Source organism: Sorex fumeus, unplaced genomic scaffold (genome assembly GCF_029834395.1).
Source record: "Sorex fumeus unplaced genomic scaffold, SorFum_2.1 ptg000072l, whole genome shotgun sequence".
NCBI lineage: Eukaryota > Metazoa > Chordata > Mammalia > Eulipotyphla > Soricidae > Sorex > Sorex fumeus.
Genome location: NW_026606129.1, coordinates 50,959,279 through 51,013,930, shown reverse-complemented (window position 1 = coordinate 51,013,930; position 54,652 = coordinate 50,959,279). Strand labels below are relative to the sequence as shown.

At 58.5% G+C, this 54,652-nt stretch overlaps 2 protein-coding genes across 2 annotated transcripts; both read right to left on the bottom strand.

Annotated features, from left to right (window-relative positions):
* Positions 1-3,536: 3,536 nt before the first annotated feature.
* On the bottom strand, positions 3,537-22,015 carry GNAI2 (G protein subunit alpha i2). Its single transcript, XM_056129525.1, has 9 exons — positions 21,763-22,015; positions 8,524-8,566; positions 8,151-8,292; positions 7,901-8,061; positions 6,102-6,230; positions 5,750-5,879; positions 5,496-5,649; positions 5,091-5,304; positions 3,537-4,508 (listed from the first exon to the last, which is right to left on the bottom strand). Exons 1-8 carry the CDS (start codon positions 21,878-21,880, stop codon positions 5,114-5,116), a joined length of 1,068 nt encoding a protein of 355 aa, XP_055985500.1. The 5' UTR covers positions 21,881-22,015; the 3' UTR covers positions 3,537-4,508; positions 5,091-5,113.
* Positions 22,016-39,887: 17,872 nt separating this feature from the next.
* SLC38A3 (solute carrier family 38 member 3) lies at positions 39,888-54,093 on the bottom strand. The gene is made up of 16 exons (XM_056129523.1): positions 53,970-54,093; positions 46,335-46,483; positions 46,162-46,243; positions 45,900-46,015; positions 45,390-45,463; positions 45,229-45,321; positions 45,060-45,141; positions 44,182-44,264; positions 44,040-44,098; positions 43,674-43,841; positions 43,510-43,589; positions 42,990-43,090; positions 42,703-42,827; positions 42,473-42,617; positions 41,367-41,470; positions 39,888-41,279 (listed from the first exon to the last, which is right to left on the bottom strand). The coding sequence occupies exons 2-16, from the start codon at positions 46,433-46,435 to the stop codon at positions 41,175-41,177; spliced, it is 1,518 nt and encodes a 505-aa protein (XP_055985498.1). The 5' UTR covers positions 46,436-46,483; positions 53,970-54,093; the 3' UTR covers positions 39,888-41,174.
* Between the last annotated feature and the right edge of the window lie 559 nt (positions 54,094-54,652).

The window sequence follows — 54,652 nt, the reverse complement described above, 5'->3', positions numbered from 1 at the left end:
AGAGCCCGAGCAGCACTGCATCCTCAGGCCTACTATTGAACTGGCGGCCCAGTATTGCTGGGAGTGGGCCCCAAGTGCCCTGAGCCTGCCCCCAGAATCGCTTGGGGAACAAAAGGCCTGCCTGGAGAAGTTGCCCGGCTGTGCCCTGCATCCTGTCTCTCCTCTCTGCGCCTGCCAGCACCCCTTCTGGGAGGTGTTGCTCTTCCTTTGCCAGGACTTGGGACTGTTCCTTCCCTTACTCTCTCCCCCTCCCCCCATTTGCCAGTCACGCTTCCTCTAGGATCCCATCCTTCTCTAGGACTTGGGGTCCCCATGAGAGAGGATAGAAACGGGACGGCCGGTGAGAGCCTTCTGGGCCTGAGATGGCTGACCTAGGTTCTGGGGTGGACGGAAAGGAACCCCCACATCTTCAGAAAGCGGTTGGGTGGTGATTGCCTCCTGAACAAGCTCACAGAGGTCTGTGCCTGAGGCAGGGAGAAGAATGGGCAGGGGCTGTCCCCTTGGACACTAGTGTGACCCCCCCAGGGTTGCCGAGTGGCATGGACATGGAACCAACAGTGCTGTCTTAACACAGACGGCTCAAGGCCCTGCTGGGTACATGATGGGCCCGACACCCTCTGGGTGTCTAAAGCAGGGTGGTGGCCATTGATGAGGGGACAAGCAGCCCACAGCAGGAAGGAAGACCTTGGGACCTTTTAGTTTGGCTTGTTTGGGGGACCACACCCAGCAGTACTGAGGATGGTCACTCCCTTCAGTGGTGGGGGACGCCGGTGGGGGTGGAACCCAGCCTACAGCCAGTTCCAGCCTGAATTATCCCTCAGGAGCATTTTTCTCCCTTCCAGCTCTTTGGGACAAAAGGCAAGAATGGGGGGGTAGTACATCTGGACCCCAAAACTCCACCAGAAACTGCAGTGTTGTCCCTGCCCCTCCCCTTTCCCAGGGCCTGCAGGATATGGCTGGTCAGGCCAGAGGTTGGCCATGGGGTCTGGGGTCTCCCACATCTGGATGAGCAGACCTGCCTACAGGGAAAGTTTCTTTCTGGTTTTTTTTTTTTCTGTTTGTTTTTTGAACCACACCCACCGATGCTCAGGGGTTACTCCAGGCTCTGCACTCAGGAATCACTCCTGAAGGATTTGGGGAACCATATGGGATGCCAGGGATGGAACCCGGGTCAGCCACGTGCAAGGTAAGTGTCCTACCTGCTGTACCCCAACAGAGAAAGTTTTCTTCCAGGACCTGGCAGGCCCCCTGGAGCCTCAGGTTCCAGGGTTCTCTATGCTGTAGCTGAGCGTGGGGCCCCCTGGCAGCTAGAAGTGGCTGCTTGCTCCTCCCCACCCCCTCCCTCTTTGGGCTTGATTCTCAGCCCTTGTCTCTCCCCAGCTGTTTCTCCCACCCCCAGATGGGTTAAAAATACCAAAGCTGCCACCACACCAGGAGCCTCCTCGAATCTGAGTGGCATGGACCAGCCTCACGGCGGTCCCCCCTGGGTGGGACTCAGCCCCCTGCTCTGGGACCCACAGCCTTGGTCTGGAGCTGAGCCTGGGCCTCATTGCCTGAGGCTCATGGGCCTCACAGCTGTGCTGTTGGGGTGTGAGGAGGAAGGCAGGGGGATGGGGGCCTTCTCTGGTTGGGAGAGGTTTGGGGAGCCAGCACTAAATCCTTGGCACCCAGCACCCAGAGGCTGAGGGGTGGCTGGGCTCCAGGCCTGGACAGCTCCCGGCAATGGGAGAGTCCCAGGAGACAACACCATGGAGTCCCTCCAGTTGGGGTGCAGGACACCTGGGGATCCCCCCTGTTGCCTGCTGCTTGAAAATGCCTGGGAATTTCCCAACTGCCAGAGACAAGGACAATTGAGGGCCACCCCCACCAGCGCTGGGACAATGGAGCCTTATGCCCCACATTTGGGGCGGAGGGAGTAGAGCCAGGCAAGTGGGGGCCCAGCTACCTGCACCCAGTGAAGCCCCCGTAGCCTGGCTCCCCCTCATTCCCCAGGCGCCACCAGAGAACCCTGAACCCTGCCGCTGAGCTCCCACAGACACTGGGCGTGTCAGGGGACAATGCAACCCCTCAATGGCCCCTCTGTGCAAGGATCCCCCTGGGAGGGGAGGCACCATCTCCGGTGTCCCTTCCTGCCGGGTGGGCATCAGGGCCCCGGAGCTCCCGCCCCACCCGCGAATCTGGGGCTCAGCGGGCCCAGGCCTATGCGCGGAAGGAAGGAAGGCAGAGATCCTGGGCTGGGCACCGGATCCGGTCCTCCCCGAGCCGGCCCGCTGCCCGGCCCCGAGGGAGAGCAGGAAGGGCCCGCGGATCTGGGGCGGGGACGGAGGCTGCGGCGGTGATCTCCTTCCGACGGGGCGGCCGCGGCCTCTCATCTGCTGCCAGCGCGGGGACGGCAGGTGTGCGGGGGCGGAGCCCCGGTCCCCGGCTCCCTCCTCCTCACCCGACCGCGCGCCCTCCCCGCCTCCGCGGCGCCGACCCCGGCCCGGGCCGCTTTGTCCGGTCGCGCCCGCCGTCGCCCCACAAAGCTGCCTTTGTGCCCCGCGGCCTGGGCCGGACCCGCTGACGTCAGCCTCCGTGACCAGCGCGGCGGGGCCGAGCGAGGGCTGCGGCGCCCCCTGGCGGCCAGAGACGGAGGCGCCCGGCCCCGCCCCGTCCCGCCCCGCCGACTCCTTGTCCTGGGTTCTACACGTGCGCTGAGCACCGTGCGCGGGCCTGGGGCTCAGGCCCCGGCCGGCTGCGGGCACCCGAGCCCCCAGCTTCAATGTGTGTGCGCTCTCGCGCAAGGCCCGGGGAAGCCTCTGCATTCAGAGCCGTCCTTGTGCAACCAAGCCCAGGGCGCTCCTCACTTGAGGCCTTGCTCCAGGCCTGCCCGCCCCCGCTGAGCTCAGGTTTGCGGGATGTCTGGAACTCTAGAGACCCGTATGAGCGCGAGCTCTCTGCACGAAAATCTTTCTGAAGAACACCCCCTACTTTATGCTTGGTCAAGCCTATGGGGGCTGAATTCTGGACGGGGCTCTGGGAAGCATCCTGGACTAGGAGGGTAGTGTGTGTGTCGGGGGCGGGGCAGGAGAGGGGGGACATGTGTGCAAGAGGCTGTGGGCTGGGAAGAGAGGTCAAGTCTCCTCTGCACTGGCCTCCCCTGACGCCCCTCCTCTGTGTGGAGGAAGACCACCTGGCATCAGACTTCAGGTGCTGGGGAGGCCCAGGAACTACCAGGTAAGAGTGGTCTGGAACCAGAGAGACAATACAGCGGGTAGGGCACTTGCCTTATTTTGCACCTGACACAGGTTCGATCCCCAGCATCCAGTATGGTCCCTGAGCCCCGCCAGGAGTAATCCCTGAGCACCTCCAGGTGTGGCCCCCAAACAAAGGCTAGTCAAAGCAGATATACGGGGCACCGAGAGCAGGACTCGAGTGTCACTGGGAGAGCCTCACACATCACCCCAAACTTCTGTGCCCCCATGAGGATTAGGGGCACTCTGGCACTTCTAGACTTAGGTCTCTGCCCCTGGGGAAGAAGAAGGCGGAGATTTCTTTCTACATTTTATTATTTCAAACCAGATGGACAATTCCATAAAACGTGAAAAAAGCAAGGAAGTGTTCTACGCTGAAGGATCCGGACCTTGAGCGAGGGCGGGTGGGGCGGGGCCCCTCAGCAGGCAGCGGTGGTTCCTAGGTTAGCGCTAAGGAGCTACATTTAGGTTAATGGAGTCAGGGCCCGGGGGCCCACTGGGATGGGGACCCTCAGTGACATTGGCAGTTGTCTGGAACAGCCCTTGGAACCCGATTCTGTGGAGGGCGGGAAGGTTGTCACCCCACAGAGGGCAGCCAGCGAGGGGACGGGTGTAAACACGCAGACACACTCAAGGCACGGCATCACTGGAAGGAGCAGGGCACTGGTTAGATCCGAGCATTGAAATAGTTTGTCTAAAAATAGTTTGTCTTGGTCTGAGTCTGTTTCCCTTGGTGTGAGTTTCTTTTTTTCTTGGTCTGAGTCTTTTTTTTTCCTTTCCTTTTCTTTTTTTAAAAAGCCAGGTGAAAGAGCAAGTGACCTGTACGCGTGGTTTCTCAAGGTTCTTGTGCTTTTACCTTTGGGGCCTCCGCGCGGCTGGAAGGATGAGTGGGGAGGAGGCCCCTGTAAACATTTGGACTTGGGCTGGTCAGGGGCTGGTGTTAGGCAAAACCAGGGGGTGGGTCCCAGGCTGGAGAAGTGGGTGGCCCTGCAGACAGGCCTTGGGAGACTAGCTTACGTGTCCCTTTCCCATCGCCAAACACAACAATGGCAAACACCGGGATGGGACCGCAGTCATTCCCAGCACCCGGGATGAGGCGAGCTTCAGATAGGGGGACCTGTGGCAACCCCTCCCTGGGCCACTGCAGCTGAGAGAGGGGCAGGGGGACCAAGAACAGAGGAGGGGAGGGGAAAAGCGGCCAGGGCACAGGCGGGGAGCGTGGTCCTCTTGGTCCCATCTTCCTCAGGGGCTGGGGGAGCAGAGTCGGCGGTGGCCCTGCAGGGGGAGGGGGGAGAGGGATGAGTCAGGGTGTGGGTGGAGAGAATCTGGGGCATCTGTCCTCCAGCTGCCCTAGACAACCACCACGCTCTCCTGGGAGCTGTGACCCAGAGGCGGGTGCCAGGAGCTGGCTAAGTCAGGGCAGGGGTTGTTGGCCCTGGCAGAGTCCCCCCACCTCCCCAAGGATGATGGGAGAGCTTCAATCCATACCCCCCAGGTGGTAGGGGACTCATGGCCTCCTCAGGCCAATAGGTGGTGGGCAGGGGAGTGGAGGCGCAGAAAGGGAAGAGTGTGAGAAGAGAAGGGGTGAGTGGGAAGGGGAGGAGGGGGATATGGAGGAACACAGGGCCAGGGATGGGCTTTCTCCAAGGCAGGGCAGGATGGCCCAAGTGCGGACCCAGGGCCTGGCCTGGCACATGTACTGCCTGAGCAGAACTGAGCCTACCAGTGCTATCCTGCCATGCTGCCCTGAACCTGTGTCCCCAGAACCCCACCGTCCTCTAACCTAAATGGGTGCCGGAGCTCAACACCCACTGCCAGGCCCCACCCTGCTCCAGCCCGCACCCACTCTGGGCTCACCATCCTGCCAGGCCCCACCGCGCTCAGAAGAGGCCACAGTCCTTCAGGTTGTTCTTGATGATGACGTCAGTGACGGCGTCAAACACGAACTGCACGTTCTTGGTGTCGGTGGCGCACGTGAAGTGCGTGTAGATCTCCTTGGTGTCCTTGCGCTTGTTCAGGTCCTCAAACTTACTCTGGATGTAACTGGCTGCCTCCTCGTACTTGCTGGCCCCTGTGGGAGATAGAGAGTGAGGCTGCAGGGGACACGTGGGTCCCTGTGGGCAGCGAGTGCAGGCATGGCCAATCCAGTGGAGCAGGCCGGCAGCACCAGGAGGGACCCAGTCCCAGGGTTACCCGTCTGGCCAGCAGGGGGCGTCCGCGGGCCACTGGGTCATGACTATCTCCCCGAGGCCAGTGCCCCACCTGTGTACTCCGGGAAGCAGATGGTCAGGGGGCTGTGTGTGATCTTCTCCTCGAACAGGTCCTTCTTGTTGAGGAAGAGGATGATGGACGTGTCCGTGAACCACTTATTGTTGCAGATGCTGTCAAACAGCTTCATGCTCTCGTGCATTCGATTCTAGGCGTGGTGGGGGGGAAATAGCAGGACAGCCCGGTCAGCACCAGACAGTACCACCACCCCCGCCCCCGCTCCTGCCCATGGCCTCTTGGCCGCTCACCATCTCCTCGTCCTCAGCGAGCACCAGGTCGTAGGCGCTCAGAGCTACGCAGAAGATGATGGCGGTGACCCCCTCAAAGCAATGGATCCACTTCTTCCGCTCCGACCTCTGCCCGCCTACATCGAACATCCTGTGGACAAAGGGGCCCCTGAGCTCCAGAAACGGAGGTTTCCAGACAGAACCCCACCCTGCCCCACTGCACAGCCCACTGAGATCAGGCCACTTGGAGGGGTAGCGTCCTCCAAGGCTTGTGCAACACCAGCCTCGAGGGGGCTCGGCGAGGGGAGCCAAACCGTCCCCCCGCCTCCAGCCGCACTTGACGGGCGCTGCCTCCACCCGGACGTGTCCTCACTTGAAGTGGAGATCCTTGAAGGTGAAGTGTGTTTCCACGATGCCCGTGGTCTTCACGCGGGTCCGCAGCACGTCCTGCTGTGTGGGGATGTAGTCGCTCTGCGCAATTCGTTCCAGGTCATTCAGGTAGCTGGGAACAGAGTGGGGCAGGGCGTCATACGAGCCAGCAGGGGCCTCCTGACATGGGCCAAGGACAGCAGCACTAGGTCCCTTTCCCTCCTGTCCCCTCACTCCTCAGGCCAGGCCCTGCCTGCATTAGTCCTTGCTCAGGAGAGAAACCCTGACCTCTGAGGTCACAGCTGCAGTGGCGATGGGCGAGGGAGGGGGAACACGACATGGACTGCGATGCTAACAGGTCCAATTCCGGCTCCGCTGCAGAGCCCTCTGCATCCCTCAGGTCCCTCGGTGCCGGGCAGGGGCAGGATGGGTCGAGGCCTGCAGGCGCATTGGGCCCTCTGCCCAGCGCGTACTAAAATTCAGGCTCCTCAGAGGGAAGGCAGGGACACCTGCTGGCAGAAGTCCCAGGGGCTCCTCATTATCAGTTCCTGTAATCAGTATCTGGGTCACTCTGCCAGGTCCTGGGACCAGCCCTGCCCCTTCCTCAGTTTCCCTGCTGCCTTGGCACTGTGGGCAGGCCCCGAGCCACTGTCCAGTGCATTCTAGTTCATTCCTGGGGAGGGCTTCTGGGCCAGCCTTTGGCTCCCACCAGTAGTTGGGCCAGAGGGAAATGACCTCAGAGACACAGGGACAGAACAGAAAAACAGGAAGGGCCATGCGGGAGCGTGACGCATGTGCCGTGACCTGCAGACCGAGGCCCGCCCCTACGGCAGGCTCCACCGTGGGCTCCCCACGGCCCCTCCTCTTTCCCGGTGGTGGGGCTCATTGCTGCCCCACAGGAGTCTCGGGGCAATGGAAGGATCCCTGCCCCCGGGTCGGGGGGCTCTCCATCCCCTACCCTGGGTGATCTTATTGGAGTGACAGTCATGCAGGAGAGTGTGGCCTGTGTCTGTACACCAGCGAGCAGTGTTGGGCACACAGCAGAAGCCCCTCATGTGGGAATGGGAGGAGACTGGGCACGCCAGGCACTGAGGTAGCACCTGCTGGTAGGACTGACAAGCTCTGTGGGCCCACACTTCCCTGACCTCTGGAAGGGGCAGTGCTCAGGCCAGGCCTGGCGCTGCCCCTGGCTTTCCCCGGGGCGTTTGGCTGCAATGCCATAGCTCCTACACGGACTTGCTGCAAGGAGAGTGGGGAGGCTGTCCGTGCATCTGGGGTTCGGGAGCCAGGACTAGGCAAGACCCACATTCCTGGGCAGGCATGGGCTCGAGGGCTGAGGGGGCGGGCAGAGGAGGGTGCAGGCCCCCGGGCGGCCCCAGGCCTGTGGAGTTGCACACAGCTCTGTAGCTATCAGCATCACCCTCCGGCCTGGTCCTGTCACCCAGGGATGCTTAGCATTGCACTGCAGGCCTGGCACTTGCGGGCTATTTGGAGCTTAACCCAGAGGGCTGCGCAGCTCATGATTCTCCAGCTGCGTCGAGGCTCAGCCCACACACATCTGTGCCCACATCCACCACCTCACCCCCTGCTCAGCCAGTCACAGCCCTCTCTGCAACCCCAGCATCCGGAGTATGCTGTGCCCCTGCTTGGAACCCCATCCCCGTCCCCACCAGGCCCTGACCCCCTGCGAGTCGCCTGCCCAACTCATCACTGCTGCAGAGAATGACAGTGTCCAGGATGGCCTGCAGGGAAGGTGCTCTCTAGGCTGCCCGGCCCGGCCCGCCCAGCCCTCACAGCACTCACTAGGCGGCAGAGTCATTGAGCTGGTACTCCCGAGAGCGGCCAAAGCACGCCTGCACGCCGTGGTCAGCCCAGAGCCTCCGAATGACGCCGGACAGGTCCTCTGGGAGCAAGCCCTGCTCCTCGGCCGTGCACGACAGCGCAAACAGCTGTCTGGCATCGTCCTGGACACAGCAGAAGGGGGCGCCCATTAGATAGATCGACACGCACCCGTCGGGGAAAGGGCCCAGGCTGGGGGGGGCGGGTCACGTACCGCGCGGGAGGAGTCGGCAAAGTCAATCTGCAGATTGCCCATGGCTTTGACGATGGCCATGATGGACTGGATGGTGTTGCTGTAGACGACCGCCCGGTACTGCCGGCATTCCTCCTCGGAGTAGCCATCCTCGTGGATAATCCTAGTCACCAGGGGTTAAGGGTTAGGAGCCACAGAGTACAGAGGTCTTGCCCTACTGCTCGGGGATGCTGGTACCTGCAGAAACCTCCCAGAAGAGGCAGACAACTGGCCCGGCCCACGGAGACCCGAGGCACCGCTGGAAAGGGCCCAGCCTGGGCAGTGCAGGCCCATAGGAAGGGGATACAGAGGGTGGTGGTCCGGATTGGAGCTGTCTCGCCCCTGCAACACTTACTTCATCTGCTTGACAATGGTGCTCTTCCCCGACTCCCCGGCACCTGGAACAGAGGGTGCGAGCAGTCATGGGAAGGCTGGTCCAGGGAACCCTGGAGACCCAAGTCCCCTCCCCATGGCTTCCCAGTGGCAACACGGAGGTGGTCAGGGCAGCGGAGCCATGAAGGCTGGTGGGGTACCGCTGCCAGAGTGCCAAGCTGCCCATGGGGGCGCTTTCCAAGCCTTCGCATCCTGCACACACCACAGCCCATGTGGATCCCCACTGCCCTGGCTGGAGTCTTGCAGGCCGCCCTGCAGGAGGCAGCTTGTGAGTCCATGCACCGCCGTGGGCCAGCACAGCCCTCTCCTCGCTGCCATGATGAGGCAGGGCTGGAGCCGAGTCCTGCTCCACCCACAGGGCCATGCACAGGCCCTCTACTGTCACAGAAGCTTCTCTGGCCTGAGAGTCCCACCTGCCTTCCGCCTGGGCACCTCACATGCCCTTCTGTGACTGTCCTGACACCCCAAAAACAGGTACTGCTTCTGTTCTCACTTTAGGACTGGGGTCACTGGATACCGAAAATTCAAGGTCCATGATTCCAGCCAGGGTTCAGAAGGACAAGGGCTGGACAAGCAGCCCAGCGATGCCTGGGCTCCCAAGCTTGGCCAAGTGTGGTTCAGCCACGAGACGATGCTCTAAATGGTGCAGACAAGCACATTCTCAGGCCTGGAGGAGCAGCACCCAGCCTGGGAGCACCTACACTGCAGCATGTGGTCAGGAGTTCGAACCCCAGGTGCCCCACATGTGCCAAGCAAGGTGCTGGCAGCTGCCTGAGATTCCTGGCACTACCAGCCGTTTCCACCACAGCCCAATGTGTGAGGAACACAAACAGAGGCTCAGCCCCCGGTGAGCACCACAGCAATGGCTCACATCTCAGAGCTGACTGGGAGCCTGGGGAGCACATGTACCGGCCATGTGACCTGATGTGTGAGCCCCTGTGGGCAGCCACAGTCAGGCGTGTGCTGAGCCCCACCAGCACATCCACGATGAAGGGTGGGAGAGGGAATAAATACAAATAATTAGCAAGGGCCACATCCAGCAGTTCTTGAGGGCCACCCCCAGGTGGGGGGCGTGGGACTGAATGCTGGGCTCCTTTGTGTACATGCTCTGGCCTGAGCTCTCTCCTGGAACATTACTATTATTTATTTATTTGCTTTTGGGGTCACACCCGGCGATGTACAGGGGATACTCCTGGCTCTGCACTGAGGAATTACTCCTGGTGGTGCTCGGGGGACCATAGGGGATGCTGGGGATCGAACCTGGGTCGGCAGCGTGCAAGAAAAATGCCCTACCTGCTGTGCAATCGATCCAGCCCCTATTTATTTTTTTAAGGGCCAGGAATTGCTCAGGGATTAGGCCCTGCGTGCACATGACCCAAGTTCCACCCCTATCCCTGCACGCCTCCAGCACCACTGGGTCCAAACAGTGCTGCACTGTCCAGTCCAAGCATGGACCCATGGGCACACCTGACCAAGTATCACAGGGGAGTGACCCCAAAACCTTCTGGGTGCTATTTGAAAGACACCAAAAATATTAGAAGGGGAAAAAAAAAGCTAGGGCCGAAGAGATAGTACAGTGGGTAGGGTGCTTGCACTGCACATGGCCAACCCAAACAAACTGGCTTTGATCCTAAGCACTGCCAGGAGTGATCCCTGAGAGCAGAGCCAAGAGTAACCGCTGAGCATTGCGGGGTATGGCCCAAAACACAACAAGGGGGGAAAAAAAAGAGAGCTCAATACAAGAGAAAAGAAAAAAAAAAAAGCTGCAGATTCCCAGGATCAGGGAGGTATGGCTCAGGGCAGAGGTGTGAAGCCTGAGTTTGACCCCACACCACATGCTCTGCCCCTGGCACGCCAGGAGTCACCCAAGGCTTCCAGCAGTACTGGGAGTGATCCCTACGACAAAGCAGATTCCTTGGTTCCACCCCAGACAGAGGCAGATCTGCAGTCAGCCCCGCAAGCTCCATTTCCCGGTGTCCGTGAGACGGGACAGTGCACCCCCTCTCCCCTTTCCTGAGCGGCTCCTGGCCCCAGCTGCAGGGAGATGGGCCCCCAGGCCCAGCTTGTCCACAGCCTCAGCCCAGATGACCCAGTCACACCTGCACCAACTCTCAGCCGTCTCTCTGGGCTGGGCACCCCTGCTCTGGCCACTTACATGTCCCAAAACTCCGTCACCATGGCAGATCAGGGTGGGGGAGGGGCAGCTTTGAGCACTCTGGCCCCCACACCCTTCAGGGTCAGTCATGACCACCTCAGAGCTCTAAGGTTCACCAACACGAGCGGCAGGAATCAAGCTGTGGGCAGAGGCCACATGCTCTGCCCTCACTCCAGCCCCCACCTGAGAGCAAGGACAGAGGCCGCAGTCCACTCAGTCCCTGGAGGAACTCCAGCACATGCAGGGCACACCAGGGAGAGGCAGACCTGACCTGGCACCTCCCACACCCTGCAACCCACAGCTCCCTGGGAGATATACACATTTCCCCTGACGCATAGCTGTGGCCCTCAGAGGGGTGGGGCGGGCAGTCACTGGGCAGGCTGCGGAGGGCGGTGGTGAGCCAGGGGTTTAGAGCATCCCTGGCAGTGGGTTGTGGTCAAGTGGCAAGGGCCCCCACTGACACCGCCACCTCAGAGTGGGGTCATGAGGAGAGGGCCTTGAGCGACAGCTACTGAGACACATTCCTGGAGACGGCCGTAGTGCAGGGAAACAGAGTACTGGCCAGGCTCGCCCCCAGGCTGCTGTGTCCACAGACCTGTGGTGTCTGTCCTCCCAGGCCCCAGCTTCTGTCACAGAGGCTGAGGACGCAAAGGAGGGGCAGTGCTGGGGTTAAGGCACTTGCTTTACATGCAGCCAACCTGAGTTTGATCCTTGACACCACATTTGGTCCCCTGAGCTGTGCCAGGAGTGATCCCTGAGCAGAGTCAGGAGTAAGCCCGGAGCACTGCTGGGTATGGCCCCTCCAAAGAAACAAAACCCAGAAAGACCCAAATCAACAAGGATGTGTATTTGCTGGTGGATGAGGGAGCTGACTGGCATTCCGGCTGGGGGGCTGAAACTCAACAGATGGCTTTCCTGACCTGAGGTTTAGGAAAAGGGCCACGCCCTCTAGCATGACTCTGTGACCCCTGTCCACCTGAAGGGTCAATGTCTGTCCGGCTGGTCAATCACTTTCATTTTTTTTGTGGGGGAAGAGTTTGGGGCTACACTCAGTGATGCTCAGGGGTAACTCCTGGCTCTGCACTCAAGACTTATCTAATTATCCCTAGCAGGCTTGGGGGACCATATGGGATGCCGGTGATGGGACCCAGGTCGGCCGCATGCCAGGCAGGAGCTCTACCCTTGTACTATCACTTGGGTTCCACCCATCACTTTCTTGGTAGGTGGCGAAAGCGCCCTGGCAACCTTGCCCAGTCATGGAGATGGTGACACCGAGTCCCTCTGCATCTCACTTCCCCAGTGGGATGGCACCACATGCAGCAGACATGAGGTGGGCAGGCGATGGGGTGCCCCTCACTCTGGGCCATCTCTGCCCAGAAGGCCCCCTGCAGAAAGACTCCCACTGAATAGGTGGACAAATCAAGGACACAGACCCCATCCCTGCACTTGGAGCTGTCCCTCTGTCCTGCCAGCGGCTCTGACTCACGCAGGGAAGGTGTGAGGGGCGGCCAAGGGTGTGGTGCTAGTGGCCAGGCAAGAAGTCAGGGCATGCCGAGGGGCACCGAGAGCAGGGCAGGGGCCAGAGGTGGAGAGAGACCAGTACTGCACCTGCAGGAACGCGGTGGGGCCCGGGGGGGCTTGGCCTCCCTCTGCACCTCTGCAGACAGCCCCCTTTCAGCCAGGCTGCTTGGCTCGAGTTCACCACATTCGAGTGGCCCCCCCACCCCTGCACCTGGGCTTGGGATCAGTGCCGAGACGCTGAGATGGGGACCAGTGGCCCGATTCTCCTGCCCGCTGAGGCTGCCCTCTCCAGCTGAGGGAGACCAAAGAGGCCCACAGAGGCTCCCTGCGCTCACACCGCTTCCCACTGGGGAAGAGCCTCTATCACCTGTGGAGCAGCTGTGGGCTCCGGCAGGCGCTGGTGTGTCAGGGTGCGCCCCGGTGTTAGCAGGTGGCTGCTCAGCACCAAGACATCTGCTCCTGCTCCCAGGAGCTCAGCAATGCCCAGGAGGGGGGCAATAGGGCACCGCCTCCCTGAGCAGCCCCCCTCACTGCTGGCCGTCCCTCCTGGGCTCTCTATCCCAGGGACACGGGTTTCTGTAGGGCCTGTTTCTCCTCTGCCAAGGCGACTGAGCCTTGAGAAGCCCCAAGCACCCCAAACCTGGTGCAGACTCTGATCCTTCCTGAGCTCTCCAGGTGCCGCAGCCCTGCTGCCTGGCCCCCGCCTGGCCCCTCATCTGTGAAACAGGACACCCCCTTGTCTCCTCCAGGGAGGGGCTGCAGAGTCAACAGCAAGTTCTTCCTGCAGGGCAGGGCAGGGCAGGGCAGGGCTGAGCAAAGTCATTACTGTTCCTCTGGATGCCCTGGGGAATAGCCCCTGGCCCTCATTTCCTGCAGCCCACCATGCCCTTGAAACCTGCTGTACCCTTGAAGCCAGAGGCTGCAGGGGCGCGTGGAGATGGGCAGAGACCAGAGCTGGCTCTCGGCCCTGCTGGAACTTGGAGCCCGGGGTCCTGGGATGGAACAGCTCACTCTTCTGTGGGAGTTGAGCCCCAATACCCTTCCACACACCCAGTGCCCCACAATGCCCGGGCTGGTCTCCTGCCCACGAGCACCGCCACAGACGTTGCCGCCTGGGCGAAGATTCCAGAGCTGGTGGGCTCCCCCATACACGTGGGGCTGGGGAGAGCAGCCAGCTGACGTGGCGGGCCCAGCCTGCTGATGAGAAGCAGAGCCGTGGGGAGCCTGGGCCGACTTGGGCGGTAGCCCGGCTCAGACCCACGGCACCAGGCCCGCCCCGCCACTGATCCCGCCTGCTCTAGGGGGGTACTGGGGAGAAGGTGGGGATGAGCCAGGGGAAGCCCACCCCAGGAAGGTGCCACGTGGCAGACCAGTCAGTGGTTGTGGGTGAGGGCCCAAATGGGCTGCTGCTCCCTTGGGTCTCTGGGCCCCAGATCTGGCGGCCACCAGGGGGAGCCCAGTAGCCAGACACGATTGGGGGGTGGGGGGAGCTGGGCCACAGCGGGGTGCATTTGTTTCTGTAAAGCAGCCTCAGTTCCAGCAGCTGGGGGAGGGGCTGGACCCTCACCCCTTACCCCACAGAGCCTGGGAAGTCTGGGGCCTGGGAAGAGGCGGCACACAAATGAACAATGGAACAGGAGGGAGGGGGAGGCCACACAAAGACCCTCCGAGCCCCGCCCCGGCGGCTCTTCCTTCCTCCAGGTGCTCCCTGCACGGAGCCTCTCTGTGGCAGAGACCGGAGGTCCCAGATGGACCCTGAGACGCCCACACACCTGGTGCCTAGCCTGCACCAGGTCACCTCCCCTCCGCCAGGCTCTGCCCCTCCGCACAGCAGCTCCAGCAGCTTCAAAGGCTCATGATGACCCACAGGGAAGCAGCACTGGCCACCAGGGCCTGCCCGCTGCTGCCAAATTAGCCCTGTGCCAGGGAGGGCCTCTGTGCCAGCAGGCAGACGGGCAGCTCTGCCCGCACCAGGAAGGCCCGCCTGGAGGGGACGGGCGCTGAGCTGGGCACACTGTTGGCTCCTCAGGCGCAAGTCCCACCCTCCGCGGGAGCCACCTGCCACCAAGCCAGGTCGCCCCAAGAACCAGGCCACTGGTCATGTCCTCTTCATGGAAGCCCCTTCCTTTAAGAATCCCTTGGCTGCTTTCGAAGACTCTGAATAACCCCCTTCAACCCCATTTCTGATTCCTTCGGGTGGGTCCAGCCTGTGAAATGCACCAAGACAAGGCTGGCCCTGCGTAGCCTCTCTTACATTCCCCAAACTAGGAAATCCAGCCCGGCTGGCCATTCATTTGTGCCTACATGGGCTCATACTGAGAATCGGGGCATTATTACGCAGATGCCAGCACCAGAGATGTCACCGAGGAAAAAGGGCACAAAGAGTTGGGAAGGGGGTTCCCGAGAGGCTCGAGGGGCCACCAGCTACATAGGCTGTGGTGTCCCTGACTCACAGCCCAGAGCTGGCTGCATATCTCTGATCTCTTGTCCTTGACGATTCACTCAGGCTCCTGAGCCCCCCACCCCAGCCTGACCACACAGAGCAGCGGGAACCTCTATGGGGGACAGGGTCACCTGACTCAGACTCAGAGGTCCATCCAGCCTGCCACAGACGCCCTCAGACCCACACGCGGTGCCAATGCCCACTGCAGTCTGGACCTGCCCGGTTAAGTCCTTAACGGAACAAGTGTAGAGCTGGGGACGATAAGTGGCCTGACCTTGGCCTGAGAGGGATGGTGAGGAGGGCAAAAGCAGGGGCAGCTGCCTAGAACAGCATGAGGTCGCCTGAGAGACAAGGATCCCCATGCCAGAGCAGACAGTCTGCTTCGAGCCCTGACCCACCCAGGGACCCCAGCAGTTGGGTCAGAGCTCTGAGCCACCGTCTGGGTCACATCTTGGTGTTCCCACCTACTGGGTAAGTCACATCAGCCTCAGTTTCCTCATCAGTCCCAGCCTCAAAGGAGCAGTCATGAGAATCCAGTCCCCCTCAGCTGGAAACAGATGCCATTTGGAGCCCACACCTGGCAGTGCTCAGGGAACCCTGCGGTGCCAGGGTGCTGAGGACAGAATCGGCTTCGTGCACTCAAGACCGTTGAGCTATCTCTCTGCCCGCCAGTTACTGCTCTCACCAGAGGGGAAACTAAGGCCAGCCCCAGGTCCACAGGTAGTAGCAGGGGAACATGGAGGCTGGGCCGAGACCCCCTCTGACCATCCTTGAGCAGGGAAAACCCAGTGAGCTAATCCTGGGGCTGCTGCTCCATTTCCGGGCATTCATCTCCGCCTGCCGCCGCGGCCTTCCGGCTTTGGAGGGCAATGGCCGCTGGGGAACACAGGAGCAGCCTCTGCTTTCCTGCAGGCCCTCCCACTGGCGTCCCTCTCCCAGCCGCCACTTCCTGTGGACAAAGGAGGGGCTGAAATCCTTCTCAAAGCCGCCACCTTCTCGGGGGGCCTAGGGCCAGGGGTGGCTGGGGCAGGGCAGGGCACAGCTACTGGTCAGTAAAGTGGCCCCTGGGGTTATGCAGATAAGTCTGAGCAGGTGAGTTTCACCTTCTAGATACTTCTGCACAGGGTTCACAGCCACCACCCCGGGAGAAGGGGGGGCCAAGCAGGAGTGGCCCTCCGTTCTCTTCCTCTTTTGGGCTCCTCCTCCTCCAGCTGCTTCCTCCTTTTTCCTCTGGTGTGGACACCACTTCCCCGAGGGGCCCAGCTCTGCCACGCAGACTTCACGGCCCCTCCTCCCTGGCACCCACCGCCACCCCCGTGGACTCTAGGAGGATGGAGTTGCCTATCTCCCCCACCATCCAGTCAGTGAAGTCTCACACCAGCCTTAGCCAGCCCCACCTCCGGCTGCTCAGGTGCTGGGCACTGGCTGTGGAACCCCAGGCAGCGAACTCAGGAGGGCCAGTCGGCCACACAAATGCTCAGTTCTTCCTCTCAGACCACCAGCCTGTCCCAGACCCCAGGAGCGAGAGTGGGGTTGGGGGTTAGTAAGAACAAGAGTGTTAGGTTAGAGGGAGCTCGGTGGGACTGGGCAGAGGGAGCCCCCACCCTGCACTGGTGGTGCCAGGAGGGGCTACCTGTTAGCATGGGTCCCTGGGGTCCCTGCCCTGGGAATCTCGTCATCTGCCCTGCCCTGTAAGGCAGACAGGGCCTGTGTTGGTGACCCTTTCCCGTTACTGACAGATTCTGGACTAAACTTCCTGCCCCAGGATCCTGGGAAAATGGGCCGGTGCCACCACGGGCCCTCCTCTACCCATCCTGACCCTCAGCAGTCCCCACGGGGCTCAGGGTGACAGTCACATGAGGCTCTGGGCCAGGCTGGGATATGGTGGGGCTCAGTGGCTAAGAACTTTTATGGACAAACCCTTCCTCATGCCAAAAGAACAGGGTTCAGGGAACAGAGATAGCACACGGGTTAAAGGCACTTTCCTCGCAAGCAGCTGACCCTGGTTCAATCCCTAACTGTATGGGGTCCCCCAAGCACCACCAGGAGTGATCCCTGAGCACAGAGCTAGGAGAAGCCCCTGAGCGCTGCCAGGTGGGGTCCCAACTCCCCCCTTCCAGCCCCCTCCCCAAGAATGTGGCTCCAAGGCTGAAGAGACAGCCCGAAGGGCGAGAGCACTTGCTTTGTGTTCTGGAGCCTCAGATTCATCCCTGGCACCACATGGTCCTCTTAGCACCGAGAGTGGCCCCAACAGGAGAAAAAAATAAATAACGAGGCTCAGGAAGTAACTCAGTGGTAGAGCACGTGCTTGGCTTGTGTGAGGCCTTGGGTTTGGGCCATGGCTACAAAACAAAGCAAAACAGAATAAAGAATGGGTGGATTTTAGAGATAGCGACCAAGAGATACAGCCAGAGACTGAGCTCCAGTACAAGGTGTTCAGAACCGATGTGCACCCTGCCTTGTTCGACAGAGCCGTGCTGCCAAGTGCTCACCCCGTGCGAGAGAGGCCGGGGGACTTCACTGGGCCTATCAGCCTCCCCCTCCCCAGCACTACCTGCTGCTACTGGCTGGACAGCCACTTGCTGGTGTTGGGCAGAATTCTGTGCCCAGGCCCAACGACTGACACACTGCCTGGGCCCCATCTGGCAGCCGAGGCTACGGCCACCCAAACCCATGCTCCCTAGCTGGTCAGGCTTCCGGTCCCCTCTGTCCACTGTCCACGCCACCTGCTTTGCTCTCTACCCTCACCCGTCCTGGGGGTGGCCCTTCCTTGCACAGGTACCCTGCGGGGGAGTTACACCCCGCAGGAAGAGGTCTATGAAGGCCGGCGCTTGCTCCTGCCTCAGCAGGCGTATGTCTTAACTCAGTTGCACCAATGTGGGGCACGAGCAGGATGCAGACTGAGGGGGTCAGAAAAGGCAGCGACGACCCCCAGCTCCCACACAGGCGTGGGAGCTCGGCAGGGCGGCAGCCCGGGAAGACAAAGCCTGGCCCGGCCTGGGGGAGGGGTGGGAAGAAGCAAGTCCCCCACCCTGCTGCCCCGCCCCCCATTCAAGTGCTAATGAGCTCCAGCCCCTTTGAGGGCTGGGAAGAGCCAGGAGGGCGGAGGCTGATGGGCAACCAGCCCACCGGTGCCCAGGGTCTGCCACAGTCCCACCCGAGACCCCCCAGAGGTTGGGCTGTTAGCCCCCAGGACAGTCAGTCGCTCCAGCTGGCACTGGGACCTCCCACCATCCTTTGAGCAGCTGGGGGCAAGGGAGAGATTCCCCAGTGCCCGGGCACAGGGGCCAGGCTGTCTTTCTCAAGCCTCTGCTGGGGTGTCCCAGTCTCACACCTGTGGCTGCCGACAGCGGCAGCGGGCCCCAGTCAGGAAGTTCTGGGTGGAGTGGGGCTTTGAAGCCAGGCCTGTGGGATCCCTTCTCCCCGCTACCAGGAAACACCCCCCAAGAGCCTTCCGACCCCAGTGCCCTTGCTGGGTTAGTCTCCAGTCCCCAGGGCCTGTGAATTTTTCAAAGCCATCAAGAGGAACATTTCCCGCCCCCCTCCCCTTTCTCAGGCACCACTACTCCCCACATTCCCCAGCCAGGGTCCCAGGCCAGCCCTTCCCATTCCCTCCAGCTGGACTAGGGCCCAAGCAGGCGTCCCAGAACAGCTTATTCCTGTTTTTTTGGTGGTTCCCAATTGTTTCATTCCTTCCATACCGTACACACTTAATAGGCACCTACGGTATCCCAGGGCCTTTGCTAGAGACAAAGTTAGACAAAGACCACAAACTCGTTCCTTCTCTTTGGGCAAACCAAAATTGAACCCTCACATGTCCACTCGCTACTGGCCAGGCCAGGAATGCCTGCAGCACTGTTCTGGGCTGAGGTCCGTGGCTGTGGGGCAGCCTAACCACTTGGGCAGGACAGGCCTTGGTGGAGCTGTAGAGGCCTCAGGCTGGACCTGTGGCTGGCCCCAGACAGCCTGCACTGCAGGGAAGAAAGCAAAGCGTCTGCTGCATTTCAACAGAGGCCCAGCTGGCCGGCTGTGGAGATGGGAAACAGGCTGCAGACCCTCAGAAGATCCTTACGAAACGGGCCAAGATGTCAGTGCTCCGCGATGAGACCAGGAGGAAACGGCCTGAAGAACTTCTCCCAGTATCTGCCCAAACCCTGAACTGGACAGAGCCTGACCACCTCCACCGTCAGCCAGGCTGTATGCAGCGTTCGTGCCGACCACCTTATTCGACCATCCACCCACTGCCAGGACCCAAGTTCACAGGAGGTGCTGTTCACTTGACACACGGTTGGACCCATTAGGTGCCAGCACAGGAAGCTCAGAAATGAACTGGGCACAGCACAGCCCTTGTCAGCAGCCAGTCTCTGAGGCCCGGGGAAACGCATCTCTGGAAGTGGTGTCGGAAGGCAGAAGAGGGGCTTCACCAGCCTAGTGGGGGTGGGAGGGTTGTGTCAAGGAAGGTTCCTGGGTGGTGACCCCTGAGCAGAGTCTTGAACCTGATGATTATCAGGCAGGAGTGAGTGAGATGGAAGCAGGAAGAGCACACGCTGAGGGAACAGCAACTGCAAAGTCCTGTGGGCAAGAGCGCCGGAGAGTGTGCACAGAGCTGCGGAGGGGTGGAAGCCGCCTCTCCTTCCTTTGCAGGATGCCCACAGAAGCACATCCCAAATTCAAGATACCCCAGCTCACATGAGGGCTTCCATTCTCCTTAAGTACCCAGCCCATGACCCTGGGGATGACTGGTGTGTCCACTGAACTGGGTCGGGGCGCCGAGTATCCCGTAGTCCCCCTGGTACTAGCCACTCTGTTCCCGCCCCCAAATCATGGGGAAAACCTCCCTCACTCCCATGGGTGACATCTGCCTCTGCCCCAGTGACAGTGACTGTCCCTGCCCGCCGCCGCTGGCTGGCTGGTTGGCAACGGAAGCAGGGAAGGAGCCAGTATGCGGGCGGGGCAGCAGGCGTGGTTCTGGCTGAGAGCAAAGGCTGGCACCTGCCCAGCCTGAGTCCCGCTGCCTGGAAAGAGTCCTATCCGCTACGTGGGACAGGCGCCCGGCAGGTGAACCTGCTCTGGCCTCCCATCACTTCCTAAGACCTGGCTATGGAGAGACCTACCCGTGGAGCTTACCGACCCCCCACCCCCACTTCCTGCAGGAGACTCCCAGGCACTCTCTGGCCCCAACCCAGGAAGCCCATTTTACAGAGGACACCAAGCCAGGGGGACAAGATGCTGAGAAGGTCTCGTGGGCCGAGAGGGACCTGCCAGCCAGGCATGGGAGGGGGTTGCCAAAGTCCCGAAGCTGAGCCAGACTCCAGTGGGTAGGCCTGGAGGGCTGGGGTGGGGATCCAGAACAGGTCGGGGGCCCTGTTGACCCTAGGTGCCCCAGCTCAGCCCCCGTCCTGTCATCCTCATGGCTACCACAATAACTGCACTCAAGTCTGGGGAGGAGCTGGCTGGAGACCCCAGGCCGAGCACTGGGAGGTGGCCGAGCGGAAGCACCCTCCCCAGGCCCAGCGGGTGGCAGCCACGGGCATTTCACTGCGGCGACACCCACTCACAGCCGCTGCCGCACTCGCAGCTGAGACAGGAAGAGGCAAGCGCCCAACGCAAAACAGCCCAGGAGGCTGGGCCGCCGCCCCTTCCCGCCCCTTCTCTTCCTCCCGCAGCGGCAGAGGAGCGGATGCCATTTTGAAACCTCCGGGGCTGTGTCCCTGAGGCCAGGCCCCGGGGTGGGGTGGGGGGGCAGTCAACAGATGGGCCTGGGAGGGAAGGTAAAACTGGTCCCGGGCTCTGGGCCCAGCAGGAAAAGCCCCACTTTCCCAGTCTGTGGACCCCATAGCAGCTGTGGGGCTGAGGGACCACACCCCCCACATACACTGTCCAGCCTCCAACGCTGCTGCGAGGTCCTCCCTCCCCCCCCCAACTCTAAAACCCCCTCAAATCAGGCAGCCACCCTGCACCACACCTGCTCCCAGTTGGAGGCAGCGGAGACCCACAGTCTTTGTAAAAGTCCACCTCTGTTGCCCACCCCCAACTCTCCCCCCCAGCTGGTCCATCACATCCCCTGCCAGGACTGTAAGATCCCATCCGACCAGCTCTCAAGCCGACTCACTCCCCCTAGGCCTCTGGGTCCAGAAGGGGTGCGGGAAGCCCAGCCCCCGTCAGCAGATTTCCTTGGCCTGCCCGCCGGGCAGCAATATGTCGGCTTACCACTTCCACTTCCCCCCACCCTGGAGCAGCCACCATCTTCCCCGGCCTTGGAGGCGCTACAACCCCAACTCCTCCACACTCCCTCCTGCTCCCCAGATGTCCCTCCCTTTGGTCTGGACCTGACTGGGAAACTGGGAGGCGTTCAGCCAGCAGAACCTCCCTGGGCAGCTTGGAGACCCTGCCCCCTCCCCCGGCACCACCAGTGGCATCTCAGCGCAACCCCTGGCTCCCTCCTCGCAGCCCAGCCATCCAGTGCGGCACAGAAGGGGGTGGGGGAGGCTGGAAAGGCAGAGTGCGGGAGGGGGCTCAGGGGTCTGCAGAGCGAGGCCTGCAGAGAGGCGCCTAAGTGGGCTAGAAGCAAAGGCCCGAAGGTTCCAGCTGGAGGGTGGAGGAGGTTTCCCACCAAGAAGTCCCTGGGGTCAGGGTGCACAGGTGTGGGATATAAGGTCTAGTTAGGGATGGGGCACAGAAGAGAGAAGAGGGAATGGGTGGGGGCGAGGCGGATCGTCCTGCCCAATAGGAATGGAGGAAACAGGTGGTGGCTGACGTTGGAGGGTGAGTGGGGCTGGGGGAGGGGGGGAATAGGGAATGATGGAAGAACCAGGTAGGAGCTCTTGGGCCTGTGAGGTTGATCTGCAGGTCAGATGCCGTTGGGCCGAGGAGACTGGGCTTAGCTAGGTCTGGGATATGTTGGGGTGTGTGCGTGGGGGGGGGGTCTCAGAGACCTAAGCCAAACCCAGAGTTTCCAACCATTATTTAGGTTCCCGGCCAGGCTAGAAGTGATGGTCCAGAGGGAGTTTGGCAGTTCGAAACCCTTGTCTGAGGGTGCGGGCCAGGGGCTTGGGAGACCCCGGCGCAGGGCGCGGCCTCACCCAACAGCAGCAACTTCACCTCCCGCGCCGCCTTCTCGCCGTCTTCCCGCAGGTTCTTGTCGATCATCTTGGAGCGCTCGGCCGCCGCCTTGTCCTCGGCGCTCACGGTGCAGCCCATCCCGCCGTCCGCCGGCCCGGACACGGCCCCCGGCCCGGCTCGGCCCCGCCCGACCCACTCCGCTCCCGCCGCCTACCCTCCACGAGCAGCTCTCGGATCGGCAGTTCCAAGCGTCTACCGGGCGGCGCCTTGTAGGCAGCCGCGCACCGAGGGCTGGGCGGGCCCGGGGGTGGGGCCGGAGCGGAACAAGCCCGGGACTGGGCAGGGGCGGGGCGGGGGCGGGGCCTGAGCAATCCCGGTACCGTGATTGGCTGGGAGGCGGAGTGAGGGCGCAGTCAGGCACCGCCCAACTCGGCCGGGCTGGAGGCGGAGCCAGGCGGAGGGCCGGGGCTCGGGGGCGGGTCTCCGTCGGAGCCCGGCTCTGATTGGATGCGAAGAGCCCGGGGCTCCGCGGCCCGGCGGGATCTCGTAGTCCGAGGGTGGGGATGGGGGCATCTCGCGGTCTGAGCAGGAACAAACCCTCTCAGCTTGGGCTGCCCGCGAGTCGGGCGAGCTGGGTGAAGGAGGCGTGTCTTCCTCTCCTAACTAAAGTTAATGAACCCAATAAACTTGTTTCGGGATCTGTGGAGCCCTGGGTCCTATTTCTCCGTCCGGAGACGGCGTAGCCTCCTTCTCTGTAATGATACGACAAACAGATCACCTTTGCCCCAGGGTTGTCTCCCTCAGCTGGGGTGGCTTGTCTAATCATTCAAGGCATATCCATCTTACTCGGGGATATCTTCCTGCAAGTAGCTATCCCGGACTTCAGCCTGGACCTGAGAAGCCAGCACGAAACATAAATGGCTACAATCTTACCTCCTGTCCCCACTGGACAACGGATGCAATCCCATGACTGGGTCAAGGGTGGGTGGAGACAGCAGAGTTTCTCTAGAAAATTATTTCACTACTATCCTTTTCTCCAGTAAGAGTCTCAACCTCAGTGGACATTTAAAGACTTTCCCCAGAGTGACCCAGGAAGGTAGTCTGCGAAACCCCAAAACCAGAAGCCCAGGAGGTCTAACCCAAAGACAAGGAAGGTCCACAAAGCCAGAAAGGTTGGCTACCAATGCCTTGTCGCCAATGCTTGTCTCTCCCCATTGCCTCGTCTGTCCACACTCCCTCCTTACTGCATATCTAGTTTCAGCTCCTCAGGCTCACAGTTCTCCCTGCAGTGTGAGTATAGCCCTATCTGAATGTTTCCCATATAGGGGAGCCATTGACCTGCAAGTCCTACAAAGGTTCCTCCTGTCTGGAGCCAACGCTTAGTCAGGCTCCATGCACGCAGCAAAAATATGGTGAAATCACACAGAACCCACCCAGGGTCAGACGCTCACACATGCAATCCACTCACAGACCCGCCGCCTCCGCTAATCTACAGAACATATTGTAAAAAGGGCAGACCAATCCAAGCAGCGACAGCAAACCCGAGGCGGGCCCCTTCCCTCGGCAGCCCCGCCAGCCCCGCCCCCAGCCTGAGAGCCCATCCTCCCTCCACGGGCCTCCCCAGCCTGCTCCTAGCAACAGCCAACAGCTCTTGCAGTTGCCGGGCAACAGGGAGAACCTGTCAGCCCCTCGGAGGCCAGCTCGCCAGAGGTGGGCACAATGCATATCTCAGTCCATGGAGGCAGGGCATGGTGGGGCCACTGAGACTCTCAGTCGGGCCAAGTCCTGTGATTCTCTCCACCTGTTAACCACACCCTCTCAGTTCCGTGTTTTTGTTTTTGGGTTTTTTTTTTTACTTTTCTTTTCTTTTTAGCTTTTTGGGGCACACCTGGCTATGCTCAGGGTTTACTCCTGGCTCTGCACTCAGGAATTACTCAGGTGCTCAGGCCATTTGACATGCCCAGGATCGAATCCAGGCTGGCTGCCTGTAGGGCAAATGCCCTACTCCCTGTATTAGACCCAGTTTTGTGGGTTTTTTTTCTGCAGAGTCCAGCAACCTCTTTTTCCACCTGTCCTGGCTGCTCCCTCTCCATGTCCCTCTGTCTCCATGGGGGTCCGCAGGGTTATGTCAAGGCATCAGTTTGCTACCCCAGTCACATACCTTCCCACCACAAGGGCTGAAAGCTGAATGGTTATTACCCACTATGTCTGCCCCAGTTGCCAGCCCATGTCCACCATTTCCCTGAAGTCTCCCCTGGATGCTTGGTGCATCCCCAGTGGCCTGCTGCCCTAGAATTCTTCCTGGTCATCCTTTCCCTGTCAAATGGTAATCCTCTGGGGCCAGAGAGATAGTATACCAGGCAGAGTGCTTGCCTTGCGTGTGTCTAGCCTTGGTTTTATCCCTGTCACCATATATGGTTCCCTGAGCACCGCCAGGAGTGATCCCTGAGTATAGAGTCAGGAGTAAGCCCTGAGCACAACCAAGTATGCCCCTCCCAAAATATATATGTATAATTTTGTTTAACTATCCACATAATAAAAATAAAATATGGGGGGATAAGGGGGTGGGAGGGATACTGGGACCCATGGTGGTGGAAAATGGGCACTGGTGGAGGGATGGGTACTGGATCATTGTATAACTGAAACCCAAGCACAAAAATTTGTAAATCTACAACTGTACCTCATGGTGTTTCACTAATAAAAATTAAAAAAAAATGTAAATGATGGAGAATGGGCACTGGTGGAGGGATGGGTACTGGATCATTGTATAACTGAAACCCAAGCACAAAAATTTGTAAGTCTACAACTGTACCTCATAGTGTTTCACTAATAAAAATTTAAAAATATAAATAAAATAAAATAAAATAAATCTTGGGGCCGGAGTAGCAGTACAGTAGGGAGGGCATTTGCCTTGCATGCAGCTGACCCAGGTTCAATCCTGGATATCCCAAGCACTGCCAGGAGTAATTTCTGAGTACAGAGCCAGGAGTAGCCCCTGAGCATCCCTGGGTGTGACCTAAAAAGCGAAATAAAACAAAATAAATCTTGTACATGGTAGCCAAGGAAGTCCTACTAAAAGATATCACATCACTCATGGGTATTGGGGATGAGGTCTCTCCAGCCCTGGCACCACATGGTCCTTGAAGCACTTCCAGGTGTGGCCCTGGTGCTCTTTTAGTACTGGTGGGCAGGGACTGGAGCCAGAGCCTGCTGAGTACCTCAAGGCGTCATCAGCCCAAGTACCCATGGGAGTAGCCTCCATGAAAAAAATAATAAGATAGAAGATATCACACTATTCTTGTGTTCACAAACCCTTTATGGCTCCCCAGTGCCCTGAGGATAAAGCCCACACACACTGCTTTGAACTGTGCTGGAGGCAGAGGTATTAGTAGTGGTTGACAGCAAGGAGGACTCTGGGGAGCAATTTGCAAACCAGTTTTCTGCATATTACTTTGGATAAGAACCAGAAACTCCCTGTGCTTCCATTTTCTTTTCTTTTTTATTTTTGGGCCATACTTTGGCCCAGAGAGGCTACTCAAGGCTGAGTGCTCAGGAGACCATGTGATGCTGGGGACTGAATCCAGGCCTCCTACTTGCAAACTACATGCTCAGCCCATTAAGCACACAGTTTGTGTCTCATCGTTTTATTTATCTGCCCAGCCCCCTATGCCTCAGTCATTTTCCTTTTATTTTGTGGGTGGGGAGTGGAAAGACTTCCCAAACAAAGTTCAGGAATCCCAGGGGCCCCATCAGCAATACTTGGTCAACCAGATTGCTGTTCCAAAGGTTCAAGGAGTGAGGATGTGGTGGAGGGAGTGAGGATGTGATGCTGGGAGATTCCAGGGCTGCATCCAGAGATGCTCAGGGGATCAGACCATGTGGTACTGGGAATCAAACCTGGGTGGGGTACGTGCTAGGCATGCATCCCAGTAGCTACTGGCCCTCATCCCATCCTCAGGTTTCTTTTCAGTACAATAGGCCCAAGAGTAATACAGCCCCAGCACACTGGCTGAGGTCAGGGCTAAGGGAGCAAGCAGGTAAGATGCTCAGAACATTCATGTTCTTGGAATCCCTCAATAGACATTAGTTGTTATAACACTTGTTTCTGTAGGGCCCAGAAGCACTGACCCCATCTCATCTCTCATCACTCACTACACACCAGCACTGAAGCCATCTGATCAGTTTTGTTCTCCCACCCCCCAGCATCTCCCTAACCCCTGCCCTCCGCTGTCTCCTCCCTTCCCCCTCCCTTCATTCCCTGATAGATTACCCTCATTCTCCCCTGCCAGAGACCACTATGATAGTAGTAAGTCTATCTTATCTGGGGTTCTTTCCACACCCCTTGCAACACTGTCCTTGAGAGTGGCAGGTAAATCTTTGTCAAACTAGATGAATGGATAAATAAATCACGCAAACTCTACCTAGCCCATCCTTCCCTCATCCTGGAGCAGGCAGAGATGTAAACAACAAATCCAACAGGTACCCCAGAGATAGTTGCCACAGTCCTGTGTGTGGAAAGGGAAGAAACTCTTGGTGAGGGGCCTGGGGAGGAGGTCAGGGAGCCTCAGAGGAAGAAGGGGGGCCATGGGGAGCACTAAGGAACAAGAGCATCTAGGAAGAGTGATCAGGGAGAGGGTACAGCAAGTAGGCATGGGAAGGTGTTGGGACAGACCTGGGAGAAAATCAAGAGGCAGAGCTGAAAAACCCCCTTGTCTTGCAGCTCAGGTGAGGCAGGAGCTAGGACACACCCATGTTTGGTCACCTAGTGGGAGACATCACAGGCAGCCGGTACCCCTCCTCCTCTCCTCAGGCCCCAGGACCTCTCAGAAGAGATGTTCTGAGGGATGGGGTGGTACCGAGCTGGACCCCACAGGAGACACGACGTGTCCTGTGCACAGGTGCCAGTACCACCTGAACTAGGCCCTGGAAGACAGTGAAATGCCACCAGTAGAACTCAGGACCACACCCAACTCTAATAGAGAAGTGGTAGCCTCAGGGTCAGAGAGAGGCAGAGCCACCTGGGTGCTGGCTACAGGCCATACAGCAGCTCCCAGTTGCCTGAGTTCCCTCCTGCACCTTGCACTGGAATGAGCAGGGTGAGGAACTGGGGACCCTCTCAGAGAGGTGCTGCTTATGACACCCCCGCCCACGGGCTCCAGGAAGCGGAAGCTGCCAGTACTTCCCTAAAGACAGTTTCAGGGTTGATATGTCTGGTCCTGCCCAGAGTCCAGGAACAGGCAGTGCCCTTCAGAGATACCCAGATGCCAAGGTCCTGACCACCCCACCTCTGTGGTTCTCCTGTGGCAGGGAGTCCCTGGCAAGGCTTTCTAGGGACCAAACCCAGCCTGGCACCCCCAGCCTAGGCAGCTTCTGCTTCTAAATCTCAGTGGTCAGAGCAAAGCCTGTGCCCTCCCCCTCCCTGCAGCTCTGAGCCAGGCTCCGCCTCCTGGTCCAAGCCCGACTTCCCCCTTTCTGCTTCTCAGCCTCTCAGTCATTCTGAGATTGCAGTCCCCAACCTGGCCCTCTCTGCCCCTTCCTTCCAGACTCATTTTTCCAAGTTTCTCTTCCCTTCTCCCTCTGGGAGGAACAGTCCCACACCCCAAACCCTGGATGCCTTCCTTGTCATCCACCTCCTTTGGAGACAGTTGGGGAACCATACTCCTGGCCAAAAGCTGCTGAACAGGTGAGGGGCTCCACCGATGGGAGAAGAATGGAGGGAGAAGTCATATGTTCGGTCCAGCTTCTGTGACGTTGCTGTGGATCACAGCACTGAAAGCCCAAAGCAAGGGAGGCCACTGAGGGCTCTGAGCTCCAGGAGCACATCACATGCCCAAGACAGGGAACAGGAAATGAACTCACAGTGGCAGGGAAATGCATGGCATGAGGAGCTGGAGCAATAGTACAGTGGGGAGAGCACTTACTCTGCACATGGCAACCTGGGTTTGATCCCTGGCATCCCCTATGGTCCCCCAATCATCCCCAGGAGTAATTCCTAAGTGCAGAGCCAGGAGTAAACCCAGAGAATCTCTGGGTATGACTTCAAAAAAAAAGTCTACCTGGGGCTGCACTCAGGGTGTTGCTTCGATGACTAGGGCCTCACTGTCCTGTGCCTTAGTACCTTGGCAGGGATTCAGGGAGCCCTCAGGGCTTTGGAGCCCAGGCCTGAGCAGTGAGCCCCCTGCTATCCCTGAAGAACTCACAGGCTGCCTGCCACATATACTCTCTAGAGACCACCTCCCCCAGGAAACCAGGGTCCTCCAGGGGTCTCAGGGAATGATAATCAGCTCGAGCCCCAGGAGCCGCTGGTCTGCTCAGTTGCTGCCTGGCTTCCCTGTCATGCTGTCCAAAAGCTGGGTGGGAGCCTCTCTCGCGACTCGTTAGGGCCCTTATTAGCACTGCTTCCTGGAATTAATTTAATGAAGGAGCAAAAACAGCCTTAATGAAGGTGATGCAATAGCAAGCAGTCCATGGGTGCTTCCAAGGCCAGCATCCTGGGCTGGGGGTTTCCTGCACTTGGATATCTGTGGACGGAGACTGTGAGGAGAGGGGAAGAGAAGCAAGAAGACTTGCTCTGGGAGGTGTGCTGGTTGCTAGGCCCTGAGAGCAGAGAACAGACTGCGGAAAGAAAATGCTTCGGCCAAACCAATTAGAGAGGAAACGGCCTGGTTGAGGTCAGCTTTAGGCTGCTGGAGAAAGTTTCTGAGATGTGATCAGATGGTGTAAAGGCCAAGGTGAGGATCAACATGGTGTGTCCTACCTAGCTTGAGTAAGGTCATGAGCATGTGACCTCCCAATTTAGAAATGAGGGTAGAAAAGAGTTCGAATTAGTTTTTTGTTTTTGAGCCATACACAGAGGTGCTCAAGACTTACTCCTTGCTTTGCACTCAGGGATCATTTCTGGCCGTAGTCCCTGAGCACTGCCAGGTGTGATCCAAAAATCTAAATAAAATTTATTTGCATGTGATGGAAGCAACTGAAGGATTTTTAAATTAGGGTGATGTATTTTACTTTATGGCTTTTGTTTGTTTGAGGGCCACACCCAGCAGTATTCAGGGCTTATTCCTGGCTATCTTCAGGGATCACTCCTGGCAGTTCTTGGCAGACCATATGCTGGGAATCAAACTGGGGTCAACTATGGGCAAGGTATGTACCTTAATCCCTGTACTATCTTCTCTGACCCTTCTGTTTTGTTTGGGGGCTACACCTGGCAGTGCTCCAGCGACTGTTCTGGGTTGTAAGGATAGAACCTGGGTCTCCCACATGTAAGCCATGCTCTTCAGCTTTTTGAGCCACCTCCCTGGTCTTTGCTATAGTTTTTGTTGCTGTGTTGGGGCTCATACCTGCGGCCTCACATGCACAGAATATGTGCTCTACCACTAAGTCACATCCAGGACTCTGATCTGCTTCTAATAAAGTTCTGTCTTGCTGCTGTGAAAGTAGGTCCTGTGGACATGAGAGAAGCAGGGACGGAGAAGGGGGGTGGCACCAAAGAGGTGGAGGCAATGAGGGTGATGGAGGGAAACTGGGTAAGTCCCATGTCCCCTAGGAGTAGGGAATTTTCTGGGGATATGAGCTGAGCTTCTTTCCTACTGCTGCTTAGGGCTTGTAAGGTCCCCTTTCAGCTTTCTCCACAGGCTTGGCCTCTTCTCCACAAGAACATCAAAACGAGGAAATGTGTTTAAAGGAGCGATAGCACAGTGGGTAGGGCGTTTGCCTTGCACGCAGCCAACATGGCCGACCGGAGTTCGATTCCTCCGCCCCTCCCGGAGAGCCCGGCAAGCTCCCGAGAGTATCTCCCCCACAGGGCAGAGCCTGGCAAGCTAGCCGTGATATATTCAATATGCCAAACACAATAACAACAAAGTCTCCAATGGAGACGTTACTGGGCCCGCTCGAGCAAATCGATGAACAACGGGAGGGCAGTGACTGACTGACTGACTGACTGACTGACTGACTGTGCTCCCTTACCTGCTTCACAACCTTTGCGCACCTCTCCCTCCACCTTGGAGTTCCCTCCCATTTCTCCGAAGCCTTCCTAGCTCTGCTGGGATCTGGCCCAGCGCCAATCTCCCCCAGGAACCCCAGGACTGAAACTCACAAGGGGGAGGGTCCGGGAAGGGGGCGCTTGGCTTGCACTCGGCCAACACGGATTCGATCCCCAGCTCACATATGGTCCCTGGAGGACCACCAGGAGTGGTCCCTGAGTGCAGGGCCAGGAGTAAACGCTGAGCATCGCCAGGTGTGACCCAAAAACAAAAGACAAACAAGGAAAAAAAATTCACAAGGCGGAAAGGTTCAGAATGTGCTGGGGTGTTAAGTCCTCACAGACTAGGGCCATTCCTTCCGCTTTCAGCCTCCCTCTCCTCTCCCTTCTCCTGCCCCAGGACTCCAGCCCACTGCAGCCTCCCGCCTCCTCCCAGTTCCTGACGGCCCCCTTCAGCTCCCGACGCGCTCGCACACGCCCCGCCCACCACGGCCAGCCTCCCCCGGCCGCTAGCCGCAGAGAAGCCGGAAGCGGCCCGAACGCAGCCCCCGCCCCTTCCGGGCCCGCTCTAGGCCGGAACGCGGAATTTCAGTGGCACCGGGGACCCAGACGGCTCCGCGGGGCAGCAGCGCCTCCTGGTGGGAGGCAGGCGCAGCGCGGGAGCCGAGGAGGTCCGACACTCCCACCGGCTCTCTCTCTGCTCCTTCCGCCCTTTCGAGATTACCTGCAAAGGGGCCTTGCCTGCTCACTCGCTGGGTTCCGGCCTTGACCTTCAGCTCCGCGGAGCCGCCTCTCTTTACAGGGCAGCAACCACTCGGATGTCCTTGTTCGGAGAACTCCGTGGCACCCTAGGGCCGTCGCCAGACCGTCGGATGCAACCCTCGGTTCATCCTCCCAACATCCCAACCTCCCTTGACACCCGCCTTTATCTTTCCCGGATCTCGGCATCTTTACACGGTCCGTTCCAGGACGCTCTCGCCTCCACCTCCTCACCTCGCTGTGGAGATTAGGCGCTGATTGGGGCGATTATCCCTGTGGGTATTTCCCCTGCTTTGCTGAAGGTGGCACAGCTCCTTGCGTCACCTGTGCCCAGCTAGAGTCGGGGTGCCTAGCTGAGTTTAACCAGAAAGAGGTGGGCAGAATAAGCAAAGGGACCGAGTGACACTCGGAGGGACCCCGACACGCTTAGTCAAAGCTGGGTCCTTTCCTCTGCTCCCGTTACCTCTCCAAGGTAGGCAGCCAGCGGAGACCCCCAAGCCCGACTCCACAGACACGGCCAACCTAGTGTGGTGACACCCCTGTCCCTCACCTACCCAGGATGCCCAGCGCCGAGGCCCCTACCTCTCCCCGCGCCTCTCCCCTTCTGCCTCCTTTTGCGTCTCCTACAACACGTCTTTCTGGATCTCCGAGTCTGGGACGCAGGGCCCTTCTGTACAAACGTGTTTGACTCTTGGGCCACCTGGCTAGCAACGTGCAGAAGGTGGTCGCCTCGCAGCCCAGGCTCCCAGACTGACCGCCAGGGGGCAGCAGAGGCCGCCTTCTACTGCAGAGTTGGGGTGCGGGGCTGGGCGGTGACGTGAGGGGGGGTGCGGAAGATTAGGTCGCTGTCTAATCCGGTCCAGGCCCTGCTGTGCCTGGCATGGCAACTCTGCGTTTGTTGGAAAGCAGTTTTATTCTTTCACTTTTTTTTTTTTTTTTGGCATTTCAGGCCACACCCGGCGATGCTCAGGGGATATTCCTGGCTCTGCACTCAGGAATTACTCCTGGCGGTGCTCGGAGAAACATATGGGACGCCGAAGATAGAACCTGGGTTGGACTTGTGCAAGATTAATGCCTTGCCCACTGTACTATCGCCCCGGCCCCCTCTTTCAGACTTTCCCAGTTATATTTTCCTTTCCCCCCTCCCCTTTTTTCACTCTTAGGTCACACCCAGCATTGCAAGCGGCCAGGCTCATCCCCTGAACCCCACATTTGGTACCCCAAGCACTACTTAGGCCCCTTGAACATTTCAGTTGGTTATTACTGCTCCTACTTATTTGCAAGTTGCTGGATGCGTTGACAAGGAGGTCAGGAAAGAGATCTGGATGAGTCAGGGCTGAGTCTGGCTGCGTCTTGGACCCAGGATGTTCCTAACTAATTACCTGCTCTCTGCCCACCCAGGCAGGGACCACCCTGTCTTCTCTGATGCCAACAGCCCTGTTTAGCTGTTGTTTTTGAGCTCAGGGCCTGACCTGGAAGTCTTCCACTGCCTTCCAAATTACCATCTTACCAGCTTCTGGTTGCTTCCCCTCAACCACTTCTGCTTCCCAGTCTTTTTTTTTTTTTTTTTGTGAGCATCCCCAGCGATGCTCAGGGGATTCTCCTGGCTCTGCACTCAGAAATTACTCCTGGTGGTGCTTGGAGGACCATATCGGATGTCAGGGATCTAACCGGGGTTGGTTGCGTGCAAGGCAAATGCCTTCCCCGCTGTACTATTGCTCTGGCCCCTTCCAAGTCTCTCTACCCTTCCCTGTCTCTCTAAGCACCCTCTGTGGCAGGCTTCTCTCAGTCACACAAGCTGGCTGCTCTTGCTTTCTCCAGTTCCTTCCCCTCTCTTCTCCATTCTCCTTCTACTTGCCCCTTCCCTTGGCAGAACAGTCCCCATGGAGGGAGCCCCCAGTGTTTTTTCCTTCCTGACTGCTCCTCTCTAATTCTTTGTCATCTCTGTCTCCTAACAGGCATTGTTCAGGGCTGTCTTGTCCTCTTTTCTCATCTCATTAGGACCTGAGACCCTTTATAAGGCCTTCAAGACCCAGACTCCAGCACTAGCCTCTCTACGAACTCGACTCTACACAGCAGCATGCTTGGCCTCTTTGCTTTGACGTGTTTTTTTTTTTTCCCCTCTCCCCTTTCCTTCCTCCCCTTTCTCTTTCCTTCATTGTTGATATTGTGCTGATGATGACTGGAGGGTCTCTCTCTCTCTCTCTCTCTCTCTCTCTCTTTCTCTCTCTCTCTCTCACACACACACACCTGGCTACAGTGCTAATTAGCATTCACACATCAGGTCATGGTGCTCACACATGTACTGTGGTCCTTTAGTTGTGGTGCTTGCATGTGTGCTCACTGGGGTTGCAGTCTTAGTTGGGGTGCACAAATTCTGATCATGATGCTTGTGGCAGCCTGCTATACTCACCAGGAGTCATACCACAGCAGCTGCAGCCCTTTATGTGGCACGCACGCACACACACACACACACACACACACACACACACACACACCTGGCTGTGGTTTGGCAGAAATTTGCAATGCCAGGAATCGTAGACAGTAGAGCTGCTGGATTCATACCTGGTGCATGTGGGACACTAGGGACTTGGACTCATGACCATATACTTGGAAGGCAGATGCTCAAAGTCCCTGTGCTAGTTCTCTGGGCCCTCCTTTCATTTTTGTTTTTGGGTCACACCTCGAAGTGCCCGCTAAGTGTTCAGGGTTCACTATGGAAGTGCCCAGTGGATTACACAGTATGAAGGAATAAAATCTGGCCTCCTGCATTCAGAGCATGTGTTCAGCCCATTGAGCTCTGTACTCTAGTGTTGCTGTTGTTGGTTTGGGGCCTATTCCTGACTCTGATTTGGGAGCTTATTCCTGACACTGGGGTCAGGCGTTACCCTGGTGGTGCTTGGGGGACCATATTTGGTGCCAGAGATCAAACTAGGATCAGCTGCATGCAAAGCAAATGCCTTACCTTTCCAGTATTATTTCTCTGCCCCGTTCTCTTGCTCTTTTTTTTGTTGTTTGTTTGTTTGGGTTCTTAGGGTCACACCTGGCAATGCTCAGGGTTTAATCCTGGCTCTGCACTCAGGAGTTACTCCTAGCATTGTTTGGGGACCATATGGGATGCCAGGGATTGAACCGGGTTGGCTGTGAGCAAGGCAAATGCCTTACCCACTAGACTATCACTCCAGCCCCTTTGCTCCTTTCTCTTTTGGGATCACTCCCAGCTGTGTTTGGGGCTTACTCCTGGCTCTGTGCTCAGGGGTCACTCCTGATGAGCCTTGGGGACCAAATGTAGTGCCAAGGATTAAACCAGGGTTTGCTGAGTGTAGGGCAAGCACCTTAGCCTCTGTACTATCAGTCCAGCTTCCCTTTTTTAAAATTAAAAACATTTTTTGGGGCCGAGATTTAATACAGTGGTCAAGATGTTTGATTTTCACGTGGCAGACCCAGTTATGACACCCCGCATTGCATATGGTTTCCTGAGCACAGAGCTAGGAGAAAGCCCTGAGTACAGCTAGGCATGACTCCCAAACAAAATTATACAAAATAATAATAAAATAAAAATTAAATTAAAATAATAATAACTTGGGGGGTTGTGGTAGTCTGAGTCATACCTAGTGAGTGCTCATGGCCTATTTCTCCTCAGAAGAGACCCCAGCAGAGCTCAGGGGACCATCTGTGGTGTAGGCTCAAACTAGGGTCAGCTGCCTGCTAGGCAAGCACCTTACCTTCTGCCTTATCTCTTTGCACCTCCTGTTTTGGGTGGGTGGCACACCTGATGATGCTCAGGGCTTACTCCTGGCCGACTCAAGAATTACTCCTTGAGATGCCTAGGGAACAATATAGGATGCTGGAGATCCAACCCCCAGCTTAGCCACGTGCGAGGCAAGAGCCTTACTCTGTGTTCTCCTTCCCTCTGCCCCTCCTTTCCAGTAGGGAATTCCCTGGGGGAGGAATGATAGTACAGCAAGTACAGATTTGATTTATGGTGCCCCATAAGGTTCCCCAAAGCCCCACCAGGAGTGACCATTGAGGGAAGAGCCAGGAGTAACCTCTGAGCATTGTTGGCTGTGGTTCCCCAAAAATAGGGCCTTCCCATAGTGCTTGGAGCCCTGGGGATGATGATACTCAGCCAGTAATGCTGCTTGAGTCCAGCAGTGCTTGGCGGCTACTGGGACCATAGCTAGCAGAGCGCGGGGAGATACTGCGCCTACAACTGGCAGTGCTCAGAGGGGTTAACACAAGGCCCCTGTGTCCCGTGCTCTCTCCTGGCCTGATTCTCTCCCCTTCAGTGTCTGGGACATTCCAGTCTTCATGAAGGGCAAGAGCACCTCCGTCTGAAATCTCTTTGCCAGCTTCCCGCAGGGACGCCCTGGCAGCTCCATCTCTAGCTTTGGCATCACAGGACTTGCCTTTGTCCCACGACAGTCCCAAATCATCGGGGAATCCTCCCTCCTTTACCCTCAGGATCAGCCCAGGGTGTCGCCGACTGTTCCATTACCTGAGCTGACCCCTCTATGTGGAACAACAGTATTCTCAAGTCTATGTCACCCTTGGTTCTCCGGCTCCCTCCCCAGTTCTTAGTCTCAATTCATCAGCTAGAATGTGTTTCAATCTTAGTTACAGGTCTGGAGAGACTCAATGGGCTGTGTACATATTTTGCATGCAGGAGGCCCAGGTTCGATTCCCTGCACAACCCGGTCCCCTAAGCACCACTGGGAGCCACTCCCAAACTCTGCGCTGAGAGTGGCCACTGATCGCTGCTGGGTGAGGCCCCCAAATCCAAAATAAATAAGTAATAAATCAATAAGGGCAGAGATAGAAGCAGGGTTAATGCACTTGCTTCACACACAGCTAACCACGTTTTTACCCCAGGCACCCTGTATGGTCCTTTGACCATTGCCAGGAGTGAGTCAGAGCACAGAGCCAAGAGTAGCCCTTGAGCACTATTGAATATGGCACGAAAAACTAAAATCAATGAAGGAATCAATAAATCAATCAGGCTTAGTTGCTGCAAATCAGACCTTGCCCGTCCTTTTGCTGAGAGCCCAGCATTGACTTTCTCATCTTTCCCAGAGAAAATGACAAGATTTGTGGAGGGCTAAAATCTGCTCTTTGTTTGTACCACTCCCCCCTTCTCCCCTCTCTGGCCACAAGCTACCTGTACCGGCCACTTCCTGTCCTTCTGCTTTGCATGGACCGGATCCCTCTGTCTGCGGTACTCCCCGTAGGTATCCTCATGGCTTCCTCCTCCAGTTCTCAGAACTATCCCTGATAGTTCTCTCAGGGAGGTCCACACCACCCAACTCCTGAGTCCCTGTTCCTATGATCCGTACTTTGCCTTTCTTTCTGTTTAGTTTTTGGTGGTACTCAGCATCAAGGTCTGGCCCTCACACATTTGAGGCATGTTCTCTGCTGCAGAGCCGCATCCAGGATCTTTTGTTATGCTTTCCCCTATGGCACTGAATGTCTTCTAGCGAAGGGTGGAACTTGCTGATTGCATCTTGTTTTGGGCCTGAACTTAGTCTTCCACTCAGAAAATAAGCTCTAGGGGCTGGAGCCATAATACAGCAGGTAGGGAATTTGCCTTGCACACAGCTGAACCTGGTTTGATCCCTGGCATCTCATATGGGCCCCTAAGCAATGGCAGGTGTAATTTTTTTTCAAAGTCGATTTAATATTTAATGTTTTATATCATTTACAATTTTAAAGGAAAAATGACACTATCATCTTAGTAGAAGGAGAAAAATGAATAATAGTAAAAATTCTTAAGAAATTCAGAGTAGAAACATCCTTAAATGAAAAAAGTTGTTGCTAGAAACCTAGAACAAATATTATTCTTAAAAGATTAAATAGTAGAGGGGCTGGAGTGATAGCACAACAGGTAGGGCGTTTGCCTTGCATGCGGCCGACCTGGGTTCGATTCCCAGCATCCGATATGGTCCCCCAGGCACCGCCAGGGGTAATTCCTGAGTGCATGAGCCAGGAGTAACCCTTGTGCATTGCAGGGTGTGACCCAAAAAGCAAAAAAAATAAAAAAAATAACAAGATTAAATAGTAGAGAGTGCAGAGCCAGGAGAAAGCTCTGAGCACTGCTGGGTGTGACCCAGAAAGCAAAATAAATAAATAAATAAATAAATAAACTCTAGAGGGGTATGGTCTTCATTCTGTTCACTAAAGTATGAAATCTTTTGTGTGTGGGGGGGGACTTAGGATCAAACCTGGTGGTGGTGGTACTCAGGAGCTGCAGCTGGCTTTGTGCTTAGGAATGACCACTGGCAGTGCTCAGAGACCATATTTCATGCTAGGGATTAAACTGTGGTTGGATGTTTGCAAGACAAACACTTTAGGGGCTGGAGACATAGTCTAGAAATAAGGAACTTGCCTTGCATAGGGTAAACACAGATTAGATCCCCAGTACCCCATATAGACCCCCGAGTCTTGCCAGGAGAGATCCCTGAGCACAGACCCTGGAGAAAGCTTGAGCACCGCTATGTATAGCCCCCAAACCAAAACCAAAGCAAGCAAATGAAAAACAACAACCAAATATGCCCCAAGAACAAGTGCCTTAAAACCTGTACTATCTCTCCCTGAAGTGTCAATAAAAGCTTTCTTTTTGTTTTATTTTTTGGGGTGGCCACACCTGTCTGTGCTCAGGGCTTACTTCTGGCTCTGCTCCAGCATCACTCCTGGCTGGGGTCAGGAGACCATATGGGGTGCCAGGAATCAAATTTGGATAAGAAAAGTAGCTTCCCTACTGTATGATCTCTCCAGCTTGCAGTAAATTCTTGTTGAGTGATGAATGAACCCCTTTTTAGTTGAAGGTAAGTGTGAGCGTGGGTCTTGGTCTCTTTTCCTGGTGTGTGTGTGTGTGTGTGTGTGTGTGTGTGTGTGTGTGTATTATAAACATATAATTTTTTCAACAGTCAGTCATAGGAAAAGCAGTGGAAAGAAATCTAGAAAGGTTCTGTGCGCTGGAATTTCTGGCTGTTCTATCTTTGTCATTGTTCCAAGCAGAAATAAAAACCATTTTTTTAGAGCAATTTTTTTATTTTATTGTGCAGCCATAAATGGGGCCAACACCCTGCTGTGCTGCTAGGGGGACCTGGGACTACTCCTTGCCACCAGGGTCGTGGCCTGCATGTGTGTGTGTGTGTGTGTGTGTGTGTGTGTGTGTGTGTGTGTGTATTGGCATCATGGGGTGCTGTGATAAGGATCAAAGGCAGGGCCTTACATATATATGGAAGGCATGTGCTGTACCACTCGAGCCACTTCCCTAGCTCTTTAGAACAGGTTTTTTTTTGTGTGTGTATGTGGGGGTGGTGTTGAAGGTCATATCCATTATTATTCAGGGGCTATTCCTGGCTCTTTGTTCAGAGCTTGGGAGACCATACATGGTGCTATAGAATTTGAACTGGGATCAGCGGGGTACAAAGCAAACACCTGAACCTCTGTACTATCTCTTTGGCTCACACAGAAAAAAATTTTTTTTCTTTTAGAGGGGCCACACCAGTGGTGTTTAGGGCTTAGTCTTGTTGGCTGCCCAGGGAACCATAAGTGGTCCTGGGGATTGAGCCAGGGTCAGCTGTGCCCAAGGCACAGTTTTTAAAAAAATTTTAATTGAATTTAAGTTTTTTTGGTCATGGTCCTGGCTCTCCACTTAGGGATAACTCCTGGCAAATTCAGGGGACCATATGGGATGCCAGGGCTGAACCCAGGTAAGCAGAATGCAAAACAAGTGTCTTACCCATTGTACTTTCACTCCCGCCCCTATTTTTAATTTTTTTTCTTTTTGGGTCACACCCAGAGATGCTCAGGGGTTACTTCTGGCTCAAGCACTCAGGAATTACTCCTGGCAGTGCTCGGGGGACCATATGGGATGCTGGGAATCGAACCTGGGTTGACTGCATGCAAGGCAAATGCCCTATTCACTGTACTATTGCTCCAGAACCACTACTTTTATTTTTAAATGGGGCTAGAGAGATAGTCCAAGGATAACGCATTTTCCTTGCACACTATGAGCCCCAGTTCTGATCCCTGAGGACTGCCAGGAGCAACCCCAGAACACAGAGCTGGGAGTAGCCCCACATGGCCGGGAGCGGCTCCCAAAATTCCTCCCAAAAGAGAGAGAGAAAAAAAGTGGGAAATTCTTCAAAACATATAAAAATGGGGGTCAGAAAAGTAGTACAATGAGTAAGCTGCTTGCCTTGCACAGAGCTGACTCAGGTTCAATCCCTGGAACTGCATATGATCCCTGAGCAGAGTCTATGCACAGTGGATGGGACCCCAAACCCAACAAAACAAAACAGATCAGGCCAAAGTGAAGATGGCTCAAAGGGCTGGAGCCTATGTTTTGTAGGCAGGACGCCTGGGTCTGACCCTCAGCACCACATCGTTCCCCTAAGCACTGCCTGAGCACCAAGCTGGGAGTAGCATCGGAGCACCCCAGATCTGGCCCCCAAACCATTAAAAAATACTACAGAGCTATTTAGTGATGACCAATAGCACCTTACAGAGGCCGAGTGGCCAGACATTGACATGTACTCAATCACTTGGGCATTTGGCTTTTGGGTTTGGTGTAATGAACTCCTCACCACTCCAGACCTCACCAGTCTGCTGCCCACTGGTCAGGCTGGAGGAGACCTTGCTGGGCAGACAGAGGAGGCTCCAGGGCTCAGGGACTTTCTTCCACCTCCTCTCTGTGCGTGGATACAGCTGGACAGAACTAGCATCAGCACGTCCCCCCTGCACTGAAACCAGACTTGGGCTCTCCACGACTCCATGCAGCCACCCTGGGCGAGTGTGAGAAAAGATCCCAAGTCCTATCCACAGGTGGCCCCTGTCCTTGGCCACCTTAACCTCACAGGAGCCTGGGTCTCAGGAGGGCTATGGATCCATCTGATGAAGACCCAGAGACCTCCCAGAGGTTGTGCCAAGGCACGCCAGGCTGTGACCACCTCTAGGCCAATGTCCAATTCCTTTTCTGGGACCACAGGACTCTTGGGTGAGTCCCCAGGCTGGAGTCAGGCGCCTGGGGTTGATGAGAACCAGACTCAGGAAGCCCCCCTCTGACTAGCTGGCACTGCTCTGGGCCTCACAGCCACCAGCTTGAGGAAGTTCTTTCTTCAGGGGTTTCCCAAGCCGGCCGCTTCCTTGCAAGTTCAAACTGGATTTTTCTTGCTGCCCTTTCCCCCAGCAGCCTCGCCTGTGCGGGGTCTCTCCTAATGAGGCTTTGGTGCCAATGCCTGGGCAGCTCCATCCCGCTGGGCCCCAGCTGGTTCAGGTCTGCCGCGGGCAATGGGCAGCTTCCCAGTTCCACCCAGCCCAGGGCACCTGGGGCCGCCCTGCACCTTGGCAGTCCCCGCCCTGCCTCAGATGCCCCCATTCAACACGCAGTGTCCCCTGTCAGGACTGCACCTTTATTCAGAGTGCCTTTTACTATCGATAAAAAGATCAGTCCGAAGGGCCCAGGATCCCCGGACTTTTGTTCCCAGGCTTGAGGCATTGACAGTAGGTTGATGTGGCAGCCCCAGGAGGCCAGGGGGGCCCCCCGCACAGGCTTCGGGGGGGCTTGACTGCCCCCAGCTCAGACCCTCCCCAAAGCTGCTGGGGATGCACCTCACGTTGCCTCCTTCCGGAGGCCTCGCTCTGTCCCATTTCCTGGGGCCTCATTAATTCTTCCCCACCTCACCCCGTGAGAAAGCAGGTCTGTGTTAAGCTTGGCTCAGGCCCAAAGCTGGATCTGACATTGCCACTAGCTGGTTTGGGAGGCAGGGGCCAGCGGGGTGGGGACTCTGTTCCTACCTCATGCCCGGAGAGAGGGGGGAGGGGCACCATGACCAGCCACAGACTCCCTCCCACCCTGTGGTCAGGAGCCCAGGGACCATGGAGATGGAGAAGATAAAACACAGCTGGTCTGACATATCATATTTATAAAAGGGGGCCACCAGTCTCTCCTCCCTCACCTCAGGCTGGACCCTGGGGTCTTAGGCCCCCCAGAGCAGAGACACTCTTTTCTCCCCGGTAGTGGAATGTGAGCTACAGGCCAGGATTGAGGGCGGTGGAGGCCCAGCCTCCCCAGGACTGGTGGCGGAAGCAAGGCAGACTCCCTTAGGGGCACCCACATCAGCCTCCCCTTCAGAAGGACCTGTTAATTCCAAGTGTCCAGTCTGCTCCTGGTGGGGGTGGGGCTGCTTCTGCGGGGGAGGGGAGATGGGCACAGGGACAAGAGTATCTGAGGGCTGACAGGGGCTGAGGGGAGAGAGGGAAAGCAGCTGGGGAGGGGGCGGGCAGGGGTTCAGGGTGCAGACCTTGTTCCAGCTCTGCATGCCCCAGCAGGAGATATGGCCCCCTCCCACCCCCAGAGGCCGCTGCTGGGCCTCAGTGCATGCAACTGAGCAGAAAGACAGGGGTTTGGGGGGAGGGGCAGTGGCTGAGACAAGAGGATGGGAGTGGGGCTGCAGGCCCACCCTGCTTCCGGCTCGGGAAGCCCCTGCACCCAAGGAGCCCAGCAGGGTCATGGCCCAAAGGCCTTGGTCCTGGTTCCCTAACAAAAGCCTTCCACAGAGAGGACGTGGGCTGGGCCGGGTGCATGGTGCTGACCATGTCTCCCCACCCCCTTGGCCCCTGGCTGCAGGGGCTGAGGAGCTGGCAGGGCTGTGAGGACCAGTAGATGGAACAGAAGGGGCCGTCCTAGTGGCTTCCTCCTTGCCGGCTAGTTCCTGAGGCCCAGTCAATGATGATGAAACTCAAGCTCATGGTCATCAGCAAGAGGCCAAACACAGCAAAGCACAGGGCCTGCAGGGGCAGAAGTCAAGGTCAAACCGGAGGCCAGGATAGCCCCTAGGTCGCCATGCCTCCCACCGACCTCCAGGCCCCTCGCACCAGGATCTTGGGGGTGGACTTTGCAGGTTCCTTCTCAGTGGGCACAATGCGGAAGTAGAAGCTGGCAGGGAAGATGAAGATGAGGCATGGGGCTGACGTGGCACCTGCAACAGAGGAGGCGCGTGTCTTAGCAAAGGGTCACTGACGTCTTCGTATTTTGGTGGGAGGCACACTCGGAGGGGCTGAGGGCTTACTCCTGGCTTGTGCACAGGGCACAAGTGGTTGAGGGACCCTACGTGGCGTCAGGAATGGATCTTGGGTCAGCCACATAAAAGACAGGTGCCTTAACCCTTGTGCTTTCTCTCCCACTAAGGTCAAACAATCTTTTTTTTTTTTTTTTGCTTTTTGGGTCACACCTGGCGATGCTCAGGGGTTATTCCTGGCTCTGCTCTCCTGGTGTTGCTCGGGGGACCATATGGGATGCTGGAATTGAACCCGGGGAGTCGATTGCATGTGAGGCAAATGCCCTACCCGCTGTGCTATCACTTCAGCTCCTCAAACAATCTTTTTGGGGGACCAACTCATCTTGCTGTTTCATTGAGTGCACTGCCTGTTTCTAGAGCATTTACCTGCCCATCCTCTTATTTCCTGTCAACCATGATGGGAATATAGTGCTGCTGGAATGAGAGAAACTGTCAGTGAATGAAGTTGGCAAAGAGGAAAGGCGGAAAGGCAGGCAAGAGATGGGGACAGAGTTATTGAACTCCTGGATAGCTATTGAGGCTAATGGATTCCCGAAGGCCTCTCAATTCTTTAAGCCAATGTATTCCTTTCTGCTTAAATTATTTTGATTCAGGCTTCAGACATCTTGAATTAAGATAATTGACCTGTGATATTCAGTACCAATGCTGGTTGTTGGTTTCTGCAGAGTTGAGTTGGGGAGTCAGTCTCCTGAACTGGAGCCCTCAGAGATGTCTCTGAGTTGTCTGATCTTCTCTCTCAGAGCCCCGATCAGGATGGAACAGAGGCCAGAATACCAAACCTGTCTCTGCCAGATTCTGGAGCCTAATAAATTTTCCCCATTTGTCAGAAGAACAGGATCTGCCATCAGAAGAGCTTCAGGGGCGGTACCCCTTCCTCCACACACCACAGTGTCAGGCCCTTACCGATGACCCCAAAGATGCCCAGGATGTTGGGGGCGAAGATGACCAGCAAGTTGATGCCAGTCAGCAGGCCAGTGGCGATGATCACGTGCCGTAGCCAGCTGAAGTCCCGGTTGGGGAAGAGCATTTGCTGGATGGCGCGACGCACCTGTGGGCCGCAGGGGCCGTGAGTGAGCAGTCAGGTCTGACAGTTCCCCGCCCCCCAGGCTCTGGGCACTGGCCTACGGGCTCACCGGAAACAGAACGATGGGCACCGTGAGCGTGACAGCTGTCAGCACAGCCACACGCACACAAAGGATCAACACGTCAAAGGGGTCCACCTTGCTGTAGGTGTGCAGGAGCTCCGACTCCACCCCATCTGCATGGGCAGGGAGGGGGTCAGAGGCAGCCCCGCCCGCCCCAGCACTGAGGGGCAAGGCCACTGGGCACCCTTTGGCGGGCACTCCCGTGCAGGGCCCCAGGGAGCCTCTGGCCCCCACAGCCTGGCCTCTGCCCCACCCCCTCCTGCATCCAGCCGTACCATAGAAGGTGAGGTAGCCGAAGAGGGCGGCCAGGAAGTACATGACGTACATGACAGCGATGGAGAGGTTGGAGATTTGCTGCATCTTCCCCTTGGAGGGGCTGGGGGGAGGGGATAGTGCCAACCTGGGTCACAAGGGAGATCCCACCCGCACAGTCCCCACCCTTGGCAGTGGAGGGAGCCTCACTCTCACTCCCAATTCCTCCTCATAGCAATTCAGGAGATTGTTAGGAAGTTTTTTTTTCTTTTTTTTTGCAGGAGGTAGATTCAGGGGAAATGCTCCCAAGCAGTGCTCAGGAGGTCTAGGGGGCCTTCCTGGAAACAGTTGGCCTGACGGTGATGCTGGGGGTCACAAGGGACACTCTGCCGTGCTGGGGGTATCACGTGGGTCTGGGCCTCCATATGCCAGACATGTTCTTCCGTGCTCTGAGCTGTCTCTGGGTTCCCTGGGGTTCCCACTCCCATGGTCAGGGCCACTTTCATCTCGAGGCAGTGCTGCCCCCTTCCCACGGCCACCTACTCCTTGAGCTCAGTGTAGATGGGCAGCACCTCGGGGTGGCAGACGAAGGCAAAGGCCATGATGGGGATGGTATACGCCGTCTGGGGAAACGAGGGAGCATGTCAGGGCAGCCCCCACGGCCCTCCTGGGCTCCAGCACCGCCCTCCGTCCCTGTGGATGGGAACCTGCGTGTTGAGCATGAAGTATCGGGGGCTGCAGGAGGCGGCGGCCTCAGCTCCATGCAGCCGCGATGCTGTCTCCTCCTCGGCGCTGTCCGTGAGGCTGAAGTTGCCAGTGACGTTGGCAGCGTGCAGAGGCAGCGGGCAGGGCACTTGGAACTTTTTGTAAATGACCTGTTTCGGGGAGAGGAGGACAATGGTTCAGGGCCAGCCGGGCCACAGGGGAGGTGGGGGGTGAGATGGAAGCTATGTGTAGATCAGGGCTGGCGGGGGCTACTCACCTACCCAGGCTGCCCAGGGAGACCCCCCCTCCAGTGGAGCATGTCCCCAGGGACACCTGTCCCCCACTTGAGCAGCCCCGAGGTGACTCACTGCAATGAGAAAGAACACCATGCAGCTGAGGGAGAAGCCGCTGGAGTAGCCTAGGTAGCCTGCAAAGTGGAGGGCATCGTGAGGTCAGGGGGTCCCTCCCACACTGCCCTCTAGGACCCTGGCCCCGCCTCGCCGTGCTCACCAAGCTGCCGCATGAGCGCCAGAGGGAGGATGATGGTGATGGAGACCAGGATCACCAGGTAGTTCCCGTTCATGTACCAGTCCCTGTGGGACAGGAGTTGTCACCACTACTCACGATTGAGTATATTGGGGCTGTTCCCACCTCCACACCCCATGGAGGTCACACTGGTCTTTGACCCCATCTGTCAAGGACACCCAGGGCACAGGGTATGCATGCTCATCAGACCCCACAGTCACCAACGGAATGGACCTCAGACTGTGGGTGTGTGTGTGTCGGGGGGGTGCCAACTCACCACGAAGTGACCGGTGAGGGGTACATGGAGGTGGATGGGATAGAAAACCTGCCTCTGGGGATGGACTCTTCTCCATGGGGGCTTAGGGAGTTACCAAACAGGCCAGATGCCCTGTGCTGCCCCGGGGGGGGGGTTGCGGTGGGGAGACTACAGGATGAGGCTGGCATTCTGGGGAAGGCCCAGTGACACAGGGGGCCCCCCAGATCCTACCTGTTTCCCACCTTCTGGAGCTCAGCCTCAACTATACTTCTGGGCCCTGTGCCAGGGCAGTGCCCAACTGTCTTCTCCATCCCACCCCAAACATGGGAGGTACCATTGGTCTCGCTAATGTGACAGGCAGCCTGGGGCTTAAAGGGGAGCAGCGCTGAGGGGTGGTCAGGAATAACAGGTGTTGGATCTTCCAGCTTCACAGGCGGCACCCCACTTCCTCAGGCCCGCCCCACCCTGCCTTTACTGTCCTTCTTGGGGGTGCTCCCCTAGCATTAGCTCTTCTGGTCACTCTACCTGCCCCGCCCAACCCATCTCCTAGGTGGACACTGAGGGGGGTCTCCCACCCTTCCCCACTCCCCTCGACCCTGAGGCTCACGAGGTTTGCTCCTCCAGGTTCAGGAAGGTCTGTATAACCAGGGGCAGCTCGGACTTGATGATGTACAGGTAGCTGGACATGGCTGAGTGGGGAGAGGGGTGGGCCAGAGTGGGGTTCAGCTGAAGCACTCAGCCCGGGGGTCCCCACCGACCCCTGTTGCCTGGCTCACCTCCGATGTTCTGCAGTGTGATAGCGAGGGCCGCCGCCAGCTTTCCTGGGGTCCCGAAGGCACGGTAGCCCAGCTGCTCGTAGGCACGGATGCCTGCGGGATGGAAGTCAGGACTGCTCCCCAGGCCCCCCACCCCTGCTATAGGCCGGTCTGAGGCTCACCCACGATCCCTGAGGACTTGAGTAACAGGTGGATGGAGTAGCTGGAGAGCAGGGCCACAGCTGTCAGCAGGAACCTGGGAGATGGACGAGACAGGCCGCTGGGCACCCCCGGCAGGCAGGGGGTGATGAGCTCTGGGAGTCTGTGACGGGGTGTTGTTTGTTCCCTAACAGGGTGTGTGTGGGATCAGCAGGGCCCAGGAAGGCTAAGACCAGAACGGTCCCTGGAGCTCTTGGGATAGGAGGTGGCAAGACATAGTCCTGGCGGGGCCATGTGGGGGATGTGGTAGAGGCACAGGTTTGGAGCTGTCAGGCTGGCGCCGGCTGCAACCCCCCAGGGTCCATGGGAAGTGAGGCCCGTTTGTCTGGCCATGGTGGGTGTTTACAGCTATGATTTGGGCTGAGGACAAGTGCCCATGCCGTCAGCTGTGTAGCAGGCCAGGAAAGTGGCAGGGCACGGGAGGTCATGTTTGGTGTCCCGTCAAAGCACTTGGGGTCATGGCAGGCACTCACAGGAAGAGGATGATGCCCGTGTTGGCCATGGCATAGGCGAGCCCCAGGATGCCACTGCCCATGATGGCATTGCTGAGGTTGAACACCGACATCCCGAACGACGTCTTCCCCTCAAACTGCGGGCATGGGGGAGGAGCATCAGCAGGGGGTTGAGGAGCCCCCATCTCCGCCCCTCAGCCTCCCACCGCAGCCCTGGAGCACCTCGTGACTGCACCCAAGCTCCCGTGGGTGCCCCCGATCCTCCCTTGCTGCCCCGGCTCACGTCAGTGAACTGCGGCTCCTTGCTGGGGCCTTTCTGCAGGAAGCCTTCACCTTCCACGCAGCTGCGCCGGGGGCCCTCCACCCTGTGGGCATGGCCGGGCAAAGCTCTCAGCTGCGTCCCTCGCACACACCCGTCCCTGCCCCCAGCCCAGGTGCCCACGCCCTCCTGCTCACCTCTGGCTTCCTGCTGAGGGGCTGCTGACCCGGAGTAGCCCCTCTGCATGCTTGCCGTTGGGCACCAGCTCCACCATCTCGGTCTGCAGAGGCGCCTCCATGGCTCAGGGACCCGATCCCAGGAGCAGTGGCCACACGCTGACACAAGCCTGCAGAGGGGCAGCCCCACCCCAGTTATTCCCAGGCCCCCCAACAGTGTTAACCAAAGCACACGTGGGGTCGCTCTGGGGACACATGGAGCTCAGCCTGCTGCCGCCTCCCTGGGACCTGTCTTGTGGGTGTCTGTGTGTTTGTAGGAAAAAACGCTTCCCAGGCAGAGCTGAGGGAACCCGGGGCCACTCCCAGACAATCCTAACCAGCTCGGCCTCACGGTTCAAGGACCTGGGGATGCTCTTGCTCTGTTGTGCTGGGAACCACCTGCGCTCACTAGGAGGTGATCAGGAGCCCCTAGGGTCACACCTAGGGTATTGGGGTGGGGTCTGTGATGCTGGAAGCGAGGCCAGGCACAAGCCCGGAGTGCTCTGCCCTCTGCCTAACTCTCAGGATCCAGTCCCAGTCCTGGCTTTGGGGACACAGGTCTCAGACTCTTGAGTTCTCCAGGAGTCCCAGTGAGACACCCCGCTCAGAACAGTATACCCCCCATGGTACCAGCCAGTGAAGGCCCGGGGAGCACTGCAGTTTCCCTGCTGTGGAGAGAGGACCGTTAGCAGGATGACCCGAGTTCAAGGCCAGTTGCCAGGCCCTGGGATGCTGGGCCCAGTCTCTAGGCCCCACTCTGCAGGGAGGCCCTGGACCAACTCCCCATCCCTGATATTAACACTGGGAGACAGTTTCCTGTGCTCGCCCTGTGTGCCAGGGGCCTCCTAGCCAACCTAGAATGGCACTGCCCGACGACTGGAGGCCTCGGGAGAGGGTGAGGGCTGTGGGCCCCGTTCCCAGCCGCCCGGCGGGCACTGTTGGCACTCGGAACAAAGAGCCCTCTGTAGGCTGAGCGCTGGCCCTGGGATCGGCAGGCGCACGGCCTCCCCCCCCACCCCCCAGGAGGCCCGAGGCGGCACTGGTGGCTGACACCTGGACCCTTCCCACCCGGCTGCGAAGGGCCCTCGGGGGCCTTCCAGGAAATTGGTGCCCCGGGGCCCAGTTTTCTGGGCCACACAAGCCTCGCTCAGGGCTCTGTTCTCCCTCAAGCGCCTCCTTCTCTGCTGGGGAGCCCTGGCCCTGGGGTGCTGGCTTTCAGGAGTGGACTCTGAGTAGCCCCCACCCTTCTTACCCCAATATCCCCTCTCCACTTCATAGAGCCTCAGGCCAGGAGCTGGGGCCTTGGTGGCTAGAGAGGGACCCGCCCCTGGACTCACTGTCCCACTCCTCTGTCCTCTCCCCAACCCAACCCTGCCTGGTGTCTAGACGATGCACTTTTCTGTCCCCAGGACCCCATCTGTGAAGACTTTCTGAAGGCCACCAGGCCAAGGACCACTAAGGTGAGGGGGAGACAGAGAGGGGTTGTGCTGGCTGGTGGGTCAGCCAGAGCCTGGGCCTGAAACACCAGAACCCCCCTGCCTGGAAACGGATGGTCACTTCTCTGCACAGCCCCCCATGTGCCCAGGAGCCTGGGGTACCGGGTCCCACTCCTACACAGGCCGGGAGCTGCCCAGGTGTCCTGACGGCAGTGACCACAAGAGTGCAGCCCCAGGCACCTGATCCTGGGGATCCCATCCCCGGCACTCTGTAGCCCCTCAACCTGCCTGTCCTTCCTCGGGGGCCGGCCTGGGAATTCTGTTCTCCTCCATCCTGCCCACTCGGACCCACCAACGTGAGACCAGCTCCCTCCTCAGGACCAGCCTATTCTCATGTGTGTGCTGAGCCACGCCTCTGTACCTGCTCCAAGGGTCTCAGTGAGCCATGGGGGTGTGAGCATCTCATCTCCAGAGTCACTCTGGTGGGTCCCTTGGCACTTGCTACCTTGCTCTTGCCGGTCCTCCGGCCCTGGGCAGGCTGGGACAGGCCCTTTGAGTGTGCTGAGTCGGCAGCCGGACAAAGCACCCTTCTTGACCCTAACAGCCTTCCCTAGCAGCCGGGCCACCTCCAGGGAGACCACAGTCATGGTGCCATGACCAAAGTGCCCAAGGTCCTGGCTCCAGGGTCCCCGGCCCCCCAGCAAGACCCGGGCTGGCACCCTCAGATCTGTTAGTCACCACCAGTTCCTGCTGGGGCTCAGGCTGACCTGAGACCTTCAGTCTCTAGTGACAAAACCCCAAACACACGTGCCCTCTCCACACTCTAAGCCTTCTATTATGGGAGCCTCATAGTCCTGGGACACAAAGAAGGAGCGAGAGAAGTTGCATCAAGGAAAGCTTCCTGGAGGGGAGTCGACCCTAAAGTCCTTAGCAGGAATCCTCAGGGTGTGGAAACAGAAAAGAGGACCATGGGAAGAGGCACTAAAAAGGGTGGGATGAAGATTTCAGGCCCGCAGAGATGCTTGAAGGCCACCAGGTCAGACTCTGGCCTTCAGTCTGGCACAGGGAGGGGGCTGAGGGTCAGGGAGACCAGCTGTGGGACCTCAGACATTGTCTGAGCCTAGCTTCTGTCCTCCCCTGCCACCCCACCCCCCATTTTTTTGTTTTTAGAACACACCTGGCAGTGCTCAGGGGTTACTTCTGGCTCTGCATTCAAGAATCACTTCTGGTAGGTCTCAGGGGACCATATGGCATGCTGGGGGTGGAATCTGGATTGGCTGTGTGCCAGGCAAGTGCCCTACCTGCTATATTATTGCTACAGCTCCACCCTCTCCTTTTGGGGGAGGGGACCTGATGGTGCTCAGGTGACCATGTGGTGCCACACATGTTCCATGCAAGTAAGAACTCCACTTCTCTGAACCATCTCTCCAACACCTAGGAGACCCCCCCTTTTTTTTTAGAGGGGCGGCACACCCATGGTGCTTAGGGATTATTTAAAGTTCTGTGCTGGGGTCACTCCTGGTAGAGGGCAGGGGCCATGTGAAACTGAGGGTAGGATCCGGGCCTCCAGTATGCACGGCATGCACTCAGCCAGTTGAACTTGCTCTCTGACCCTTGAGAGGCTCATTTTTGACAGTTGACCTTTCTCAGGCCTACCTCCTGTGGAGCTCCTGTGGATTAGGGAGTCCGGGAGCTCAGTGATGTAATAGCTATGGCCCCAAGAAAACCCAGAGTGGACACACTGATCTGAGGCCGGGCCTGGTCTTGCCTTGTCATGTGACCCTGGGCAAAGAACTCCCCATCTCGCAGACCTGCGTTCCAGGCATGCGTGGAAGCTGGGGATGGAGCTAGGAGCCTCCCTGAGGCCTGGGACTCCCAGAAAGAGAGGTCAGGGGTTGAGGTGGAAAGAGCACTGCGACCTTGGCCAAGCCGTCAGGATGACATCTGCCTTGGGTGCCACATGGGCCGGGGCAATCAATGGATGACCAGGCCGCTGCCCCAGGCCTGTTTGCTCTGCTGGGAGATAAGGGCAGGGGCAGGAGCGGGCAGGAAGCCGGGGTGCAGGTAACGCCCGCCCACGCAAGCATCACGGGGTGAGAATTCGGCAGGCACACCTCGGCAGGTGTTGAGTTTGGCTAATTAAAGATTCCCAGGCCCAGGAATCCAGGCCGTGGTGGGGCAGCTGCTTGCGTCAGCCACTGTGGGACGCATGTCCCTCGGCCCAGGATTGAGGTCCTTGAAACTTCCGGGGCTCTGAGCTCCACTCTCTGTGCTCCCATGCTCGGGGACCTGGCTGTGCCTCAGAGCATGCCGGTGATGGCCATGCTGTCCCTCTCCCCACCCTTACAGTCACACGCACAGTGGAGGCACAGACCCCATCCCCGCCCAGAAGCTTGCTACCATGGCGCCCCAGCTCCTCGTGCCTGACACCCTCACTGAAGTCCAGGTCTCAAGCACAGGGAAGGTGGCCGGCTGCAGGCCTGGCTGCGGGGCTTCTCCTGGTGGCTCAAGGGTGTGGGCCCCAGCTCCTGCCTCCTTACTGTTCTCTTCCTTGGCTAAGACAAGGTGCCTCTCTGAGCCTGCACCCCTCGGCCCTGTTGGGTCAGGCTGTCCATGGGGACACCGGATTTGGAGCGGAGCTGAGTGGCAGCCCCCACGGGCGTGGCCACAGGAGCAGCTGGCAGCGGTCAGGGAATAGGGGCCGGGCGTGTGAGAGGGGGAGTTTGGACCAGCGGGTAGGGTGCTTGCCTCGCACATATGTGTCTGACCCGGTTTGAGCCCCAGCACCACATAGAGTCCCCCAAATACTGCCGGGAGTGATCTTTGAACTCCAAGCTAGGGAGCCAGGAGGAGTAATCCCTGAGCATTGCCCAAAAATATAAAAGAGAGGGGGAAGTGGAGGACTAAAACACCCCTTCCGCCTCGCCCTGACTGTCCAGTCCCAGGGATCCAGACTTGTGTGTGTCCAGCAGGCCTCATCCCCAGCTCCCTGGCGTCTGTGTTCTGGGCATGCGGAAGCGTCTAGGAGGATCTGAAGGGCCCAGCGGTGGCCGGAAAGTAGACTTTCCTGTCGGGGGTACATTTTCTAGACACCCGGCAGATGCTTAGAGCTAGGTCCAGCCCAGCCACCTCGGCCTCTCCTTACAGCCGTCCTGGACCCTCCTCGCTCCGCTGCCCCAGGGGAGGCTGCAGCTGGGACCTGGGCTCAGGGCTGGGCCAGAGCCAGCTGCAGTCTCCTCCCTCGTTTGCCAGCCTGCTGAGAGGGACGTGCGGCCCAAGACCCAGCTGAGGCGAAGGACAGGACATCACGTGTCCATGGCCCCCCGGGGGCAGGGGAGACCCCGAGCCAGCCAGTCCATTCTCCTCCCTGCTGACCCGGAATCCCCTGGAGGCGGCCAAATATTTGGACAGCCGGACTTCTGGCCCCAAAGAGAGCTGGAGCAGGGGCCTAGGGCAACTCAGGACTCTTCGGAGACCCCGATGGCGGGGGCGGGTGGGGGGGAACGCGCTAAAGAGGTCAGCCTGAGAGGCAGGCGCCATCCCACACCGGGAAGAGGCAGAGGGAGGGGAGCTAGGCAGGGAGAGCAAACACTCTCGTGCAGGCAGACTAATCCAGGCAGACTGACAGAGGCCCAGGGAGAGATGCCGAGGGAGAGAGCAGGGCAGAGGAAAATAGCCAGAGAGAGAGAGAGAGAGGAAGACACTTCACCCAGCAGCAGCAGCTACACAGAGAGGGGCAAGGCAAGGGGAGGCAAGAGAGGCCACATCTGACAGAGTCCTGGAGGAGCAGGGAAGAGAGAGCCAGAGAGGTGAGGGGCCAGTCAGCAAGGGGACCTTGAGGGGTGGCCAGGCAGACGATGGGAGAACCCTTCAAGAAGACTGCCCCGGCATTTCCAGATCCTCTTTGGCAGGTCTGGCTCCTTCCTCAGGGACTGGGACATGTAACGGGTAGGGCCCCTGACCCCAGCGTGTGTCTACCAAAGGACGGGAAAGGCAGATGGAGCTGGTGGCCGCTGGGCTGAGCCCTGCCCTCAGCGCCAGGCGCCAGTGCAGACGTGCCGGCCGAGAGGCTGTGTACAGGACGTAGCCTGCAGAGCGGAAATTCAAAGCCAAGCCACCCCAGGCCACTGACCGGAAAGCCCCTCCTGCCCCGGCAGCTGGCCCTTCCCTTGAGCCCCCATAAGTCTCACCTGGTCCCCCCGAGCCCCCTCCCCCCATCTGTCCTCTTATCTAGAGTCAAAGGCCTACCCTCTGCCCACCAGCCAGAGTACATCCAGGGCAGCGCAGGTGCTCAACGAATGTTTATGGGGTGTGTTCGGACCCTACGCAGACCCCACTCAGGCTCTAAGTGGACCTGTGCCCTGTAGGGGCTGCCTGAGGCCCTGGGGGACCCCCTGGCCTACGGTAGCATAGGGACATGCATGGCTCCAGTTTGCTTGTGTGTGTGTCTCTGTGTGTGTGTGTGTAGTGCTAAGGCTCAAACCCAAGGCTTCACATGCAAGTCAAGTGCTCTACCACTGAGTCACATCGCTGGCCCCACCCCTGCTTTTCTGTGCACACAGATACCAAGGCTCCAGAACTCTACCTCCCCTGTAGCTCACGGCTCCCCTAAAACATGCTTTCCCCTTATACTGAGCCCCCAGGCTCACGACCAGCCCCGATTCCAGGAGGTGCTCCTTGCAGCTCAGAGCCCTTCCTGCCCCTAATCCAGAGTCCATGTGCCACCAGCTGGCTGCTCCCTTGCTTCTCCATGTACCCAAGCCCCCTGCCTTGGACAGGAGTCACCAACTGGCATGGACCGGTCACCCAGAGGCCTGGGCTGGGCGAGGTGAGGGAAGGGCCTGAAGAACCAACACTCATTAGAGTGGCGCTGGGTAGTCGGTAAGGAAAAGGCTCCGTGGGCCACTCAGAAAGCAGGTCTGAGACACAGAGCCCCAAGCTCCCCGAGGCGCGGGGCGCCTTGCGGCCCTGCCCTCCCCCAGGAGGAAGGATTCTCAGTCTTGACCTAGGCTCATTGGTGAGGGTCGGACCAGGCCGCCTGCACCTCCATGCCGCAGGAAGCCGTGGAGGCTCAGAACCCTCACAGCACTCTCCTAACGGAACTCTCTGAATCTGGCCAGCTTTCCATACTCCGGGCTGAGGCCCTCGAAGGTTCTGAGTTTCTGAGCCCACAGCGCGAACCATGTTCCAGAGGACATGTGTGTGGTGGAGGGTGGTCCCTCTTCCTGGGTCAGCAGTGGCCCAAGGCCGGCATGGGCAGTCCTGGCAGGCCCAAGGGCGGATGGACCTGAGTGGAGAAGTCCCCCACGGCGCAGGCACCGGGGCCTTCGCGTCCCTCAGCCTTGTCCTGGAGCCGTACCTGGGCTCAGGTCACCGCGGGGGAGGGGCGGATTGGCATAGGCCCCGCCCCTCGCCTCCCCCTCCCCCGGTGTAAACAAACGCACGCAGCAGTCGCGGCCAATGAAAGGGGCCAGGCAGGCAGGGGCGGGCTCCTGCAAACTGAGTGGCGTCCACTCCCTCGGCGCGTGCCCGGGGTCCGCGCTGCCCCCGCGCGGGCCAGCGAGAGGCGCACGCGGAACCGCGCCCGCAGCCCCGGGAGCCCGGCGAACCCGGGACAATCGTGTCCACGGCGTCGCTGCCACGAACAAGGGCGCAAGGACCCACCAGGACCCCGCGGGCGCTGGGCATCCGGGCCCTGTGCCCCCAAGCCCCTGCCCCGAGCTGGGATAAATATACCCGGATTCCGGGCGTGCCAGCGCACCGATTGCCCGTCATGCGCCCGTCGGGGCAGCGCTCCAGGACCAGCACTCCCGCTCCCTCCGAACCTCCGCGTACGGACCCTCTGCAGCCGGACCCTCAGGACCTGCCTCGGGGAGCACATCGGGGACCAGCAAAGTGTCCTGTGGCCGCAGGCTCGCGTGGCCAGGCCTTCTGCTGCCCCGCCACCTCCTGCCGTGAGACACCTCCCACACCACCACCGCCACCGCCGCCAGGAGACCAGATGTCTCTCCCGGCCCCCAGCTCAAGTTGTGCCGCCTGTCGCGTTCCCAGACACCCAGCGCGCGTGGCTCTGGCTTGCGGGGAAACTGGGGCTCCTGCCTGAGGCTGCGGGGCGCGGGGAGCTGCCCAGAGCCCGCTGCCGACGGGAGGGCGCACGGGGGGCTCGCGCCCGCAGCCGTACCTGGCCTTGGATGGGGACTCGGGCGCTCCGCTCCGCCGGGGCCGTCAGCTCTGCCTGCAGCCGAGCGCAGCGGCGGGGGATGAAGGGCGCCCGGCCCCGCCCCCGGCCCGCCCCCCGCCCGCCAATCCCCGGCGGCCCGCGGGAGGAGGGGCTGGTCCCCGGGAGGCGGGGGACACCCGGCAGCCGGCAGAGGGGCGGCGGGGCGTGGAGGGGTCCCCCGGGAGGAGGCCGGTGCTGCAGCACGGGCTCCATGGGGGTCTGGTGGGCGCTGAGGTCTAAAGCCCAGTCTGAGATCTCTGGGTACCCGCTTCACACCCTGCACCGCCCGCATCGGCTCGAAGCCTGGGGGAGGAGTAGGAGAAGGGGGAGGAGGAGAAGGAGGAGGAGGAAAAGGAGGTCTTCAGCTCCGAGGAGTGGGACCGGGCAAAGCTTAACCTGAGCGAAGGGCGCTTTGGGCGGGGACGCTCGTCTCTCGCTCCGCTCCGGCTCAACGTGCGGTCCCTGGGCAGACCCAGTGCTCTGGAGAGGGGGTTCGCATCCCTGAGTCCCCCACCCCAAGAGAAGATTCTAGGGCTGAAACAGAGGGGCGGGCAGTGAGAGCAAGCGGGGGACTTGCCTGAAAGTTCCCGCTCAGGTTCCTTTTCTTGACTTCCAAGGAGCCTCAGCAGCTGGCCCCTGGCAGG

What these genes read in the sequence shown, in the direction of transcription:
- GNAI2 (XM_056129525.1), bottom strand. Translation starts at nt 21,880, where the DNA reads ATGGGCTGCACCGTGAGCGCCGAGGACAAGGCGGCGGCCGAGCGCTCC. An exon ending in CTCAATGACTCTGCCGCCTA is followed by an intron (nt 6,231 to 7,900) that starts GTGAGTGCTGTG and finishes CTCTGTTCCCAG; the next exon opens with CTACCTGAATGACCTGGAAC. An exon ending in CTGCTTCCCGGAGTACACAG is followed by an intron (nt 5,305 to 5,495) that starts GTGGGGCACTGG and finishes TATCTCCCACAG; the next exon opens with GGGCCAGCAAGTACGAGGAG.
- SLC38A3 (XM_056129523.1), bottom strand. Translation starts at nt 46,435, where the DNA reads ATGGAGGCGCCTCTGCAGACCGAGATGGTGGAGCTGGTGCCCAACGGC. An exon ending in AGGAGCCGCAGTTCACTGAC is followed by an intron (nt 46,016 to 46,161) that starts GTGAGCCGGGGC and finishes CCATGCCCGCAG; the next exon opens with TTTGAGGGGAAGACGTCGTT. An exon ending in TGGTGTTCTTTCTCATTGCA is followed by an intron (nt 43,842 to 44,039) that starts GTGAGTCACCTC and finishes TCCCCGAAACAG; the next exon opens with GTCATTTACAAAAAGTTCCA.